The following is a 72,089-nucleotide window of genomic DNA, read 5'->3' on the forward strand; positions in this document are numbered from 1 at the left end:
CCGAACACGGTTTAACAGCACTTTAAAAAAGTCCGAACCCACTGCTAGTGCCTTGGCCACCACTATTATCTGTAATAATATTATATGTATATACGTTTTATCCTTTTTTATTCGTCGGTTTATGGGTATTAGTGTTTTCCCTTTCCATAGTTCATAAAGAATTAAAAACTACAATGCGTGTTACATGGAATAAGAATGGCATTACCAAAGAATGCGCAAAACGTAGAAATCTATTACAATCAACAAGTTGACATAACGAACAATTAAGTGCGATAAATTAAATTAATACATAGAGAAACTTAGCAGAGTCTCCATCTGAAGATGGAGACTGAAGAGGAACACAAAATTTACCTAGTTATTACAAACAATAAAAAAACTTTATTTTTATTATTGTAAAAATTATTTATATAATATTTGATATTCCTTAAAGAAGCATTCTATGCCATCAATTTAATTTATATCTTTTTAATAGCATATTACAACTTATATTAGTTAAAATATTTTTGACGCAGATGGCAATAATTGTAATAGAATTATAAATTAATAATAAAATGTATAACATTTACATTTACATTTTATTATATTATTATGTTAATGGTTTTTTTTTCATATTTCAGAGGGCTATTTTGCAGCAGAGGCCTTCCAGAAGGCTTCAAATTAAGTCTGACAATTCAAGCTAGTAAGTTGTAGATTGTCCTTTGCCCAACTTTTTGTGAGTATTCCTTTAGACCTCTTACTATTTATTTCCAACATCGTTATTAATGATCCAATCCACATTTGTCAAATAAATATATCTAGTTTGTTCTAATATTCCAATAATTAGAGTTATGATTTTATTCATATTATAGAGTTAACCTTTTTATTCGTTACCTTTTCTTAATTATAATTATTTTTATTTTTTTTACTATTTACTATATAGTATCTTAAAAAGACTAATTATCTGGATTGGTTTTAGTTATCAATCATCTAACAAAACTGATTCCAAAACACTTGATTTAAGTCCCGCAGCAAAATAGAATTATCACTAAAGCAGTCATATTATTGTTAACACAACTCTTGCAGTTACATGACACTGAATAGAATCATCCTCAACTCCTCATTTTTTTTTAAAATAAACTCTTTATGGTCAGTAGCATATTGTATTAGACGACTTCTAAGGTGTAACTTGATTGAGCTTATGTCTAACAACTCTGGTTCAAAAATAATATTTTAAAATATATTAAAGCTTTAAATTATTGTGATTCCTGAAAAATATTAAATTTAGGGTGGGAAACCAATTCAGGGTCCCCATAGCCCCAACTAAACTCTCGTGTATACACTTGATTAAGATAATTGTTAATGATATAAATTATATTCCCTCCAAAAGTATCGTATGCTTTTTATATTCGTTTAAAAAATCATCTAACAACAATAATACAATATCAAGCGATTTAATATTAATATCTAACTTTCAAATATTATATATAAAAAATTCCTATAAATATTTTTAAAAAACTAATAAACAATTTAACATTGAATATAATATAAATGATATTAATCTTATAATTTCTAGAAATTAAACCTTTATAAATTTATTAATAATCATCATTTTCTGCTATTGAACCCTCTTCAAGGTTATGTTTTTTATTTTGGTAATTAAGTATTGCTGTAACATTGATAGTTATCCGTGTAACTCAATGTTATATAAGTTTATTTCCTATAAATTAGCTTTGTAGGACGTTACATCATCAGAAAACTATTTTATTAATTGGAAGAATTAAATATAAAAAATAATAAAATCTTTTAAAAACTTGACTGTTTCGAATCGTCGAATTTATCATTCGAATTATTTTCTTAGTTAACCAGTAAAATGAGAAAGTAGCTTTGTAAACACACTTCTTACAATATGCGATCGCAAATAGAATAGGGTTATGAAATTAATTGAGAAAATTAAGTAAAATAATCTCATAATAATAAAATTTTACTATTTTGAAAAAAATTTTAATTAAGTTTGGATAGTTGTATATTTTATACATTAAAGGATAAAAACAAAAAAAATATTAACCGATTTTTAACTATAATAACTATAAAAAGAATAGGAACTATTTACTCTTTTTTCGAAGAATTTTATATTAGATCTCCAACCTGGAAATACACGAGACACGTATAAATGGAATTCCTTTGCTTGTGGAATTTTGCTCCAAATAACTGTATACAACGATCCTTTATCATGCTCAGCCCTGAGAAATAATTCATCTGAATCTTTATTTAGTCAAATTATATATAATATCGTATATAAAAATTAACATATCTTGAATCGGTAAAGATATTATGATAGTTTACAAAATCATAATTTTGATTTCATAATTATATATTATAATAATAAAATGAAGAGGTATAGTATTTTTATTAATATTTTAATTTTTTATAAAAGAAAAATTTAGTTTGGCGCTCCAAATCTCACAATGATAAAAATATAAATTAAACGAGAACTTAAAAAGCAAAGCTTATAGCTATATATTATAGTGTTGTTAAACGTCTCAGGCGATTTTTAAAAATGGCCAACTCCATATTTTAGCCAGAAAAATATTGGCTAAGCCTCAAGATTTCTATAATGTATGTCTAGACCTATGTTCCTTCTATGAGCAAAATCTTCAGGCTTTGGGAATATTTTTCTGCATGAATTAGGTTAGCCGTTTTTATAAATCGCCTCAAAACGAGCCGTTTAATAACACTAATATATTATAGCAATGAAATAGAATTCTGTTGAATACACAAAAATTAAACTGTATCGTGATATATCCCAGAATCAGAATTTTAAAGAAAAATTGTCAATCAAATATTTTCGTTAAATCAAGAAAACTCTTTAATATTGAGCGGCTTCGATAAGAAACAAAATCACACTCTTTAGGTTTAATATAAATAGAAGCGCGTAAATATAAGCGTTTTATTTGGCTAAGCCTTTGCAAAATTATATAAGTTAGCGAGGCGACACTCTATATAAAAAACGGCTCACTGCTTTACTAAAAAAAAATATTAAAAAGAATAACTCACAGCATTCATCCTCTCCCAACAAAGTCTCAGGGAAAAGGAATAATATACTAATCAAAATTTTCATGTTAATTTTATTTGTAATTTCAAATAATATTTTTTTTTTTAAAAGGAAACAGCTATTTTTTGGTTAAACCTTTTATCATAAAATGGCATAAGTAAATAATTAGCCCATCGACGTATTTCGCATATTTTCTATGCTTAAAAATAGATTTAAATAAATAATAAAAAACAGCAGATTCTTGGTTTTTGTTAAAATAATTTAATTATATAATCCAATTTAAATAAAACCTCTTTTTTATCTAAAATACATTTCCTTTTTTATTAAGGCTTGTTTTCTACAGCATACGCAGTAAATTCCTCTCAAGGGCGTTATAGCGAATAATTAAATATTTATCGTTCATACCATTTATAAACATAACATTCGAACGAATTCCACAGCCATATACAGATAAAACATAATTTAAACAAAAATAATTCTGAATCTTTCTAAAATTAACAAAAATTATATTATAAAATTTGACTTTATTACAAATCATATGAAAATTTTTATTGAAATATCTCGCTGGTATTTCTGAAGCATATTATTATTATTAAAGAAAGAAAGAAAGAAAGAAAGTAAGTAAGTAAGAAAGAAAGAAAGAAAGAAACGATTGGCCGGCCATCTAAAATGATCTCGGATCCTTTCAAATTACATACCGATGATATAATAGCGAATTAATTCCCTTAATATAGAATTAAAAAAAATTATTCGTTCATTTTCATATTGCTATTTATTGGTTGAGGAGATTCTAAAACCTTGATCGCATGCTAAAAAAATGAAAATATAAGAAGAATAAAATCATAAAAAATCAAAAAAAATCATATTTGGAAAAAGAATTGCTTCAACATCAAAATAGAGAAATGAATAAAAATGACAGGGAACCTTAAATTTTTCAAAAGGAAAAAAATACGTCATTAGAATTTGGCATTCTATAATATTCAAGATCTTCGATCCCAGTGGTCTGATAAATAAGGTCGCACACGAAAATACTGAAATGTGATAGATATAATTTAAGAACTAAAAAAAATTTGATATTTGAATTTCTTATCAAATTATACATGATGCATCGGGTGAGGAACCGAAAAAAAAGACTAATATAACATAAAAAATTTTAAAAAATAAAAAAACATTCACTATATAAAAGTAAAAAGAAAATATTTCTTATTTATTTTTATTCATCAAGAGTATGATATACTCTACTAATTGTAGTTGTTGTAATATTATATTTTTTAATGTTTATTTTTGGGTTTATTGATTTTTTATGTATAATGGTTGTTGAAATGTTCATTATCTTGTAATGTTTTTAAAAAAGAAATATTTTTTTATATATATTTTATAAGTTTATAAAAAAATTTCGGTTATTTATATTTTTTTTAAGGGGGGGGGGGGGGGGGGGGGGGGGGGATTTTAAAAATTATATAATTATTATTGTTTTTATGAGAAATTTTTAGAATGAAAGAATTTAAAAAAAAATTGTTGTGTGTAATTTTACTGTTTATCAAGTTCTTGTATTGTATTAAGGTAGTTACAATAATTTCGTCTTTTTTAAAAAAAATAAAGATACCTATAAGGTTATTCGGCATAATCAATTACTAATCACTATACGAAAGATATTTAAAAAAAAGTAAAATTTTGGAAATAAAGGTATAATATATTTTTAATTTTATTTTGAAATTTACTTTTATATAACAAATAGTAATTATGACCATAATCACTTTTGTTATCGTTAACTAAAGTAAAAATAATTTTAATAAAGGTTTTAATTAATTTTTTATAATTTTATCTGTTCAAAAATCATAAATATAAAAGTTATTGTATAAAAAATTGAAATATAAAAATTACATAAAACAAATTACAAGGTAATAAAATATATAAAAATTTAAGTATAAAAGAAATTTAAAATTTTTTTTTCTTAACCATGTTTAATCGCAAAGTATAAAGACATTTTAATATGTGGAATGCAGTAATAATTGGGTTTGACTAAACTGCAAATGCTAATGATCATTTTTTTATGATATGTATTTATATTATTAGATAATCAATAAATAATGAACAGACATTAATAGTTGTACTTTCTTTTATCACATAATAAATAGTTTAAATCTATTAATACAATTATCTTAAAAAAGCATTATAATAACATTTAAATTACAATAATATAAAATCCGCCAGTTGGCGTATTATTATTTAATTTTTTTCATGAAATAATAATACGCCAAATTGCGGATTTAATATTAATGAAATTTAAAATGTAATTACAATTATTTTTAATTTAAATATGTTAAAAGATTTAAACTCTTTATTAAGAAATAAAAGGAAATAAAACTATTAATGTCTATTCATTTATTATTGAGTATATCTAATAATATAATTTTTTTAAAGTTATTTATAGAGTAGGAAAATGAAACTAGCTTCAATTAAGAGAGAATATATCAAAAAATTTTACCTTGGCATTTGCAGTCTACCCTAGTATTTGTAATTTAATCAAACCGGTAATAATTATTTCTTTTTAATTTTAATTGTGCTTATTGGATGAATCTATGTATGGAGAAGAAATACAGAGAGTATATTAAAGAAAAAGATTATATTGTACTTAATGGATTAATCTATGTATGGAGAAGAAATACAAAGAGTATATTTAAGAAAAAGATTATAATGAGTGAAAAAAATTATTGATAATATATCTAAATTTAAAGGTGAAAGATTGGAAATGTGGAAAGGAACTATCATTAGCGATATTAAAAAATAAATTACTATCTTTAGAGATATTGTTGAATAAAATAAATTTAAAAAATTAATATTTGAAATGGATAAAATTAAAAGATAAATAGAAGAAGAAGAAAAATAAAGGGGTCGAAAAAATTAAAATAAAAAGTAATGAAATAGAAAAATTTTAAATGGAAGAAAGGGGAATTAAAAAAGTAATAATAAATGAATTGGAAAAATTAAAATTGGAAATAGTAAGAAATGAAAAAGAAAAGGAAGAAATTAAAATAAAGGAAATTGAGGAAATAAGGAAGATGGGAAGATATTGAATGTTAAAAAAGGGAAGTAGAGGAAATAGAAAATAAAAAGAAAGAAGAAATGGAGAAAGTTGAAGCAAAAAAATGGAGAAAAAAATTTTTAAATTGGAGGTAGAAAAAATGAGAATGAAAATAAAAGAAATGGAGAAGCAAATAAAAAAAAAGAAAAATGAATTTGAGTATAATTTTGAAATAATAAAGGGAAAATGTTTATCAAATAGAAGATGGCAATCGACAGGTAATAATGAGGTCAAATGGACCATGTTTTATTTGCGGAAAATATGGTCATATAAGCCGTGTAATGAAATTATGCAGAGATCTCTGCCAATTGTTTGTGGAAGATGTTGAAATACGGGCCACAATAGGAAAATTGTTATGTTTCAGCTTTTAAAATAGAAGAAAATGTACAAAAAGTAAGGTCATGTTAAAATTGTGGAAGAACAGGACATACTTCGGATAAATGTTTCAGAAGAGAACAAATAGGTATCAATGCGTTTCCATCGGTTGTGTTTCCACTTGTTAAAAACGGTTTACCGGGAACTAATATTAAAAATGAATATAATAATGTAATATCAAAGATATGAAAAATGAAGGAAATAATGCTCAAATAATAAGTTGTTTTTGATGTAGATATATTGGACTTTATGCGCGAGATTGTCCTATAGTATGACTGTATGATAGTGAAAAAAACATTTGTGGTTATTAAATCGGAAAACCCATTAAATCAAAAGAAAGAATTAATACAGAAATGCATTAAGTTTTAAAAATAAATTGGGATTCAGAATAAAGTAAGAGGTAAGTAATAATGATTTGGTTATCAAAAATAAGAAAAATGAGCTGCCAAGTCAAACGTTTAAATTTGTAATACCAATTTTAGCAAAAAAGATAATATTAATTATGATGAATCTCCGCGTGTGAAAATTAATGTGGTCAATAAAGAAACAATGTTATTGGATATAGGAGCTACTATATCGGTCATGGGATGTGAAGAATTTTATGAATTATGGCCTATTAAGCAAATAATAAATGATAAAATGATAGTAAAACAATTAAATGGAACTAAAATTGTAGCTTTGGGTAGGGTAAATTTACCGGTATTAATAAAAGAGACAGTGTATGTTTTGGGTCTTTGGATACTAAAGCAAGAAATTGGTGCGATTATGGGGTGGGCTTGGATATCAAAATTTGGGCTAGATAATAATTTTTTGAATATGTTTCAAGTAAAAAATAAAGTTAATGAAAATATGGAAATACCAAAAATGTGAGTAGAGAAGGTGGATATTAAAAACATAGAAAATAAATTGGTAAAAAATATGGTTTCAGAAAATATTGAAATTGAAAATTTGATAAATAGTAATCAAGAAATAAAAAAAATTCATAATTCGGAATTAGATATTGTTTTAAAAACTGATGGTGATTAAAAATTTTGAAATTAAAAATGAAATAATGAAAGAAGAAATCAAATTAGAATGTAATGAACGAAATGTAAGGAATGAAGAAATCGTTTGTGAATAAAGTTCAGATTATTGATAAAATTGAAATTTTACTAGATAATATAAGTTACGGAAAATGTATAAGCAATAAGTGAGGAAACTGATCAGGGTTTTTCTGAAATAGTAAATATTAAATGTGACGAAAATATGTTACATATTAATGAAATGGATAAAATTTGGGATTTGAAAATTGATAATATTTTGAAAACTAATGTTGAGGATTTTAAGTTTGAAATAGACTGTAAGATATTTGAAGAAGAATCTGAGTTAGAAAAGTTATATAAAATGTGGTAAAAAAATGTATAAAGAATCAAATTTGGAGCAAAAAAAATTGCCTGTATCGCTAAAATTCCCGGCGAAATTTGTAAGGAAATAAGAAAAGGAGAAAGAAATATTTAAAGAAAAAATATCATGGAATATGCAAAAATATATGGATGGAAATATAAACTTTGACGGAGACGTTATTAACAACGAAAAATTAAATTCTTAAGGCCAAAATAAAATTCGAAAGAATTTCGGTGTCATGTTTTTGATCGTTTTGATATCTAATGATTGTGGTAATTTTTATTTGGAAATTTAAAAAGAGATATATAGGAAGTTATGAATGTAATGAATTTTAAAGTAAAATGTCAAAGGATAAATTAATTAGAAATACGGGGGGGGGGTCAATGTTTAACTGTTAAAATGGGGGAAAGGTTATTAATGATGGAATGCTACTTATAATTTATTTCTTTGTGAACATGTAAAGAAGGCAAAGAAGAAATTTGGATAGCTAATTTATATTATAATAATGGGGTAGGATGGTAAATCTCCTTCGGAAAAAATGTTGGGAAGGAAAACTAATACCTTTTTAGATATGTTAAAACCTGTTTCGAGAATGTTGGAAATTAAAAATAATGTGGAAAATGAATATATAGTTGATCAAATGGTCTGGGTTAGGATGTATGGAACTGGTAAAAAAAATGGAAAAAGGGGATAATTATAGAAAATTTAGGTAATAAATTGTGTAAAATAAGATTGGAAGATATGACGGAAGGGCGTCGACATAGAGATCAGTTAAAATGTCGAGTTGAATAAACTTAGTTGATATGTAAATACGTTGGGTTTAATTTTTTTTGTGTGTTAGGATAGGTCAATAATGTAAAAAAAATATATATGGGTTTATTGAAATTGTATTAATATGTATATTTTCGGCGTTATTTTGCAAATGTAAATGTTCTCATATTAAACTACTTTGAATTTATCCGATTGAAAGTAATTAAGCGGATAATTAAAAATAAGAAATAGGAACTTTTTAAAAAGAAGGAATAATTAATAGTTTATGAAATTGGGGTTGAATTGAATTTCAAGAAAAAATTATAATGAGTTATTATAGGAATTTGGGGTAATTTGTAGAAAATGCGTTTTGGAAGATAAAAATTCGAATATAAATTGGGAAATAAGAAAAGAGGTTTAGGAATATATTTTAAGTAAAAGCGTATAATTATGGAATGAATATAATAAGGAATAGTAAATTTTGGGAAAATGTGTTATAAAAGTTATTTTTTTTTAAAAAATGGGAGATTTTAAAGAGAGAATATGGTGCATCAAGGAAAAGTAATTAATTATGAATGAGGGTAAATTGTAGAAGAATTCGTTTTTTTTAAAGTAAAAATTAGGATATGGGAAGATAAAAGTGGTTAAGAAATGTGTTGAGAGTAATTAATTTTGGAAATTGAGAAATATATATATAGTAAGTGAAATTAATCAAAATAGTCGGAAAATTAAAACAAATATAAAATTGTTTTTTTTTTGAGAAAGCAACAGGACCGTGTTAAATAAATGTAATATGAGTGAAATAACAGTAGAAAAATAAATTTGAAAAAAATAATGATTTTTGTGAAGTTGAATAAAGTTGTTAAAGTGATAGTTCTTGTTAAAAAAAAAATTAAAATGTATCTGGAATAATGTTAAAAGGAATGGATGGTGAATACATTTTGGATGTAATTAAAAAAAATTGGATTGACTCTTTGTAATATTTTTTCCAAACAACTACAATTATTCTGAACAATTAATTATAATGATGCTAGATTGATGATACCTTTATTAGATATATTCAATAAAATACATCGATAGTTGTATTGTATATTTCCTTTTATCTCATAATTAAATATTTTAAATATAATTATGTTTACATTATATTTCAATAATATTAGATTCCCAAGATGGCGTTTATTAAAATATTATTTATATAAAAATAAAATAATTTAGAAAAGTCAGATTTTTGAACATTTTGAAAAAAAATTAATTTTAAGTTACACTTTAAAAAAGAACAGAGTTACAAATATATTTTTAAATTAAGTTAATTTTGTAAAACTTTTGCAATAGCCCAAAAATGTAATATTTATTTTAATATTTATATTATAAATAAATAAAAAAAAAAAAATTTTTTCTTCTCACTTTAATCGGATATTTTTATTTTTAATCGAAATATTTAGTTTATAGAAAAGGAAAATCCATCAAATTATTCTCTTTTATCTTCATAATCATTTGTGATAATCAATAAAAGCTAAAAAAAATTATATTTGTACCTGTAGCAGCTCTTCCTTGGTGGGATAAGTAAACACCATAGGACATTTGAACAAACCTATGCTACCCCGAAAATTATATTCATAAACAACATATATGGCACATAAGGGGTTGTTAAAATCATATTTAGACTTGCAAATTTCTGAAAAGAGAAATTCCCTTTGCCCCCACCTTCAATGAATATGTCTATGGTATTGAGTATTTAATTGTAATAATATATAAGTGAAGGAGTTGTTAAAAGCATAAAAATAACATGCCCACTTATCCGTGTCAAAGGAAGAAAGCCAATTAAACTCCCATTTCGCCATCGACAAATACTTGCAGATAACTCCTATTTCCCAACCTGGTATAATTTTTTATACTAAGCATATCATTTTTTTCATGGCTGAAATAAACTTACGGTTCCTAGTAGTGTTGTTAAACGGCTCGTTTTGAGCCGATTTTTAAAAACGGCTATCTCAATATTTTAGCCAGATAATTATTGCCTAAGCCTCAAGATTTCGACAATATATGTCTGGATCTTTGTTCCTTCTATGAGCAAAATCTTCAGGCTTGGGTAATATTTGTATGGATGAAGTATTAAGTTAGCCGTTTTTAAAAATCGGCTCAAAACGAGCCGTTTAACAACACTAGTTCGTAGAGCACAATATTTTAATGGGAAGTTTCCAGCCTAAAACTTGGAAGAATGCAGTTAATACCTTCAGAATAAATTTAAGCGGGCTGTATAAACCTATATAAAAATTAGAGACCTAGAAGTGGTATCATCCATAAGCGAGGTCGAGTCCAGACTTTTTTTATAAAAAATAATTTTTTGGCCCTGACATAATTTTTTTTAATAATATCACATTTGTTTGTAATTTTTGTAGCTAAATAATGGCGATTTAAAATATTCGGTTCTGAGTATAATTAAAAAAATATTAAAATACGACCGGGCAAGTGTATTTAAACCGGGTTGGGTTAGGCCTGCACTTATAAAAATCTTATCAAGACTGAATTCGTATTTTTACAAACTTGTATTTTGTAAGAAAAATATTTAATAAATGATAATTTTGAATTTTCTTTTTTCAAATCTCATTATTTTCTCGATTAACCTTCAAAAATAACAAATTTTTGCCAAATCGATGATTATTAATTGCCAAATATGATCCCAAAAATCCATGCGAAGGATTATTATGAAGGCAAACAATTAGTATTAATTACCTTATCTTGAAAAAAAATTAACAACTCATGCCATATTAAATTTTTTTGTTTTTTTTAAATTCGTTTTTATATAAGTAATTGTTTAAATATGTATGTAATTTTTTTGGTAGTATTGGTTTGTTTAAATTTCCTATGGTGTTTTCTTATCCCATCAAGGAACAGCTGCTACAGGCATAAATATTTATTGTATTTTAGCTTTATATTATCTACAATGATTATGAAAATAAAAGCTTATAATTTCATTGGATTTTCCTTTTCTATAAACTAAATATTTCAATTAAAGATAGTGTTTTTTAAAGTGCGTTCTAAACTTAAAATTACTAAAAAAATATTCAATAATCTGAAGGTAATTGTTTTCTATTTTGATGCACCATGTGGTGTCCAAGCGGTTCAAGTTAAATGCAGAGGAATGCCATATTTATGTCTAACAAGTTGGGAATTTTATTTATAAATTTTGATTTAACAATCCGAAAGCGTGTTGGTAATTTCATTCATTTTATTTTTCTAGGGCATCCGCCCCCCCCCTTTCAGAAATTTATCACTTTTTGTGAATTAAGCTAATAAATATCCTCCTTATTTTTCTCCCCACCTCCTGTCCAAATGTATGCATATATGTTAAACAATAATTTGAAAGAAAGAATGTAAAAATTAATATTTTTTTAAACTAAAACTATTCATTAAATTCATATTTTTTTGCAAAAAAGCATTTATATATAAAAAAAGAAAACCAAAAATGTTTTTTAAGAAATGGAATATAAGCCAAAGATAAGTCTTAAGACAAAAGTGAAATATATTATAATTATTAAAAATGAATCTATAAAATTACTAAATAATATATCAAATATAATTTTTTATAAAGTGAGTAATTTTAAATTATTTATCTTAATAAAAGTAAAATATAATTATAAAACTATTGATAAATTTAATCATAAATTAAATAAAAAAATTAAAGCACAATACAAACAGTGGAATATTATATGTCGTAGATTTACAATATATACCTAATTTTATCAATTATCATATAACATTCAAATAATTTTTACCAATATATAGCGAATTATATATTTTACAGAAAACTAAAAAATACTGATATGGACATTAAAATTTTTTTATTAAAGTCATTGTGGAATGAATCATATGATGATTATTTTTTAATATCATTTTTAATTTAAAATAAATAGATGGCATTAAATTATTAAATACAAATTGTTGCTATATTTATTATCAAGAGCGTTGATTAGTAAAATTTGTTGAAATTCTATATAATAGAGGAATATCATCTATATGCCTACTTAATTTTTATAAATAAATTTCTTATACTTGTTTGGAATAAATTAATATCATGCTTTTAATGCATATACAAGTAATTTATTAATAAATTAATAAAAATATATTTCATATCTTTTGCAGGTTTTTTTTTATTAAAATTAACCTCATAAAAAATATGTTATGACTATATATAGACTAAGGTAACCCGGCCGAAGGGGGGAGGTGAAGCCCCAAGTTATTTTTTAATTCCCTCCCCCCTTTAGGAAAATCATGGCTACGCCTATGTTTGCGAGTATATCGTGCATGATAGATAACACCCGTGAAATAATAAACCATCGTTTTATCTATTGAAGATCCGAGATATGTGAGAGTTCTTTATGTATAACTAAACATAATCGTGGTTAAGGTCATTTAATTTAAAGGGAGAATATTCGCCCTTGTCTGGATTAATTCGCAGTCCCAAACTGCTCCGCTGGTCTCTAATATCTAGATTGCCTTCATCACTTCATCCGGTGAGCCGTCTACTATACCAATTATTAAAAATAAGCTAGCATTGGTCATTTCGGGCTAGTATCTGGCTATTAATGCCAAGACCGAACAAAAGGGAACCTATAGGGTCACCTTTTGACAGGCATCTGTATTTCATTTTAAAATATAGACAGCACATTTTTATATAATTTTTTTTGCGCATTTCCTAATTATTATTTCAAAAGTTTTGATTTATATATTACAATAAAATGGTGTATAACTATGACTCTTGAGTAGTTGGATAATAAGCAACGTAGAAATTTGCTAAAAAAATCTTCAAATTAACTTCCATGACATATTTGGAAATTTACAAGATCTTGATAGGTAATTTTTTAAAAATATGATGCAAAAATTGCTCATGAAAATATATGATATTTGCTAGATAGTAACTGATAATAAAATTAAAAATTATATGTTATATCCATATGTTTTAGATATTATATATACTTTGCAATATTCAAGAAATGTGTTAAAGGGGTCTATATCAAAAATGTTTTTTTAATCATTAGCTATACTAGTATAACCTTAATTAAGACATTTTATTAGATTTCCATGCATATAAAAATGAACAAATGGATTTACTTTCCCTATGATAAACTCATAATAACTGGTAATATAAAAGATTTTGAAAGGTATTTTAAACATAATATAAAAATGACACATGAAAATATTTGATTCATAGTAACTTATAATAAACCAAATATATGTAATAAATATATTTTTTTAGACATTGTAATGTGATAATTTGGAATATAGATAACTTTAAAGCCTTAAAGAAAATTGTTAATAAACAGGTCTTTATCAAAAATGTTTCTTAGGCATATTAGCTATATGGAAAAATGATGTATATATATTTATATTGTTACATTTAATTTTAGATTGCTTGGCTTCCAATGGAAACAATTATATTTACTTTCCCAGTAGGTAACAATTACAATAGAACCTTTCCAAAAACAAATTTTCAAAAATTAAAAGGGATAACTAGTTATCCCTTTTGAAAATAGCTAATCATGTTAAAAATTATTTTGTAAATTTATTATATAACTCATTATTTTGAATTTAATCTTCTAAATAACTCATTATTTTGAATTTAATCTTCTAATTATATAAAATTATTTTGTATGATATAAAATTTTAGAAGGAAAATTATAAATAAATAACTGAAAATAACAATAATGTTTATTTGCATCAAATAATATATTTAGTTTTTTAAATCTTAATTAAACTGGCATATTTCCAATAAATGTTTAAAAAGTTGGTAGTAGTGTGGTTATTTAGTTAGTTTTACATGACCATGACTGGTTTTTAAATAATGAATCAACCTTGTTGATTAAATCCATAGACCTGAGCACCAAACCAATTTATACTATTTTGATCAATTTTATGCATAGAAGATGAATATTACAATATAATCTATTATATTTTAAAAATTGCTCTCTTATAATTTGAAAATTAAAAATTAGAGGACAAGTAATGTGATTCCATAATAATTAAATAATAATATCGAATCATAAATATAGAGTTAAACAACAAATAAATACATTTTGGCTCAAAATTAAAGTCTAACCAATTATTAGGACAACTAGAGCCAACTCCTGAACTGCCTTAGCCATTTTTTACAACTTTGGGGTAGATATATTATTAATTAAATAAACATATTACCCTCATTTTTTGTTGATATGAATTATAAATATCTAAAAAACGATAAATTCCTAAAATAAATTTTTCCTGATATTATAAAATAATCCTTATGAATACGATATCACTTATTTAATTAATATGGAATTGAATTACTCATCCTCTATTTTTAATTTTCAGATTATAAGAAGAGAACAAATTTTAAAATAGGAATCTAATATTGAAATATTTGTCCTCTGAATAAAAATATGATTGAGTAATATATTAACAATAAAATACTATAATAAGGGTGGTTTGGAGTTGCTGCTTGGCTCTATGGATTTGGTCAACTCATTTGGTTGGGTTGGTTTATATTTTTGACCAAAACCCCAACCAAAAATGATCTTAATTTTACCCAACCAAGCAATTTAACCATACTAAAAAGAAGGTATGCAACTAAGAAATATATTAAAATAGCTTTAGTGTGCTTGCTACTCTATGCCTGAAATCAAACACTATTTCAAATGGAAAAATATAGGTTATCAATATATTAATCTTGTCACTGATATATATTTTAAAATAATAATATATTTGAATAATTTTTTAACAGTATTAATATAAATCAATCAATTGATAGTTGATATTTAGAAAAATAATATATATATTGATTTTTTATTATCATTATTAGTAATATTTATTGAATTGCAGATTGATTTGAAATATAATTTTGAAAAAGATATAAGCATTGTAGTTTTTATGATTATAAAAAATATATATTTTGTTCGAGATTTGATACATATTTGATAAAAATATTTATTTTGAATTAAAATAAAGATTAACCAAAAATCCAGAATAAATTGAAATTGATAAATATTGGTGTTTAATTGAGAATAAAAGTAGATACATTTTAATGGTGCCTACCAACCAGGATACGAACACTTATTAGGGAAAAATAAAAAAAATAGTGAATATTTTGTGAAGAGAATTTTAGATATTATAAAAGTAGAACAATTTCTAGGACCGGGTTCCTCAAAATAATAGTAATTCCGGATATATATATAAAGGTAAGAAATTTTGTTTTTATTGAATTATAAATTAAACAACGCAATTTAAAAAGTTTTTTTTTCTATTTAATTTTTTTAGGATTTTAAAAAATTTATTTTTGATATAAATTTATGAAATCATGGTTTATCCTTTTATTACTGTGCATAGGAAGCCTGATTTTAATAAAATTTCGATTTATAAGAATAATTTTAATAAAATTTTTAATACAAAATTCAATGAATTGGATGTGACTAATAGTGCGGTTACAGCTTTCATTTTTTTTATATTGTATATATTATTAATTGGTTTTAGACAATTAATTAATAGAATTAAGAGAAGATCAGTGACAAATAAAATAATTAAATTAGGTGATCTAAATAATAATAAATCTTTAGATATTTCTGAAGATATCAAAAATAATTTGCATTTAATTTTATTAGAATTAAAAAATTTAAATGGTAAAAAGATTGTTTTACCAGAAGAACAATCAGAGAAAATATTATATACGAGTGAAGTATTTAATTTTCCTCAAAATATTGACATATTGGAGGATATAAATAAAAAATTAAATTCAATTGTGATAGAATTTAAAAAGCAAATATCTGAGGTTTTAATCGAGAAATCAGTAATAATTTTGAAAAATAATAATACTTTGAGACAAAGTACTGAGGAATCTCTAATGTTAAGTGAAATTAGAAAAATTTGTACAGAGAAGTTTCCAACTTAAAAATTAAAAATAATCATGATTGAAAGTTCTGAACTTTGTGGAAGAATAGGACATGTCGGTAAAAATTGCTATTTAAGAGATTGAAAAATCAATGTGAATGTCACTGCAAAACCAAGTGAAAAAAATGACATAATGTGTCATAGATGTGGTTTTGTGGGACATCTAAAACGAAATTGCATGGTGAAAGAAGCTAATTTCAAAAGTGGATTTTCTCAACAAACATCGGTAGTGATAAATCCAGTGGTTCGAAATATACAAAATCCTAGTGTTATAAGTGTGGATAAAAAAGGAATATATAATACAGATAATGATCGAATGTGTTTCAGATGGGAGGAATTGGGACACATTGCAATACATTGTATTCAAAGTGTGAGTGGGCAGTGACTATATGATTTGAAAGAGAATCATAAAAATAAATAAATTGTATTTATAGAGAATATTAAATTTTGTGATATATATATTTTTATTAAAAATTTTGTGGATATATATAGTAATATAGATAATCATTATGGGAATGATTTTTATACATTGAAATTTAACTCGAATAAAAAGAGTTGTAATGTAAGAAATTTTTATTGTCATTTTGATGAAATAAAAAATAACCAAGAATTTGAATAAAAAGGATTATTGTAACCAAACAAGTGAGAAATATCCATGGGAGATTTTTAATAAAAACATAAATGAGATTCAGAGATTTTTAATAAAAACATAAATGAGATTCAGAGATTTTTAAATTCTGTGAAGAATTTAGGTATGAATATTAATTATAGTGAAAATGAGATTAAAATAAATACTATTCAGCCGATTATAATGCATAAAAATTTAATAACTGGGGGAGTAAAGGAACAGAGTTCGTGTCCTCGTATTAATTTAAAAATTGGTGATGGTTGATATCAGAGTTGTTAAAGGATCTAGATATAAAAATGTGGTATCTATATCTAGATAGATTTTTGAATAAAATATCGGTATCTAGATATTATTTTAGACGATGTATCTGTATCTAGATCCATTTAAAAAGTATCTTTTAACAACTCTGGTTGATATGTTATTTGATACCGCGGCAAGTATTTCAATCATGTCTTGTGAAAATTTTTATAAATATTGGCATAAAGATAGTATTAAAAAAATAAATATATGTATAAAACAATTTGATGGATCTGAAATCAAAGTTTTGGGTAGAACTCAGTAAGATGTTCTTTTCCGTGATATTCCTATAATTTTGGATTTATGGATAGTGGAAAAAAATGTTGAAACAATTATGGGTTGGGATTGGATTATCAAACTTGGACTTAGAAATAATTAATGGGATTTATTTATCATTAGCGAATTGGCTAGAGATAATGCCGAAAGAAAAATAATGATGAAGTCAGGGAAAAGCTTATATAAAGGGAAATGAATAAATTAATGAGTGAAGTGAAAGAATCTATAGTTAATAAAAATATTTGTGAATATCCTGCAAAATTAATAATAGATTCAAATCAATCTAAGATCAATATTGAAGTTGATCATGATAAAAAAATTAATAATGAATTAAATAGAGTTGAAAATGCTATACCTATTTTAGTTGAAAAATATAATATAATTTTTGAAGACACTTTGGGATGTCTAAATGATTATCAAGTGGATTTTAAATTAAAAAAGGGATTTTCACATATTTTCTTAGCATGTCGTAGAGTTCCTTTTGAGTGGAAAAAGGAGATCAACGAAGAATTAGAAAACCTAAAATAAATTTAAAAAATAGAGGTTTAAATTTTTTTTTTCTTTTTTAAATTATAAACTTTATTCGGTAAAAAAAATTTGAGATTTAATTAATGAGTAGGTTTAGAATCGAAAAATAGTAGATGTAAGGAACATATTGCTGGCGTTATTGATCAAAATCTCTTCATTTTTGGTTTATACGTGTATATTTAGGTGTTAAACATTATCCTAAAAATTATTTTGAAAATAATTTGATTTGACCGATTGCCGAGCTCAAAACCGACCACTTACTAAATATTTGATCTACCAATTTTGGTAGTAATATTATTTGGAAAATGTTCATTTTTAGTTAATTTATCTGTAAATACGTGCAAATCATTATCCCTAAAAATATTTTAAAAATATCGTGATTTGACCGATAACCGATTTGAAACCGAAATACTGTCTTGCTGGCGTTATACATAGAAAATTCTTCATTTTTGGTTTATACGTGAACAATAACGTGTTAAGCATTATCCTAATTAATTTTTTGAAAATATTAAGATTTGACTGAATGACGGCTCAAAACCCACTTTAAATATTCGATTTATCAAATTTGTAGTAAAATTTGGAAAATGTTCATTTTTGGTTAATTTATCGAAATACGTGCAAATCATTATCCCAAAAATATTTAAAATATCGTATTTGACCGATAACCGATTTGCAACCGAAATACTGCTTTGCTGGCGTTATCCATAGAAAATTCTTTATCTTAATTAATATTTTATTTTTTATCTATTATATAATATCATTAATCCAAAAAATAAAATATAATTTTATTAAATTAATGTCAATAAAAGACATTTGATACAATAATTATACCAAAAACAAAAGTGAAAAATAAATATAATTAAACGAGGAGCAGATATCCCTAGTATTTTCATCTATATATTCATCACTTCCTCATATATTTAAAAAAATATTTAACAAAATGGAAATTATGAATAATCAATTAAATATAATATTATATTTATATGCGATGTAAAAAAAAATATTTTAAAAAAATTTGGTATTTGTGACGATATGAATGAATAAAAGTTACAAAAAATTAATATTTAAAAAATTTGGTATTTGTGACGATATGAATAAAAATTAAAAAAAAAATTAATATTTGCATGCGATGTGAATAAATTTTTTTTTAAAACTATGATTAGGATGAAGCATTGTTCCGATACAAAAATCTATTGTAAAATTAAAAAATTGATTTGATATATATGTACGACGTTTAGGGCCTTAATATTTTTCAATTTTAATTTTTTTATTGATACTGTTCTATTTTTTTTTATTTTAATTTTTTGACATGGTTTTTTAGAATTTTTACGCTTTAAAAGTATTAATTCCCCGCATGATGACATGACATTTTCTCTTTCCCGTTTTTGACTTCCTTTTATTAAAATTTCTACCTCTTTTTTTTTATCTTCCTCACTAAATTTCTCTCAAATTGATAAATCTATCTAAAATGACTTATACCCCTCAGCCAAATAATATTCTCCTTTTCCTATCAAAGCTCTTTCGTGATCTTTTTCTTGTATTTATACTTTATTATATATTATATCAATTAAATTACTTGATTGCCAATTTTTATAACTTTTAAATACATGATTCATGGACTCGCAATTGTTGTTAGTCCATAAATCACTTATAATTATATTTTCAAAAAATTAATTAGGATAATGCTTAACACGTTATTGTTCACGTATAAACCAAAAATGAAGAATTTTCTATGTATAACGTAGCAAGACAGTATTTCGGTTTTAAATCGGTTATCGGTCAAATCACGATATTTTTAAAATATTTTTTGGGATAATGATTTGCACGTATTTATAGATAAATGAACCAAAAATGAACATTTTCCAAATAATATTACTACCAAATTTGGTAGATCAAATATTTAGTAAGTGGTCGGTTTTGAGCTCGCCATTCGGTCAAATCATAATATTTTCAAAAAATTAATTAGGATATTGCTTAACACGTTATTGTTCACGTATAAACCAAAAATGAAGAATTTTCCATGTATAACGCTAGCAAGGCAGTATTTAGTCATTGGGCCGGTTTCAAATCGGTTTTCTGTCAAATCACGATATTTTTAAAATATTTTTTGGGATAATGATTTGCACGTATTTATAGATAAATAAACCAAAAATGATTATTTTCCAAATAATATTAACACCAAATTTGGTCGATCGAATATTTAGTAAGTGATCGGTTTTGAGCTCGCCATTCGGTCAAATCATAATATATTCAAAATATTTTTTAGGATAATGTTTAACACCTAAATATACACGTATAAACCAAAAAGGAAGAGATTTTGATCAATAACGCCAGCAATATGTTCCTTACAAATTTTCTACTATTTTTCGATTTTAAGCCTACTCATTAATTAAATCTCAAAGAAACCTCTATTTTTTAAATTTATTTTAGGTTTTTCACATGTTTCCAAATATAAAAAAAAGCGCTATCCAATATTTATTCTGGTTTCCTAAGAATATATTTTCATATTTATGTATTTTACGCCCTCTTATGGATATAAATTTGTTAAATTTTGTAATTGAAAAATAAAATTTAAGTTGTAATAAGATAGTAAATATATTTTTTTTCCTATAATATCAAGTAAAAATAGAATTTTAAATTATTTGATATTTAATATCATTTTTTTTAATTAATTAAAAATTGATTTATGTAAAATAAAAAAGGAAGACTTTTTGACCATAGGGAGAAAGGTTGTGTTATATAAAATATTGGTAGTAAATTATGTAACATACGATTTGATAATGGTACTCTGGTAGTACGTCATAATAAATTTTTGAGGATATATAATTAAGAAGTGAATTACATGAGGCTGTGTCCTAAATCAAAAAAAAAATTTAAATTTTTGCGAATCTCAAAAATTATGGGAGATTTGGGAGATACGAAACATGTCCCGATTCATACATTTATTTTCAATTTTAAAATGTTTGATATGAATTTGTTGATACGACTGAGCCTAGAAGAAGACATAGATTTTTAGAAGGCCGGTATATATGATATTATTTATATTATATGTATTAAATCTAGAGATCAAGGATTTTTTAAAATATTTGATAGTATTCCATCTTATCCTGACAAATTTCGTCAGATGTTCCACATGCATGTGGAAACATTCAACTACATTCTTATAAATTTGGAGTCTATAGACACCGCTATAGTTAAACATAAAAACTATTAGTATGAAGCAACGTCTCTATATAACACTCATGTATGATGATTTTATTTTTTTATAATCTGTATATATTTATAGATATTTGACAACTGGTATGAGCTTTAGAAAATAGCATTATATGCAAAGACAAATATTACAAACACTATGCAAATAGTTAAGGCTGACTGCCTTTTGCATAATATTATTATTGATCTTGAGGGAAATGATTGTACACCAGTACATGAAGAATATCCAATTTCAAATTTTACCCAATCTCAGTTCCAGTGATGGAATGAGAGCTCTAATAATATCAGAGAAACATTTAACTTATATGTAAATAATTATATGTAAAATTTTTGTATACATTTATTTTTTAATTCTCATAACCTTATATCTCTTATGAATGTTTTCATTTGTCAAAGTTATATAATTTATTTATAAATATTCAATAAAAAGTGCAAATAAAAGTGTTGTTTTGATTACATTATATAAGTAAGTTATTTCTAATTAATTTAATGAGTAAGACAAATGACTAAATTTCAATAATTTTTATTATAAATAAATGTACAAAATATGTTTAACATATTATGGTATTAAAAATTAAGATATAAAAATGTATAAATTAATTAAAAAAATACAGTATAAACTAAACCAACATTGTTGTTATAAATTTTAATTTAAAATCAAAAATTTCTTTATCAGTCATAATATTAAATTGAGCTTGATATGATTTGAAAAAACCCATAATATTATGGGGATCATCTCCTTGGGATGTATGTTTGGCAGCAAAACCTATTTTAAAAATTAATAATTATTAAATATATAAATGTACCCCTAAATATCTCCATTTTTTCATCTTCATACTTCTTAGATTTTTTAGCTTTAGATTTAGGAGTATCTAAATTCTTCCTCTAGCTACATGGATTAATATTTTCTTTATTAAAAGAATTGTCTAACTATAATTAAATTAATAATATATACATAAAATTAATTTAACCTCTAAAATTTCTTTCTCATATATATCAGTAGGATTAACAATATCAGTTAAAAGATCATGTGTATTTAACTCGTAATCCTAATATATAGTTCATTATATACATTTCATGTTATAATACCTGTATGATGTTTGTACATTCACCACATCTTGGATATTTTGTTCATAATCCTAAAATATTGTTATTATATAATTATAATTTCATGTTATAATACCTGTGATGATGATTGTACATTCACCACATCTTGGATATTTTGTTCATAATCCTAAAATATTGTTAATATATAATTATAATTTCATGTTATAATACATGTGAAGATATTTGATCCAAACTAAAACTTGCCTCTGCATTATTACAAATATCTTCAACATTTTCTTTTAGCCAATAATAATCCTCAATAAATTTGAGTTGCTTGCTATTCAAAATATTAGCACCTGAACCTAAAATATAAAATAATATTTATATGTATTTATAATTATACCTGATTTTCATAAATATCTATATCTTCTAATATTTTCCATTAATAAATATTCAGTCGCCATTTAATCTCTCAAATTGTAAAAGTTTAAGGAAAAAATGATTAAAGTTTTACGAATCGTATAACTTTTAAGAATCATGTGATTTGTGCAAAATCGAAAAAATCATTTAGGCCATCATTTTAATTTTCCATTAAAAATGGCTTATATTATTTTTTTCGTTAAATTGCGCAAATTAATTTTTATGCAATTTTTGATATTTAGGACAGAGCCTGAAATAAACATAAAATATTTTATAAACAAAATGATAGTGTATTATTGTAATAGTTCAAAAAACCGGAATTTTTGGTTCCATTTTTTTTAAGACGTAACTCATTTTGTACTTTGATAATTTTTGTAATATCATGTTATAGTGATATAGAGAATGATTATCAATTATTTGATTTTATGAGGGAATATTTTTTTTAAAATGTTATTTTAAAAGGAAAGAAGATAAAATTAAATGTTTTGTGTGTTTTTGTTTTAGAGAAAGAAAAATAAAATCGAAATATTGTAAAAACACAAGTGATAAATATATATATTTAATACACTTTTAGGGAAAGAAAAGTGAAAATTAAAATATGTCAAAAACACAAGTGTATTTTAGTGGAAAGTTTTTTTTTCTTTAAATAAATTGCATATATTTAATGCGATTTTAGGGAAAGAAAAGTGAAGAACAAAATAATTTTTAAAATAAAAACATGAGTGGTGTTTTCATGGAAAGTTTCTTTCTTTATATAATTTGCATAAGGGAAATATGTAAATAATGTATGTTTTAGAAAATGGAGAAATTATTTTTGTATATAAATTACTTAAGGGTCATATGTAAATAATTATGTGGTAAAAAGAGAAAAATTAGTTAAGAGTGATAATTAATAATTGTAAAAAAATTTTTAAATTATTAATTATATTGTTATTTTCGATAATTTTAAAATTTAAATAAAAATTTTTTTAAAAAATTTGTGTATTAGTTTAAAAAAAAATATATAATAAGATGAGTTATAAAATCGAAACAAGTGAACAAATTATCTATGTGAAGATAGTTAAAAAAAATGAAGAATGGGAATTAAAAAACCTAAATTTGAGGAATTCCAGCGATGTTTCAGGTGTCAATCCTACGGACACCTCATAAAAAACTGCAATATTCCAATTCACGTTCTACAAAATCAAGAGAGAGATGAACATCTTAGTGAAATAAATGAGACTCCAGGAACAAGTTATTTTTGTGGGAAAAATAATATGATAAAGCCGGGGGTTGCTTATCATAACTATAACAATATCAATGAGATAGAATCACGACATAAACAGTATGGAAATAGGCAGTGGCCGCCTACTAAATATGATGGGACGTTAAAAAGAACCAATGGAATTCAAGATAGGACATTAGGAGTAATAATTACATCGATGGGAAACAAATTCAAATATTACGGAAAAATGCAAGCTACAAACGAGAATTCGACAAAGTTGGGGTCAACTATAGTTAAAGTGACAAACAGTACTGATTTTCAAAAGAAATATAATTCTATGGAAACTGAAGAGGAAGAGATGTTAGGATAAAGAAGAAGACTTATAAATGTAAAAAAAATTGTTTCCGCGTTTTTTTTTGAGTTTTTCATGTCTTTGTTTTTTTTAGGGCGGACATGATATATATTTTTAAATAATAATATAATTAAATAGTATTTTTAACATTATTAATATATGTCAATCAATTGATAGTTGATATTTAGAAAAATAATATATATATATTGATTGTTTATTATCATTATGAGTAATTTTTATTAAATCGCGGATTGATTAAAAAAATATATAATTTGGAAAAAGATAAAAAAAAGATTGAGCATTGTTTTTTTTTATTATATAAATAATATATATTTTGTTCGAGATTTGATACATATTTGATGAAAATATTTATTTTGAATTGAAATAAAGATTAATCAAAAATCGAGAATAAATTGAAATTGAGAAATATTTAAATACAGAAATACTGTTTAATTAAGAATAAAAGTAGATACATATTAGTCACATATCATAATTTTTAAACCAAGGATATTTGATATCGAGCCAATGAGAAACAAAATTTTTTAGTATATTACAAGAAATTTTGTTCATCAAAAGTCCATTTTAACAAACCGTCCTACCTTTATTAAATTAGAGATAACCAATAGTGCTGTACATTTTTGTAATAATATATTTAAAAAATTAGGGATCAAAAAACATATCAGGAAAAATCTTAAAATATTTAAACTGGTTACATGTCAATACCGTGAAAGGTATTATCGCGAATGCATTACAGTGAATGTTGATTACCGCAAAAAGATATTTTAGCGAATGCATCATAGTGATAATAATACGCGAATATATAATCGTACAGCTAAAATATTAGAGCGAATGCATTAGTGCTAATATAATACCGCAAAAGTGTTATCGCGAATGTATTACCGCGAAAGCATTATCTTAAATGAATTACATCAGTTGCAATATCGAGAATGGAGTTTGATGAAAATTACAATTTTATATTTATCAGCCTTTAGACAGACTTGGTTGAACCTAGAAATTAATTTTTTTGAAAATAGGGCTAAGGCTTTTAATTTTTTTAACTCAAAATTATTATTTTTTTCCTCTTTAGCTTTCACCTTTTTTGGTGGTAAGCTACCATCTCTCTCCACTTTATGTTATATCATACAATATTTTTTATCTAATTTATACTTCTTTATATTGGCTCTAACTTTATGGCCCCATTGAAGTTTTGGCCTTCCTCTTTTACATTTGTCCATCACTTCCAAACTCTCAACTTTATTTCCTATGTAGTTCATAGGCCTTCTCATTGTGTGCCCATAACACTTAAGTCTTTTTACCATTAACTTAGTCTTAATGGGCACTACCTTTAAACTACTTAGTATTCTTGTAATGCGCACTTAATCCTTTCTTGTTATCCCAGCAATGTAGACATCTCTCGTCTGATTCTTTGGTTAGCCATGTTTCCGAACTATATAGAATAGTTGACTATGGAACTGTAAATTTTTCCCTTTAATTTGTGTGGGATTCTTTTGTCAAATAGCACTCCAGATAAAGATCTCCATTTTAACCACCCTTGATTAATCTTACTCTTTATCTCTTTTTCTATTGTGCCGTTTGTTTGTATAGTGGAGCCCAAATATTTGCAGCTTTCAATTGCGGATATCTGCCATTCATTTATATCAATACTCTCTGTTTCATCTCCTCCTATCACCATATACTCCGTCTTTTCTCTATTTACTTTTAATCCGTGCGTTTCTAGGATATTTATCCAACTCACTAACCTTTCTTTCATTTCATCTTTGGATTCGGCAAGTATCACAATATCATCTGCAAATATCATATTCCACGGGACTGTTTGAGGTATAGACTGTCCTAATACATCTATTACTGTAATGAAGAGAAGTGGGCTGAGAGCCGACCCTTGATGAACTCCTTCGGCTATTGTGAAGCCTGCTGAAGTACCTGTTGTGCTACGGATCATTGTTGTATGTCCCATTACATATCCTGTATTATTCTTATATATTTTTCGGGAATTTTTTTGTGGCGTAGCGCCCACCAGATAAGTTTTCTTGGGATTCTATCGAAGGCCTTTTCTAGATCGAGAAAGACCATGTGTAGCTTTTTGTTCTTTTCCCTGTATTTTTCACTCATTTGCCTAATTGCATGGATAGCATCGGTTGTTGATCTTCCAGGCATAAAGCCAAACTGTGTCTCTCCTATTTCGATTATACCTCTTAATCTTTTTTCTATTATTTTTTCGTATAGTTTCAGACAGTGTGACATTAGTTTTATGCCTCTGTAATTTTGACAATTGTGTGGATCCCCTTTATTTTTGAAGATAGGAACTAGATAGCTCTGCCTCCATTCTTGGGGAACCTCTTCATTTCTAAGTATTTTATTGTACAGATTTGTGAGGAGATGTATTCCATCATCTCCTAGTGCTTTAAGGCTTTCTATTGAAATATCGTCTGGACCACTAGCTTTGTTGTTTTTCATATGCTTGAGACATGTGATTATTTCTTGTTCATAGGTTGTACAAGGTTTTGACATGGGGAGTGTTCGTCTAGATGTAGTATGTGGAGTTTAAAGTTGAGAAGCTCCTGAAAATATTCTTTCCATCTATTCATTTTTCTTTTTCCTTTATTATCAATTTCCCATCTTTATTTTTGATTACTTTCGGAGCTCCGTTTATATCCCTATAGTTCTTTTCTCGCTGTTTGGCTAACTCAATATATATAAAAAATTCTAAGCAATAAATAGATTTTTTAGGATTAGGGTAACGAAATTATTTATATATTAATTTATTATTTAAATATGCGTTTAGTTATATTTTTCAATTAAATTTGAGACAGGAAGACCTAAAATTTAAAATAAATAAAGATTTTTTATGGAGCTTCTGCTGAAATAAATTAAATTTGCAAGGTGCTAAGGAAAGTCTTATTTAAAACAATGAGCCAAATAGATAATTAGCCCTCGAAAATTATTTATATTTTAATTAGTGAAGGATTAGTATTGTGATAAGCATGTTTTGATAATAAATTTGTATAAAGTGTTTTCATATTGCTTAATCAAAAAGATAAGGCCAAAGTTTATCACAAGACATGAAACAATATTCAGCATCATAAGATTGTAGAATTGAATGGCTACACATCTTGTTACAATATTCATTTAATATCTGATGATGAAATTGCGATTATTGTGACTCAGGAATTGGGAAAACTATATAATAATGATTTCCTATTGATTCTTGTGTTCTAATGGGTCTTTTTTCTAGTTATGAGATTAAAAACAAAAATTTTATAAATGGATATAGAAACATATTAAAAAGTTTTAAAAGCAAGCATAGACGGATATTATATTAATTAAATAAGAAGAAGCGAACTTATTATCTATAATTCCACTTTCTACAGTCGAAAGCAAGGCCCTATAAATAAAATATATTAGCAAAGTAAGATATCTTTCTTAGGAAGCGTAGGTCATGAAAATCCTTATGTTATGCTGGGAATTAGAAATATTGCTTTAATCAGGAAATTTTTTTTATTAAGAAGCTACCCACCCCCCCCCTAAGGTATAATTATTTTCGAACCTATGATGATTTCGACAGAAACTGATTCAGCCAGTCCTGGTGCCTACCCTATGAATATTATACAGTTCAAGTGATCTTTTAATTAAACTTAATTTTGGTTTGATGGGTATTGTTTTATTTTTTGTTATTATATACATAATCATTTTTATTAAATTTAAAAATCTGACTTAGCTAGAAAAACACCAATAAGTGTAGAATTTTGAGTAATTTTTAAATTTTAGAAAATTCAAAAACGGCTTACCATAAAAATAATTAGACAAAAATTAGGCATCTGCTAAGGAGCTCGGCTAATTGTCCTTCATTAATATATCGTTACATAATAAATATATATAAAATAATTATATAATAATAATTTTAATAAATATGAATATATAATAATTATATAATAATAATTTTAATAAATATGAATATATAATAATTAAGGCTAGGCTTATTTTTGCATAACTTTGACGTGCTATTAGCCGAGCTCCCATGGCCTACTTTTTGTCTAATTAGTGCCAAGCGATCTTTCGGCTAAGCCTTATAAGGTTTAGTCAATTTTTAGGCTAATAACGCTACAAATTTCTGGCAATCTTATGACATGAATAAACTAATTTATATTAAGAAGTTCAATATAAAATCTTCTGAAATTTATAAGGTGGGTTTTCTACACATATTGGAATGCATTTCCGGCAAAATCAGATTTAAAATTTAACGCAATAATTATTTAAAATGCAAAAAATAATACAACAAAATACCTATCAAACTTTCTTACCTTAATTTTGATTATTTTATATATGGATTTTCATTATAAATTCTTAAATACAATTTTTTTTTAGCAAAATCATATTAGAGTAGATTCTCTTCGGAATAGATTTGGTAAAATCAGATTTATCAGGGAAATTAAAAACGTGCAGATCAGAGACCTACAGGCCCAGCCTTAAAAAAGAAAGAAAGAAAAAAAGAAAGAAAGACCGGGCCGTATTTTAATTTTTTCTAATATACCCGAGCCCAGCCTAAAAATTTTTTATAAAATACACTGGCCGGGTTATATATTTTAAACCCATATATTTTAAATTACCATTTATGTAAATTAATAAATATTTTAAAGAAATTCAGGCCGGGCAGTGCAGAATAAAATAACTCACAAAATATTAAATATTGATAAACTTCTAAAAAAATTGACGTCATACTGGCTTAGTTGCTGATAGTTTTTTTAAACTGGTTCTCTACTAGTTAAATCAAAGAACTAATAGAAACTGATAAAGAAAGAAACATTTTCATAATTTTAACATACTTCTAATTGCCCAGCATATTTTAAAAAAATAAAAACCGGAAACTCAAAAATATCATCATAATTATTCATAAACAGGCCTTGGCCGAGAAAACTAGAATCTAGTTTCATAAAAATCTTGTTTAAAAAATATATTTTTAAAAAAGGTACTCTCCAGGTCCCTGCTATAAATCACTTTAAATTCACGAAACTTTTAGAAATAATTTATCAATAAAAGTTGTCCAAGATTAGCTAAAATATTATCCATCCTAAAACAAATACAAATCAGGATTTATATTTTGGGACAAGAAAAAATCTTTTTTATTTTTAAAATTTTACCACATTATTTTATCGCCCAGCGTTGAATAATTTTTTTAAGATTATTTTATTACTTTTTTTATTCAAGGGTTCCGAGAATTTATATGAAGGCATCTGGCTCATTATTTGTTTTAAACTTAAAGCTATAAAATTAATGATTTTGACGATTACAATAGATTTAATAAGATGGAGGTCTAATCAATGCAATGTTCCCCTTCATCTTATCTTATTTAAAAATTTATATACCTCCAGATATGGCTGGGGGTGGGGAGGGGGTTGGAGGGGGGAGGTGGTTGTATCTATATGAACCATTTATTTTTTAAAAAATATTTTTGAAAAATTTAAATTATATTATATTAATAGATAAAAAAAAAACTTTTTACTATAATAAAAAGAAAAAATTATCAACATGTTTTTTTCGCGCTGGATAGGGTTAATCATATGAATAACTAGAGACTATAAGAATCAAGGCTAGCTGAATCAATTAAATTATGCTTAAAAATATGATATGATAAGTATTCATTGGCTACTATTATAGCTTTAAATTAATTTTATATGATAATTATTATAATTAGAAAAAAAATTTAAAAAATAATTAAAAAATGTCATATTTTGACATTTTTATATGAATTATTTAGATGCAAATGATGTATAATATCAATAAAACATAGTCCATAAAAAATAGAAGAATAATAATTATAATCATCTATGTAAGAGACTTAATAAACCAATGAAATCTACAAGCCCCGGGTTTGGGGCTTGTTGGGGAAACTTTTATTAGAATCAATAAAATATTAAAAATATTTATTAATGTATAACTTTATCTCATAGTATTTTATAAATTCATATACAACAATTATTTTCAGGCTTATGATGGTTTTGACAAAAACGCCGAATAGCCCTAGTCCCTACTATTAGAAGAAAGTTGATCATGAGATCAAAAATTTAGATGATTTACCGGTTGACTAAAAACGTTACGTTTTTAAATCTTTATAACTCTGAAACGCGTCATCGTTCTTATGAAATCTATTTTATTGTGTATCTTAATAATCTCAAAATATTTTAAATTTTAAATATGTAGTCCTTTTTAAAAATTTCTCCTAAATCATAATTTATAACATAAAAATTTTCGGTATTATCAAAGAAATCTCATTATTAAATGCCACTAACAATATAAGCTTATACGGTAATTTTGTAAATTAATTATTTTATCAAGAGAAGATCTGATAATGATAAAATTATGCCATGAGAAGAAAAATTGAAAAGAAGTTTAATCCTGAATTCTAGAAGAAAGTGAAATATTAGTCCAGTTCAACAGCTTTAAAGAGACCTCAAGATACGGGTTCTATATATCGAAACTATCAAGTAATAGGCTACACCCTTTTGAATCTTACAAACTTGAAAAAAAAAATTGGTAAAATATGGCCCTTAATATCAAATTGGCGTTTATTGTCAGGTTCATACAAGAAAAAAAATGATAGGTTAATTACATAAATTTTTATTATTTTAATAATTTTACGGATCTCAAAATATGCTTTGTGTTTGTTTTCCATTATAATTTATAATTACGAAAAAAATTTGAAAAAGAGACGAGTGTCCGGCTATGGATGAATATAATGGAAACACGTCTAGCCAATTTTCAAATAAATAAAAATTAGGGTCTTAACTTATTTTTTGTCCAATATTAGTATTTAAAATTTTTTCAAAAATGATTTAATCTAATTATTAAAAAAATCATAAATAACAAGTGACATGTTTTAGGGTACAAAAATTTAAAAACGCTACGTTAAATAAATATAGAAACGTGAATTAAGCTGGTTTTATCGTTTTTTGAAAAAGGTCTCAACTTGCTAAATGTGTTACAATATAATTAGTGAGTTTAAAGAATTTCTTTAGAAAATATTATCAGCTAACAAATTTATTGTTCCCAATATATTCAAAATATAAAAACATCATAAAGATGAACTATTTATTAAGAAGTAAGTGGATAAGTAGTGAAGAATTTTAATATTTTATTTTAATTATATCGATCATTTGTCAAATATAAATCAATATTGCATACGCGATAATTAATTCATGATATTACATTCGCGATAATGAATTCGCTGTAATGCATTCGAGATATTGCATTCGCGATAATATATTCGATGTAATGCATTAGCGATAATAATTTCGCGGTATTGCATTCGCCCTAATGCATTCGCGTTAATACATTCGCTATAATGCATTCTCGAAAATGCATTCGCGATAATGTCTTCGCTCTAATACATTCGCTATGATGCATTCGCGATATTGCATTAGCGCTTATACATTCGCTATAATGCATTCGCGAAAATGCATTTCGTGGAAAAAGTTTCGCGGTATTGACGTATCAACAAATTAGTGATAAACAAATAGAAAAAATAAATATATAAAAAATTATTTAAAAAAAATTGTTTGTGAATGAGGGGATTTTTAATTGAATTCATGGCGTAAAAAATAATTTATTTTCACAATATAGTTATTCTTTTTATTATGAAAAGAGTACCATTCTAATTAAAGGTGTAATTAATAACGAGAAAACATAATTGCCAAAGACAAAATTTTTTAGGGGTGAGCATAGGTTTTTAAAGGGTGTGCATTCAGTGAAAATCCTGTCATAGACGCTGCCCTCGGACCACCATTTTGGAAATAGATTGATTCCTTCTAGCTACAAGGTGACCCTCTAGGTTCCTTTTTGTTCTCTCTGGGCATTAATATAGCCAGATAAGAGAAATAAATGACCAATGCAGGATTAATCTTATATGTTATATATCAACAATGACATAGACGACCCACCAGATAAAGTGATGAAAGCAATTAAGCTAATAAAATTCAGCGATAACAATTTTGGACCTTTTTAGCTGCGGGCCTGGGCTGGGCTTGGTCAAAAAATTTAGGCCCGTGAAGGTTTTTGAGTTGTTTAACGTTTAATGATATATTTTTTTTGTGTTGCAATTACTTAAACATCGATTTATTTAATATTAATACAGCATATGATATTATTATATAAAACATGTGATTTATTATTATAAAGTTTTTTATTTTATTTAAACTAGTTTATTAAATTTCAATTGGATGGCTCATGTGGTGTAGTATAATGGCTCGATTTTTAACTAATATTTTAGCCAAAAAATATAATGTAAGCCTCGAGATTTCTTTAATAGATGTCGGGCGGGTTTTCATAATATATGGCTTAAATATTAGATTATTCCATTTTAAAAATCGATTCATTTAACAACACTTGGACATGGTCCTGGGAATTCGCCCATTTCTAAAGCACATTAACTCCTCAGTAATTAGCAAAGATTCTTCAATACTCACCATGCTCACCAGCGTCTGTAATAAATTTTAGGCGGTGATGCTCCAAGCTTTGCGTCTATACATTTTGGCACCCTACAATTGCTTGCAAAAACCCAATAATGATATCAGGCTAATTACTATAGGCTCTACCTTTAAATGCCTTGTCGCCAAAATAATTTCCTCAAAAATTAAATATTATGCTACTCTAATTTTGAGTCCATTTTAACTTGGCGTGGAAGTCGTGGGTGGTTGTGAGGCTTCGATACACTTAACTCGTACTCATATAGAAAACAATCCCCTCAAATGAGATCTTGATTAAGATTGACTTCGCCATTGCATTTTATACCCTGTCTCGGAATTCTTTCTTATCTTCGAGCACTCTTTTTCCAGGATATAGCAAATTTTTCCCTTCTTATTATCAATATCTTACCACTTTACATTTCGATTCTCATAAAATCTCCTAGAAGGGATTCAACAAAGTTATCCTCTTGGATCATTGCTATAATGAATCAATAATATATTCAGGCAATCAATGTCACCTGCTCCTCTTCTCTCTTTGTCTAATACATAGATCATCGCTTTTTTAGATGAAAAAAAATGTTTAAATGTAATTAATAATAGATATAGAATAGAATGCTTATGTAAGGTTCAAATATTCATAATTTTTAATGACTTCAAATGATGTAAAAAAAAGAGATGTTTTTTATATGCCAAGGCTTTCAGTTTCTGAAATTAAATCTGGTAAACAGATTTAGAAGAATAAGCGGAATTAGTTATTATTTAAGCGAAAATTACAGTTCATCTTTAAATTTAAAAGAAAACAAAATAGATTTGTAGATATTGGAGGGCCCGTTTGGCCTGGTTTATGATCATAGCGAGAATCAAAAAAACCTTAAATTCCAAATTATGAGTGAAACCAAAAATAATTTCGCACGTATATATTTTTACATAAAATTATTAAATTATTGAAAATATATATATGTTAGCGTACAAAACGTTTTTTCCTGGCAATATGTTATTTTTTCAATTTAAAATCATTTTTTGAGCGCATTTTTAAACATTTTAAGATCTAATTTTTATGTATTCCATTATGTTTGGAATACCTACCCTATGAATTACAGACAATTTTTTCATTAACTTTTAAAAATAATTTAACATAACCGACTCAAAGGTTAACAACAAAATTCTTTACAATTTATAATATAGGTATTCCAAGTATGATGGAATATATTTCCGATAAAATCTAATTTTTAAATTTAAAAAAATCTTCATAAAATCATTTATAAAGTAAAAATATTACACATTGCCGGAAAAGAGGTTAATAGTCACCACATATGGTAACACCTAAATTTGTATTTTGTCTATTTTTCATTTGGATAGGCATTACCATATTTATTTAAAATATATATTTAAAAAATCGTGATTTTTAGAAAGTCTCTATAGCCTAGTCGGCAAGAGCTTCGCTTACCAATCCGACGTTTTTGGGTTCGAATCCCAGCAATGATCATATTTTTTCTTAATTTAACTTGATGGTTCAGTCCTTGTGGCGATGATATACAAGAGACTGGACTCGACCACGTGATTCCATTATAATATATGTTAAATAATAAGGGTCTTATTACATTTTACTAAATTTTAATCGGTATTTAGAAAATTTGGATGATATTTAGAAAATTTCTATATCTTGACATGATAGTGGCAATCATTAACCGAAAAAACACATTGACGCTAAATATATGTCGTATTGGGATATGGAATCATGTAGGATTCGGAATCTTGACGTGGGGATTTACTAATTTACTTTATCAATTAATTTCATTTTCAAGTTTTCCTTGTGGCGTAATATTTATCTATTATTATTAAATTTCCCGGTATCATAATTTTCAAATTTCTACTCATGGATATTAGACTTTTTTTAAAAAACGCTGAAGGTGAAAATCATGCCAAAAAGCAAAAAAGTATAGTATGATAATTTAATAAACAAAAGCTGTGAACTGATGATTTCCTCAAAAGAATCAATTCAAAAGGGGGATATGATTACCATTTCATCAATAATTGATAAAAATAGGGTTAAAATTTCAAAAGAAAATAGAGGCAAGATAAAACTAACTATTGAGGCTATTTTATATTGTGGCTTGCAAGGCCTAGCACTTCGTGGCCACAAGGATTCAGGAAGCTTAAATTTTAATAATAATGATAACGAAGGTAATTTCCGTGGACTTTTAAAATTTAAAGCATTAGGAGATCATGTATTAATGGAGAGCCTCATTAGTACCAATAAAAATGCTACTTATCTCAGCCCTAGGATATAAAATGAGATAATTGATATTTACAACAATATCATTTTAGAAAAATTGATTGTTGAAATCAATTCTGCCCCATGCTTCTCAATTTTGGCAGATGAGACCACGGACATTGCTGGCATTGAGCAGATGTCGTTGTGTGCGCGATATGTATAATACTCTTAAAAACATTATCAAGGAAATGTTTCTCCAATTTAATCCCGTTTCAAGCATGACTGGGTCTGCTTTATCTGATGTAATATTTGTGAATCTTAAAAAATTAAAAGTAATAATTAATCTTATTATATAATTATTTTAAAAAATATAGCTAAATATAAATATGATACGTGGGCAAGGGTATGATGGAGCACGTGCAATGAGTGGACAATTCAATGGGCTTCAGGCATTTATTAAAAAAAATGTCCAACAGCTATATATGTCCACTGTGCTGCCCATTCACTCAACTTAGCAATATCGGATTCATGTTCTTTACCATTGATATCAAATTGCTTAGGTTTTTAATTATTAAATTAAATTTTTTATATTTATATCAGGTAAAATATCTAGCATCTATGAGATGTTTAGATACCCCAAGCGTCAAAATATTTTGAACAGAATTATATCAGAAACTCCTTGCTCAACAAGGAGAAAAAAATTGCAAAAAGCTTGTCCAACAAGATGGAGTCTTCGACATCAAGCAGTAACAGCTTTTATCGAGTTAGAAGAGCCGATTATTAATGCTCTTATAGAAATATCACAATGTCTGAAAAAGATATTTCTTCAGAAGCAAGCAAGTTACTGGATTCAATAATTATATACCAAATTTTTTTTTCGCATTAGAATGTATTAATAAATTATTTAATTATACAACTATTTTATGTATTACTTTTCAAAAACCTGATATTGATTTGATTGAGATGATGAGAATAGCAGAGACAATTTTATTAGAACTCAAAGAAATTAGAGCTAATGCTGATGAGGAATTTTATATTTTATATGTTAATGTTGAATCAAAAGCAGAGCTATACGAGTTCAATATTTGTCTCCCTCGACTTACAGTAAGGCAAACTTATCGTCCAAATATTAATATAGGGTCAATAGAAGAATATTATAAAATAAATGTCTTTACCCAAGTAAATGAAAGGTTTTTAATTTATCAAGAAACACTTATCAATCTGCAGATATTATTTCCGCAAAAGCTCTCTGAACCTTTTTCAGATGGTGATAGAAAAAAAATAAAATATTTGGAAGATTTTTATCATGAAGACATTAATGTATCTCATGATGCTTTATTAGCTGAATGCCAACTATGGTATAAAAGATTAACTATGGTTGATATAGTCCCAAAAAATGCTATGATGCTTTGCATCATTTCAAACATCTTTTAGATTATTTTCCCAATATATTGAAATTATTATATATATTAGCAAGTAGCAACTCTTCCCATTAGTACTGCAACTAATGAGAGAACATTCTCTTCTTTAAGAAGATTAAAAACGTACCTAAGAAGTACAACTTCTGAAAGTAGGTTGAATGGTCTGGCCCTTTTGAATATTCATAGGCATTTGACGCCAAACACGGATGAGATAATTGAAAAATTAGCTCCCTCCCAACGAAGATTGGATTTTACATTATAAAAATATAATGTTTCTATAATAATTTTTGTGCTATCATTTTTTAATGTCTTATATATTTTTCTTTTACATCAAAAATATAATGTTTCTATAATAATTTTTGTGCTATCATTTTTTAATGTCTTATATATTTTTCTTTTACATAAAAAATATAATTATTCATATTTCCAACATTTAGATTTTTTATACTTTATATATAAATTTTAAAGGCTCAAAAAAATTTAAATTTCTATTATGGATTATTTATTTTAGAGTCATCATATCCTGGTTATATCCACTTAATATTTTACAATTCAGATTTATTTAAAGTATTTATATGCCGCCGGTTATATCCGCTTAATATTTTTTAAATCAAATTTATTTTTATATACCGGTTTATATATTTAATTTTTTATAATTCATATTAATTTAAATTTGTATATTAGAAATAGTTATTATAAAATAAAAATATTGTTATTTAAAAATATCAAGCATAAATTTATTTATCTTAAAAAATTTTAATTATCCACCCCCCCCCCCTCCACACCAAATTTCTGCGTACGCTACTGGTATACGATAAGTTATTATCGCAGTTGTGTACGTATTGAATAAGATTTTATTCATTTTATAATTTTTATAATCCCAATATATTCCAAAGCTAGAAAGATAATCATTCCATGAAAACGAATACTATGTAAGAAGGGTTTGACTAAAGTGCAAATGCTTAGGTATAAATTTCATATATTATTTATTATTTGTAGTGAGATTCATTTTCCTATGATATAATAAACTTAATAATTAAATTTTCTTTTCAATAATATTAAATCCGCAAGATGGCGTATTCTTATTTTATAAAAAAATTTAAAATTATATTTTGTATTATTATATTCTAAAATCATATTGTATTATTACTTAAAAAAGAAAGCTAATTTCCATATATTATCTACCAAAAATTGATTCGAAAAATTGCAAGAACAAATATAGGTTTTTATAAATTACATATGATTACATTTTAATGGTTAAAGTAAGATAAATTAATTCTTTAAAATAATTTTTGCATACTTGCTATTGATATTTTTCATAAATAGCCACTTTGTTTTTATTTCCATTATTACAATATTACCATACAATAATATCATTCTAATAAATAAGATATCACAGAAAAATTTTATCGAAAATATTAAGTTTATAAAAGATTATTTTACACCTAATAAAAATGTACAAAATGTATAAAGATTTACCATTTTTAGGGGAATAATATAATTTAGATAAGGGATTCCGGTAATATTATAGGTGTATTTGTTACCTTATTTTTCAAGCCCGGTGTAACGTTTTAAAAATACTCCATTTTTTTATATACTCCTTTAAGCTTATTTGGAGTATTTTCAGATCATATTGTTCGATTATAATGTATTTACATATCAGAGTATATTTAGATCAATGTAATTTTTATAATGAAATTTTTTTGAAAAAGTGCTCATGTCAATCAAGAAACATTATTCTGGAGCTGATGATGCTGAGGCGATTTTTTTGAAATTCCCGTCAAATTTTTTAGGTTAATGATGCTTGGTACCAGATGAAAAAATCGTCTGCGGGAAAATGGCTGTTAAATCGTTTTATATATTTTCTTCAGTAGATACATTTAAAATATTTGCCTTTAAAATGCCATCTCCGAGAAATAATGGAATGCCATATCTTTATTTGAATGGAAAAATCATGAATATCTCCCAGGCCTATTTAATTTTTTATTTAATCTTTTATATTTTATAGATATCAATAAAAATCACTTTATCATCATTGGAGGAGACCTTAACATGAAATTATGTAATGAAATCACTAATTCTCTTATTGGTTTTGCTACTTTAAATCAAACAACAATAATGCCTCTAAAATAATTGATATCTGTAAACTTTTTAATTTAAAAATCATCAACTCTTTTTATAAACAAAGAAACAATAAATTTCACACATACTTCAAATCAAACCCAATTCTCCATATAAAAGCCAGTTAGATTATTTCATCACAAGTATAAAAATGAGCTCTTATGTTAAAAATTTTAACATTTTAAATGAAATTGATTTTTTATCAGATGATAGACCAATCTGTATCTCTTTATTAATTAAACCTTTATTTTTACATAATCTCAATAAATCAAACAAATATACTCTTATAATCCTTAAAAAATATAATATCTCTAATTAAAATGTTTTTAAAGTAAAAATCAAATCTATCCAAAGTTAAAATTATTTAAATATATAAATTAGAATATAGAATATAGAAGATATTGTAGTCCATAAATTTATAAAATGTATAATAGAACAGATCTATTATATAGAAAATATAACACCCATAATTAATTTTATATATCATAAATAAAATCCGCTAGATGGCGTAAATTATTAAAATTTTAGTTTTTAATTAAAAATAATATGAATTATAGGAGCATAGTTCTTCGCTCTGGAGTAATTTATTTGGTAGAAAATAATATAAACATAAAATGAAAAAAAATAAGATCCAATCATTATTTTTGGAGTTATGATGTGAATTCTTAGTTTAGTAAATTTTTTAGATTTTTGGGAATTAAAAAATATTTATTTTTTTGACTCATTTGGTGTAAACTAACTTATATAAACATAAAATAAAAAAATTTTTAAGTTTACATCATTATTTTTGAAGTTATGATGTGAATTCTCAGTTTAGTCAATTTTTTAATTTTTTTTTAGATTTTTGGAATTTTAAAAATTTTTATAATTTTTGACTCATTTGGTGTAAACTAACTTATATAAACATAGAATGAAACAAATTTAAAGTTTCCATCATTATTTTTGGAGTTATGATGTGAATTCTCAGTTTAATCAATTTTTTAATTTTTTTTAGATTTATGGGATTTTAAAAATATTTCATTTCTTTTGGCTCATTTGGTGTGAACTAACTTATTTAAACATATAATGAAAAAAATTTAAAGTTTCCATCATTATTTTTGGAGTTATGATGTGAATTCTCAGTTTAATCAATTTTTTAATTTTTTTTAGATTTATAGGATTTTAAAACTATTTTATTTTTTTGACTCATTTGGTGTAAACAAACATAAATAAATGCATTATTTTATAGTTGGAATCGGAAAACTAGTTTACTTCAATTAAAATTTAGGGGCCCTTAAAAGGGCCGTTGGGTATTCTTTGGTCTTAAAAATGACCGTTGGGTATTTTTATATCATAAAAAAAAAAAAATTTTTTAGACCAATTAGAAATAGCAATACCACAAATATTATTAATTATAATTTTATAAAAAAAATTAAGATAAATATAAACTCGTTATAAAGTTTCATAAGAAGATAAGAAGGTTTCTTTACATACATATATCAATTTTTTTGTAAAAGCCAGGAGGATCGATAATTGTTAAAAATATATAAATTATTTTTTATAAATATAGGGAGAATTATTTAATTAATTATTGGATATATTAATTGTTGGAAATTAGAGGTTTATAATAAAAAACATATAATGGTCTTATTGTTTTCGTTCTTTCCGCTTTGGCTCTTTTGGCTTGATTAGGTTTTTTTGATCCTAAAGGTTTCACTAGAGCTAATTGACCTCATGTAGAGGTAATTAGTTTTCCATTACTATTTTCTTTTAGTATTTTCAACAGAATTGCCTTATGTTCAGCATCTGTCATCTCAGCCCAGCTCTTATGCATGGATGATATATCTAATGCCTTTGTTAGATAATAAGGTCCCAACCCACATATGGCTCTTTCGAAGTCTTTTTCCTGTATTAAAATAATATCATTTATTTTATTTATCATTATATGTAAAGGAGTTTTTTCCCAATCAAATTTTGTTTTTAATACATGATTTATGCTCTCACAATTATTGTTGGTGTATGGTAATAAAATTATTTTATTTTTTAAAGGTAAATATACCATATTATATAATTTATCTATTAAATATATATCTATATATTTTACAAATTTTGTATAATTTTTATTTAAGCAAAATTGTTTGAAATTATCAATTTTTTTTTTAAAGATTTGATCAGTTAATGAAAATATTATTCCATCTTTATTAAAAATAAAATTTATAATTATGTTTCTAATTTTTATTTCAACTCCTTCGTTATTAGTTAAAAAATATATTAAATTTTCTTTAATATGTTTAGTACATAAAAGATGTGTTGAATTTTTAAAATTTCTACGCAAGGCCGATACCATCCCCAATTCTCCATCACTCCCAAAAATTAAATTATTAATGGGTATACGATTTTTTTTAAAAATTCCTTCAAGGTGGGAGAAAAATTTATTAAATGTTGGGTAATCCGTGTAAAAATATAGGTCCTAAGAAAATTGGGTGATCGTGTAAATGGTGAGTTTTTATGCATTTATGTTTAAAGACCATGCATGTGACAAATAATTCCCCTAAATTATAAGTTTTATCTAAACTTATAATGCTAGGATTATTATTTGAGCATATATATTTAATGTTATCTATCATGAGGGGAGTATATAAAATAAGGGATATCACTTTATAGAGCTGATATCAACTTTTGTACCAATGGGTATTTATATATGTTTTTTAAAATATCAAAAGCTTGATCAGCAAAATTAGACAAGTATCCTGATTCATTTCTCCATCTAAAGTAATTTCTCTTTCTGGAACACCTTCTCCATCTAGAGTAATTTCTTTTTCTAGAAAATCTTCTCCATCTAGAGTAATTTCTTTTTCTAGAAAATCTTCGCCATCTAGAGTAATTTCTCTTTCTGGAACACCTTCTCCATCTAGAGTATTTCCTCTTTCTAGAACATCTTTGAAATATAAATTAGAAACATAATTATAAATTTTATTTTTAATAAAGATGGAATAATATTTTCATTAACTGATCAAATCTTTAAAAAAAAATTGATAATTTAAAACAATTTTGCTTAAATAAAAATTATACAAAATTTGTAAAATATATAGATAATCATTTAATAGATAAATTATATAATATGGTATATTTACCTTTAAAAAATAAAATAATTTTATTACCATACACCAACATAATTGTGAAAGCATAAATCATGTATTAAAAACAAAATTTGATTGGAAAAAAACTCCTTTACATATAATGATAAATAAAATAAATGATATTATTTTAATACAGGAAAAAGACTTCGAAAGAGCCATATGTGGGTTGGGACCTTATTATCTAACAAAGGCATTAGATATATCATCCATGCATAAGAGCTGGGCTGAGATGACAGATGCTGAACATAAGGCAATTCTGTTGAAAATACTAAAAGAAAATAGTAATGGAAAGCTAATTACCTCTACATGAGGTCAATTAGCTCTAGTGAAACCTTTAGGATCAAAAAAACCTAATCAAGCCAAAAGAGCCAAAGCGGAAAGAACGAAAACAATAAGACCATAGATTTATATGTTTATTATTATAAACCTCTAATTTCCAACAATTAATATATCCAATAATTAATTAAATAATTCTCCCTATATTTATAAAAAATAATTTATATATTTTTAACAATTATCGATCCTCCTGGCTTTTACAAAAAATTGATATATGTATGTAAAGAAACCTTCTTATCTTCTTATGAAACTTTATAATGAGTATATTTATCTTAATTTTTTTTATAAAATTATAATTAATAATATTTGTGGTATTGCTATTTCTAATTGGTCTAAAAAATTTTTTTTTTTATGATATAAAAATACCCAACGGTCATTTTTAAGACCAAAGAATACCCAACGGCCCTTTTAAGGGCCCCTAAATTTTAATTGAAGTAAACTAGTTTTCCGATTCCAACTATAAAATAATGCATTTATTTATGTTTGTTTACACCAAATGAGTCAAAAAAATAAAATAGTTTTAAAATCCTATAAATCTAAAAAAAATTAAAAAATTGATTAAACTGAGAATTCACATCATAACTCCAAAAATAATGATGGAAACTTTAAATTTTTTTCATTTTATGTTTATATAAGTTAGTTTACACCAAATGAGTAAAAAATTAAAAAAAATTTTAAAATTCCAAAAATCTAAAAAAAAATTAATAATTGACTAAACTGAGAATTCACATCATAACTCCAAAAATAATGACGGAAACTTTAATTTTTTTTCATTTTATGTTTATATAAGTTAGTTTACACCAAATGAGTCAAAAAAAATAAAATATTTTTTAAATCCCAAAAATCTTAAATTAAATTAAAAAATTGACTAAACTGAGAATCCACATCATAACTCCAAAAATAATGATGGAAACTTAAATATTTTTTCATTTTATGTTTATATAAGTTAGTTTACACCAAATGAGTCAAAAAAAATAAAATATTTTTTAATTCCCAAAACTCTAAAAAATTGACTAACTGAGAATTCACATCATAACTCCAAAAATAATGATTGGATCTTAAATTTTTTTTCATTTTATGTTTATATTATTTTCTACCAAATAAATTAATCCAGAGCGAAGAATTATGCTCCTATAATTCATATTATTTTTAATTAAAAACTAAAATTTATTAATTTACGCCATCTAGCGGAATTTTATTTATGATATTTAAAATTTATTATAAGAGTTTTATTTTCTATATAATAGATCTGTTATTATTATAAATTTATGGACTACAAGATCTTTTCTATTCTAATTTATATATTTAGATAATTACAATTTTGGATAAATTTGATTTTTATAATAAAAACCTTTTTTTTAAGTAATAATTTCATTTATAAAAATGCTACAAAATATAAACCAAATATATATTATTAGAAATAAAAGCATGAGAAAGTAGATTATGCACTATTTTATTTCATATTATTATTTTCGAACCATATCTTCGATAAATTATAATTTTTTTAAATATGCATAAATAATATATTATTATAATTTATTAGATTATTATCAATGACTTTAAAATAATATACAGAATAATTTTTATATATTTAAAAGTAATAATATCCTTCCACAAACATCAAAACCAGAAAAATATAAATATTCATGGTATTTATTTGATATAAAGTCACTTTTGAGTCTTTTGAACGAATAATCTAAAAAAATTGCTCTGAGGGGGGGGGGGGGGGGGTAGATTATGCACTTTTTTATTTCATATTATTATTTTCGAACCATATCTTGGATAATTTATAATAAATATTTTTTTAAAAATGCATCAATAATATATTATTAAAATTAATAGATTATTATCAATGACTTTAAAATAATATATAGAATAATTTTTATATATATTTAAAATTAAAAGTAATAATATCCTTCCACAAACATCAAAACCAGAAAAATATAAATATTCATGGTATTTATTTGATATAAAGTCACTTTTGAGTCTTTTAAACGAATATTCTAAAAAAAAATTAATTGCTCTGGGGGGGGGGGGTCCAAACCCGAAACCCCCCCCCCCCCGTAGCTACGCCACTGATTCTCAGTTTACTCGTTAATTCTCACTTACACATCTGAATTTTGATTAATTAGGTTTTAAAAGGTAAAAAGAAATTTTTTATATAAATTTAAAATATAAGAACTTTTACCTTGGTATTTCTGATCTTATCAAAAATAAAATAATTGAAATTTAACTTTAAAGCCAACTCTCCTTGATTCAGTCCAGATGTCATAGAGTCTAATGAAAGTTAACACATCAAAAATAAAATAATTGAAGAATATAGTGTTTACTTTGGTGTTGAGAAAATATTTCAAAAATATTATCTAGATAAAATTTGTTGAAAAAAGAATATTTTACCTGCTATGGCAAATTTGATATGGATATTGTGTTTCGCCATATTATATATCACATGAGAATTACTAATGGCTTAAAATTTCTATGATGATTATCATTGGACAAATATTTTTTAAAAGAACACTATTGGTTAAACTTGATTGACGTTTTTTGAGGATTATTATAATAGATTAGGATGATGTAGAGTAAATAATATTTAGTGTAATATAATTTAATTTCAAAGTTCATTCAATGTTCTCTTAAAAATAAAATCTCATTATTATGGCCATTGATTACTTTAAATGACTAATTGTAACTTCCTATGTAATTTTCAGTTTTTTGTTTAAAATATTTTGTAAATTTTTGCGACATATAACACTTTTTGCTATGATTCGCTATAATGTTTTGCTGTTTTTGTATTTGTTTTTGAAAATTTAAGGTAAAGATTTCGTTTTAAAAAAATCAAATCATGGTAGAGTTTCGCAGGTAAGTGCATCGCGGTAAATTTTAGCGACTTCATAAGAAACCATGAATTACTTAGTTGCACTAAGTTTATACGAAATATCGTTAACTCATATTAATTCATTGTTAATAATGATATGTTGTCCATTTTTTTTAACATAAAGGGTAACAGAGGGAAAAATGATGATAATTTTTATCAGCTGAAAATTTATTAAGAAATGATTTCCCTGCATTCCATCTTGGTTAGAAAAATACATATAGTTTTGTTTCACTGCACTGCCCTAGGATAAATTGTCAAGTTTTATAATAGATAAAAATTAAAATAATTATTTAAATTAATTAATAAATAACTTAGTTCTGAATTATATATATTCATGAGTCATGACAAAAATCTCATTAATCATTGATATTCTCAAGTTTAGAAATATTGCCCGAAGATATATTTGAATATTCATAAAATTATATATAGATATTTCACAAGAGATTCTTATTAATGTTTAGAAATGGCTTAAAATCAAAATATTTTTGATTATTAAGAAGTTTGAAGGTTATTCTGCTGGATTTTCTAGGTATTCAACATATTCAATTCTGTAGCAGACGATAAATTATTATCTATCCCAACATATGGATTGGAATAAGCTTTGCGGAGATGAGCTAAATATTGAAATAGATGATTTTAAATGGCAACCACACAACAAAAAAATAAAGTCGAGTATTATAGGTTTTGAAACTATTTTATTCATTAAATTTTAAATATTGCCTTGACTATATACAGCTGATAAAAATAATAAGCAATGTAATGATTTTGAACAACCAAGCCATAGTAGGGATTTTAATAGTTGTCAATCAACAATTTTAAATCAAAATTCAACAAAAAAAATTATCCCAGGGCCTGTGGGCCTTTTACCTGATGTAATCATTTTCATTATTGCAATTAATATGTATTTGTAGGAGGAGCCAGATTTTGAAGATAAATCAACTCAAAAATTATTAAATTCAGTTTTCTCTCAAAATTTTCCTAAAAAGGTCATACTCATTATAAACTTATAAAAATTATATACATAGAAATTGATAAATGTAGATTTATACAATAAACTTGATAATCATAAATCATGGCAAACTTTGGAGAATAATTTAAATTCTGTTGTGAACACCCCATTGCAAAATTTAATATTAAAATATGGCCCAATCTATAAAATTGAATGCATTCTTAAGCAAGTGCAAAATTTTTTATATAAAAATTAACCATAATATATAACTAGGTAGCACCTACAAAAATACCACTAATAAGTTGTTACTGTAGCAATATTATAGTTAAAGACTATCATTCATATTTGGTAGAGCTATGTGATTGCACAGGTTCAAAATTTTGATTTAAGATTTTGCCTATCTCTAAAAAAATTCAAATTTTATATGTTAAATAAGGTAAAATCAAAGCAATTATCAACAGAGATGCAATAATTCAATTTGGCAAGTATATTGATAAAGGGAGCTCCTTTTTATTGTATCAGGTTTGAAGTAATATTATTTTGTATATCAATGGATTACAAATTATTATATTTTACTTTTAATTAAAAATAAATAAGATAAAGTTTAAAATGTAGATTCAAAGTCTGCTTCAGAACTTATTTTACAAACTCAGACTTAAATTTTTTAAATTATTTTACCAAAAGTGACCCATTTAAAAAAAAAATTTATTACATCCCTCAACAAATGATAAAAATAATTTATAACCTAAATTTATTTTGGAGCTATGAGTAATTTATTATACATTAAATTCTTAGTAAATTAAATTTATTTTTACATTGCCTGCTCATGTAAATTATATATTTTTCTTCTGCTCAAGATAAAATCATGCACCAAATAAGTTTAAAGAAAATCTTCCTTAAAATTTTGTGCATAAAATTTTTTGAAGATCGATGTTTATTAATATCAAACTCATTTATTTTAAACATAGTTGTTAAAGGATCTAGATACAAGTATCTAGATATAAAAATGTGGTATCTGTATCTAGATAGATTTTTGAATAAAATATTGGTATCTAGATATTATTTTAGACAATGTATCTGTATCTAGATCCATTTAAAAAATATCTTTTAACAACTCTGATTTTAAATTTGTGATTTCATCAAATGTAAGATTTTTTATGCATAAAAATCTCATTAAAAGGTATTTCCATGACAAATCTACTGAAATAACGTGTTTTTAAAATAGATTAAATTTGACATGAGGGTTAATTAAATTGTATATTTTATACAAATTACATTTTAAGCTCTAGCTTAAATAAATCCTGAATATGGATCTTCAAAATTCGATGAGAGCCTTTTCCTCTTTTAACAAATCTCAAATTACTCAAATATTTTTGGTCAAATAAAAAATTATGTATCATTTTGTAGTCATCAAAATTCTCCTTTAGAAAATACCAAAATAATTTTAAAAATATCTTCAGTGTCGTATTTTCGGTGCAAAAAAAAATGTTTCTAAAGGGACCTGATTTGAAACGATAAAACTCATTAAATTTGTTTATTATCAAAATATTTAAGTAAAAATATTAACGTAAAGTGTGCAGTACAAGAATACTAAGTAGTTTAAATGTAGTGCCCATTAAGACTAAGTTAATGGTAAATAGACTTAGGTGGTATGGGCACACAATGAGAAGGCCTATGAACTACATAGGAAATAAAGTTAAGAGTTTGGAAGTGATGGGCAAACGTAAAAGAGGAAGGCCAAAACTTCAATGGGGCCATAAAGTTAGAGCCAATATAAAGAAGTATAAATTAGATAAAAGAGATTGTATTAATAACATAAAGTGGAGAGAGATGTTGAAGGAGCTTACCACCAGAAAAGGTGAAAGCTAAAGAGAAAAAAAAAATTAACGGAGAAGAAAATACGAATTTAAATTGTATTTAGTTTTTCTATAATTTTAAGAATATTTTTTACACCCCAATAAAAGTGTAATTATCTTGTGTTGTTAAAGTTTACCGCTTTATCTTCTTTGGTGGCTATAGCTAGCCCGCTACTTTTTAAAATTTATTATTTAATTTTGAAATTTATATTTAATTTATAAGCCCGAATCAAATAGTATAAAATTTTAAAATTGTCGAAGAAATGGATAACGAGGTAATTTATTCATGCTAAGCACATTTAGATGAGAATATAAATGAAGTGTAAGTTTCGCCAGAAGAAAATTGAATTTTTGAAAATTTTAATTGTTTGAAAATGGGGAAATAATTAATATTTTTATAAAATTTTTTTATAATTAATGGGTCAAAGTAGCGGTAGTGCGGTACCTTTTGGCAAATAGCGGTAGCCGACTTTTTTTCACTGTAATTATCGTTATTAGCGCCCTCTTTAATTGATTTAATTATTCCTAAAAATTAATAAACATATTTGATAAGTTCCATCCTTCAATTACCCTTTGTAATAGATTTTTGTATTGCTAAAATTATAAAAAACTAAATAAAATTAAATTTCTTATTTTTTCCGTTAATACTTAAAAATTTTAATATATTAGTAATAAAGACATTTCGTGAATTCCATCGTTTTAAATGGGACACACTTCAAAATATTTTTTAAATACAATAACATTGAAAATATTTTTGAATTCTTAGGTAAAATTTTGAGGGACAAAATGATATATAATTTATTTTGAGATTCCTTAAAGGGGAAACTCGATATGTATTTGACCTATGGCGTTAAAATTAGGATTTTATAAAATATACATATTTAACACTCTAACCAATTTCATCCATTTTTAAAATGATGGTCCGAATCAGGGTGATTGACATAAAATTACCCAAAAGATCTACCAACAAAGATTATTTACAATAAAGATTTGGAATTTTAGGCAAAGTTTTATTAAAACACTTCATTTATCAAAATCCTAAAAGATTTTTATTTTGAAGTTAAAATATTAGATTTATTTTATTTTAAGAAAGGAAAAAATAATAAGACCTAATTGGAATGACTGACATGTATAATTTCGTTTTTGTCACAATGAGGAGATTTTTCATTGTGAATCAAACCTAAATATAAAAGAAATATATATATAAAAAAGAAATTAATAATAATTAGGAATCACGAAATCATGAAATCAATTTATCTCTTTATCCAAATTATAACATTATCAAATTAACAAAATTATAAAAGTAAAAATAATAAAAAAGATTAATAAAAAATAAAATTAAAAAATAAAATACAAAAAAGTTAATAATTATAAAAGATGTTTCTGTATGGTAAAAATTGGCCTTTTTATACTTTTTTCAATCTTCTTTATCACTAATATTCATAACTACTCAAATATAATATTTTTATCACGCGTTATAATAGTAAATCCAAAAGAATTCTTTATGCAAATTAAAAAAGTACAAATTTAACTAATTTACATATTACAACACCTCCCCACTTAAATTAGACCCAACATTCTGCGAATAATCAATCTTCTTTCGATTTCGACTTTACTGACCTCGTATATACACCATATCTATTCTTCTTAATCTTTGCTGTCTTCTAAGTTCTAACGAAGGCTGCCTCTTGTCTAGTATTCTTGGTTTCGAACGACCTTTTGTATCCAATCATCGCTTGAAATTTTTGAGTTCTATCTTCTGTCGCTTGTCACCCTGGGAAACGATCAGCTTTTTATCTCTGTAGGCGACTGACGAACTTGATAAACGCCTGTTTTCCACGATCCACGCTTGATGAACGATTATCGATGACATCCAGTTTCTTTTTCAAAATTTATCGTAGCTTGTTTTCTATCATTCTCTTGTAATCCACGATTAGCTCTTTATCTCGATAAACAATTGATTGGTCTGCGATAAACGATGGTTTTCACGAATTCTTGTTCCTATGATTGTCGATTTCCGTATCTTAGACTAAAGTCTCGGTAATAATTGGCTATTATTGGTCCGCGATTAACGATTGCAGCATAACGTCTTGACCATCTTTTTATCAATTCGCTTGTTTTCTACTTTCTCTTGTAATCGATTGGTTGTTGCCTCTAATTCTTGTAATCGTATCTATCTTTTAGACTTCCGGGTCTTCTACGACAGTCTGCCTTTGCTGAGATATCGACTTTATCTTAAGGTTTCAGGTAATCACATCTAATCTACTTCTACCTAAAATAATCTATTTAAATAACTTCTGAAATATTTTATCACCTTTTATAATTTATTCTCCAAAATAAACTATCTAATTCAAATATACTAATAAAATATATAAATATACCAACTTTATCCTAATGTCTACATTTATCTCCTCTAAACTAATTCTGCCTTTAATAAATGGCGTAAATTATACTAAATCTTAAATTTATAATACGTAGCAAAAATATCTATAATAAATTATATAAATATATCAAATTCTATCACCCCTCTCCCCTTAATGAAGCCTAGACCCAATGTCGTGTTTGGAAGTTTTAGTATAAATAATAGTTAGATAAATATATTCAATATAAATCTAATAATACCTTTTAAAGATATCACTTCTAAGGATCTGACTTTATTATTTCCAAATACAAATCCAAAATGAAAATCGAATGAATAGATTTATAAAAATTACGAGTTTATATATAAAAAAGTGGATATGCAAAAAAAAACATTTTATATGCAAAATTACAATAATCTATAGTATTATTCGTACATTTAAGTTCGTTAAGAATAATGGGTTTTTATATTCAAAAAAAAAATTGTTTATGCAAAATTTAAAATAAACAATAATATTCTGCGTACATTCAAGTTCATTAAGGATAACTTTAATATTCATCTCTCATTTAAATATTCAAATCATATCATAAAAAAATACATTTTTTTAATAACTTTAACACCTTCGCACTTCTACTTGATTCTACCACTCCTTCATCTAATCTCTACTGCTCCCTTGTCCTACCATAGGTTCTTCCTCCTGTACCGCTAACATGTTGTTGTTTGTGCTAATCGTGGGACATCTCCGTAAAATATGATCCCCTCCACAAAACCAGCAAGACATTCTTCTTCGAGATCCCCACTCCCGTTCTCTTCTACGATTGTACGACCTGTCTGTGGGTCTATCTACCGTCATCTCTCCATACCTGATCTGGGCCTCATCTCTGGCGGAATCTATCCATCTTATCGATTCGGCTGATCCACCAACCATCCTAATCTCGATCTTCAAAATAAAGTTTCCCACTCGCACGTACGACGACATCTATCACGGACTTAAGCTAAAAATATACTATATTTATCATTTATTCATCTCCATTAATTCAACTGCTTCCTAATTCTCAATACTCATAATCATTCTCGTATTACCTAAGCCTCTCTCATTCTTTTTTATCAAATTGTTCATACTTTCAGCCGCTCTATTCTACTAGTGTACTTCGTCAACATTCTGATTATCATCATTCTCGCAGACTTGTTAAAAGGAACAATTCAATTATGCCTATCAGCATTCTCCACATTCTGATTCTCATAATTCTCGCAGACTTGTTAAAAAAACAAATCAATTATGTCTATCAGCATTCTCAACATTCTGATTCTCATAACTCTCGCAGACTTGTTAAAGAACAAATCAATTATGTCTATCAGCATTCTCAACATCTCAGCAATTTAATCGATTCACAACGCCATTTATTACTAACCTAGACACCTAGGTCTTAATTGCTTAATATGCCTCGAAACTACTCCTATTCTTCCTTCAATTTATACTTCTACCTTCTTTCTTCCTATATTCTTTCACTATACCTTTCCCCCATTTAACTGGGCCATCAAAAAGTATTCTCCAAACTAGGCTTCCGATCTTAAATCTGTCATTAATTATAACTTCTTTCTGTTCTATTCTTTCTTTCAGAAAATCTAATTCTGTTCTAGTTTTTCTACCTAAAAATATCTCTGCTGGTGAGTAACCTTTGCTTCTCTTGGTATTGTTGTACGTTAATAGTAATAACCACCATTTTCCTTCTCCATATTTTTCCTTTTTTAACCATCTCTTAACTAGAGCTACCATTCTCTCCGCTTGTCCATAACTTCTCGGGTAATGTGGTGGTGCTAATAAATGCTCAATCTTCCATCTATCACAAAATTTGTCAAAATCTCTGCCTATAAATGCTGGACCACCATCTGATACTAAGGTCTTCATTAACCCATATTTACTTACGAAGTCTTTTACCCTATTCAATGCAACTTTCGTCGTCAGACTCGATACATAGTGAAGAAGAATATAGGAAGAAAGAAGGCAGAAGTAGAAATTGAAGAAAGAATAGGAGTAGTTTCGAGGCATATTAAGCAATTAAGACCTAGGTGTCTAGGTTAGTAATAAATGGCGTTGTGAATCGATTAAATTGCTGAGATGTTGAGAATGCTGATAGACATAATTGATTTGTTCTTTAACAAGTCTGCGAGAGTTATGAGAATCAGAATGTTGAGAATGCTGATAGACATAATTGATTTGTTTTTTTAACAAGTCTGCGAGAATTATGAGAATCAGAATGTGGAGAATGCTGATAGGCATAATTGAATTGTTCCTTTTAACAAGTCTGCGAGAATGATGATAATCAGAATGTGACGAAGTACACTAGTAGAATAGAGCAGCTGAAAGTATGAACAATTTGATAAAAAAGAATGAGAGAGGCTTAGGTAATACGAGAATGATTATGAGTATTGAGAATTAGGAAGCAGTTGAATTATAGGAGATGAATAAATGATAAATATAGTATATTTTTAGCTTAAGTCCGTGATAGATGTCGTCGTACGTGCGAGTGGGAAACTTTATTTTGAAGATCGAGATTAGGATGGTTGATGGATCAGCCGAATCGAGAAGATGGATAGGAGCCGCCAGAGAGGAGGCCCAGATCAGGTATGGAGAGATGACGGTAGATAGACCCACAGGCAGGTCGTACAATCGTAGAAGAGAACGGGAGTGGGGATCTCGAAGAAGAATGTCTTGCTGGTTTTGTGGAGGGGATCATATTTTACGGAGATGTCCCACGAGCACAAACAACAACATGTTATTCATTCGATTTTCATTTTGGATTTGTATTTGGAAATAATAAAGTCAGATCCTTAGAAGTGATATCTTTAAAAGGTATTATTAGATTTATATTGAATATATTTATCTAACTATTATTTATACTAAAACTTCCAAACGCGACAGTTTTGATATTGAATTATAATTATTTTAAAATTCGGTCTTAGGCCCGATAAGACTTTGACTTTTTGTAAACCTCTAGTCTATATATTTTTATTGAATTTATTATATTAATAATATTCGACTTTTTTTAAAAAAACAATAAACAGTTAAGTCTATTCCGTCCGTTCAAATCCAGGGAACTCTATTTAATCGTCACGTTCCATAATATGTTGGCACTAGCGAATTCTAGGGGACACTTGCGCCTAAACAATGTCCAAAACGATGAAGCATTTTGTGACCGAACTCAAAATATAGTGGAAAACGATATCGATTTCGATGATTTTTCCCCACTAGATTCCGTTACCGCACTCCCTAATCCACCGGGTATTGTTTTCGGTAAAAATAGGGATTATGACTTACCGAGCCAAAATTGTGCAATTCTAGGTACTACAAATTTAATCACGTATGATGAGAATATTGGAAATGATTTCGATATAGTAGAATGTGGTAATCTCCTTAGCAGCGACGCCAAAGCGATAGATCTTTCGAATATATCTGATCCCTACCCAAAGAACGAGAGTACTGGCAATCGAGCCAATAATCTTCTGAAAGATATTGAAGATTCTAAATCGTCCATAAATAATAAAAACTTTCAAGAAAGGATAAAGAATAAATTTAACGCCTTCAAATTCAACGATACTTCTAGCAATGAAGTATCCAACAATATACATAATTGCGTCCATCCTGTTAACGATAAAAATATTCCCGACTCCTATGGATTTGAAGATAGCGAAGAATCCCTCAATTTTGAATTGCTCGTTTCCCAGCATCTAAACGATAAAAATTTTGGTTACGTTGACCCATTGAACTCCGCTAAATTTGTTGACAATTATACGAATGCTGACATCGGCTCATTTTCAATCGGAGACAATGTTAAAAATTTAAAAAAAACGGCCGAACTGTCCTGCCACGTTGACAATTTATCCCATTTTGAGATGGAAGATGAAATGTTCGATATATACGATATTACTACCCCTATTTTTCTTAAATAAATGGATAATAAAGAAGTTGTTTTGTTTTAGCTTGTAAAAATGGGTTTGATATATTCTGGTCAAAATTTGTTATTTATGTCTCATATATCTGCATTAAAAGCTGTTACTCTGGGAACACCTGTTAATTTATATATGTATATAATTTAAACTGATATCAGTAAATTCTCATCTCATCAGGTTCTGAGTGTCTATAGTAAGTTACGGGCAAGACCATAACTCGACGAGTGCAGAACATCTTAAACAACCCCCGTTCTTTCAAACTTCTACTCTTTATTATATACAAATTTAAATAGACATAAGATGATCATAATCAAAAAACAAACGTAAAATTACCAATCATTCTGTTTTGGAGGATATTAGTAAATCCTCATCAGGTTCTGAGCGTCTATAGTAAGTTACGGGCAAGACCATTAACTCGAAGAGTGCAGAACATCTTAAACAACCCCCGTTCTTTCAAACTTCTACTCTTTATTATATACAAATTTAAAAGGACATAAGATGATCATAATAAAAAAACAGTAAAATTACCAATCATTATGTTTTGGAGGAATTGTTGGCCCTAATTTAATTGACAAAATATAAATTAGGCTCATTTTTTACAATAAAATAAAAATTGTCAAATTACGTTCTAACCCCAGAAAAACTGTAATTATCACATTATTTTAATAAAAAAAAAGAATTTATTATTTAAACTTACCCCTATCCTATTTATTTATTAAGCCACCCCTTTGGGGTAAGAGGGGGGGGGGAATTGTAAGCTTCTGTCATGATTAATATAAAAATAAAAAATTAATCATAATCCAAACCGGAATGAACCTTTATAATAGACGCCGGAGTTCAATTGGACCGTAGCTGTTATGCTTAATGGCTCGGGTTCCTGGTTTTCCCTTATTAATCTTTTGATATATTTGTAGATAATTTGTTTAAATTAATATGATTATTAAGATAATTATTTATATTCCAAGAGGGTTAAGCTCTTAATGACTTCCTAATTCTCGCTTTTCTCCTTTGTAAAAATTTTACGAATATAGATGAAATCTGAATCATCCTTTTTAGCAATTATGTATGCTAAGATAAGCAAATTCCTCAAAAAAATACAACATTGTAACTTATTTCAAGCCAACTCATAAATAAAGGTTGGATCTTGAGAAATTTTCTTCTTTGGAGGTTTGAATTTGATCCATATAATGATATATGTAAGTCGTATGGGTTTCGGAATCCGTAAATCCTTTAGAGAGGGCGATTAAAAATTTTAAAACCCTATTTAACCGGAAATGTATTCATATGTATAGAGTGTTTATTTATCCTAAAAATTTCAGCCAATTTTGCCCTGAACTTCAGAACTACTTCTAATTTATATCATGGATAACTTTTGGAATCGTAATTTTTCAATAGTAATTTATATGCATTAAAAATGGCCACTGATAACTTTTGAAATCATATTTTTAATATTTGCTCTTTCGTATTTTATCACCAACTCTTTTTTTTCATATGTTATAGCCAATTATAGTTTTAAAAAATCAATTTTTTCTTACCATGTTCGCGCCAAAATTTTAATTCATATTTTCGGTTATCAAAACTTTTAAAAATATAAGTAATAATTTTATTATTAATATATATATATTAATATTTTTATATAAAAATTATCATCTTAGGTGCTGGAATTTAAGCATAATGCCATTTGGCATCAATGGTCATATCTTATGCATTAAAATAATTTTTTATCAATAAATGGGAGATTTAGGGTTAAAACGGAAGTGGGGAGGGGGGGGGGTAATCACATTATATTTTGATAATAGTTAACTGTAATGATTATTTAATGTCTAATAGTTTTCTTGGATATAGGGAGAGGTCCTAATAAATATTTTACATATATAACATGTAATAATATGAGATACTTTTTAATCACTGCATTTAGATATGACTACACTTATCCCCAAGGGTGATATTTATGAAGCTAATATAGAGATCACAGATGAAGAAGACAATTTTTATAGTTTGCTGGGAGATGATTTGCCAACCTCATCTTATATTAAAAATGAACTAGGTCTTGAATTGGAGGATATAATCGAAGATACTACTATAACTAAAATAAAAGATAACCCTCTTTGGTCTAAGAAGACATTGGAAACATGAATACAGAATTTGCTCCTGTGGTGGAAATTCATGAACCAACTCCTCTAACCTATTTTCGTAAATTTTTGGACAACCAAATGATCAGCAATTTTGTATCAGAGACAAATATTTATTCCTTCCAATGTTGTGGAAAATCTATAAATACTTATAGCAATGAAATTGAAAAATTTATTGGAATACATTTGTACTAGCTTAATTAAGATGCCTTCGATACGACAGTATTGGTGGGTTGAGACATCTATTAAGTATCAGAAACTATGTCCCGCAATTGTTTTCTATTGATCCGAAAATTTTTCCATATTAATAATAACAAAAATATGGTAAATAAAGAAGATAAAGGTTACGACAAATTATTCAAAATTCAGCCTTTCATATGCCAGCTAAAAAATTTCAAAAAAATTCAACTTGTAGAGATTAGTTAGCTGTAGACGAATTCATAATTCCTTTCAAGGGGCGCTCTAAATTAAGGCAATACATTAAATCGAAGCCCCATAAATGGGGGATAAAATTGTTCATAGTTTTGCTTAACAATTTTATTTGGAAATTTTTTTAGGCGTTTGCCTGTCTGGATCTTATGGAGTATGATTTTGAAATATACCAGGGAAAGTCTACTAATACTATAATATCATATTTAGGTATCAGTGGAGATACCGTACTTCGCCTGTCTGAAATAATACCATCAAATAAAAACCATGAATTATATATGGATAATTTTTTCTCCTCATACCAATTATTTATAATTCTTAAAAAAAAGGGATATTTAGTGTCTGGTACGGTAAGGTCTAATCGATTATCATGATGCGCACTTGAAAACGATAAGGCTTTAAAAGGAAGGAAGAGGCGCTGTAGATTATAAAAGTGAAAACGGTTTTATTATCTGCAAATGGCAGGACAACAAAGCTGTTATTACAATATCTAATTTTATAGGTGTTTTACCTATGACCAAAATTAAACGATGATCTGTATCGGACAAAACCTTTATAAATGTAGAAATACCTGTTATAATTAAAAACTATAATGAGGGAATGGGTGGAGTAGATCTTCACGATATGCTGGTGGAGTTATATAGGATAGATATTAAATGGAAAAGATATATATGCGAATGGTTATCCATTTATTGGATTCTTGTGTAATAAATGCATGGCTCCTTTATAGACGCCATACGAAAGCAAATAATATCAAATTTATGACATTATTGGTATTTAAATCTCAAATAGCAAAAGGGCTGATGCTAGCAGGAAATGTTAATAACAAGAAGACTGGAAGACCTTCCAGTATAGTTGTAAAGAGAAGAAAAGCCATAAATATTGTCCCCATATCGGATATAAGATATGACCAAGTAGGTCATTTCCCAAAGCCCGTAACAATTAAACAAAGGTGCAAGTATTGCGTAGATGCATATTCAAGAATTATGTGTCAAAAGTGTAATATTTATTTATGTTTAAATAATAAACGAAATTGTTATTTGTCATTTCATATGAAATAAAATATTTTTTTAAATGAACTTGCATTTTGCCCATTGATGACATTTGGAATCATTGAATATTTTTTGATAGAAATACTCGAAATAAATTTTTTTGATAAAAATGTGTTATTTGTGTCTATATTAAGTATCTCTTAAAAAAAAAATTTTTCATTGAGGGAAAAAAAGTCGGGCGCGAAAGGATTAAAAATGCTAAAATGTCTATGGCTGATATTGGCTGAAATTTATAGGGTAAATTCTCTATACATTTTAGTATTCATTTCAGGTTAAATCGGATTTTAAATTTTTTTTAATCGCCCTCGGTAAAGGATTTAAATCAAGAGATTCCGAATCCCCATATGACATATACACGGTTAGCATCGCATTTAATGATGCTAGAAAATGTAAATAGAATTAATAAAGGTCAAATTATTATCATTATTATATCTTCTCATACAAAATATGGGAAATAAATTGAATCGATTTCAATAATTCATATTTCAGGTATTATTATTTATTTTTCTATTTGATATTTTAACACTGTTAGATTCCAATTCTAAAATTTAAATATTGTGAATTCTTATATTAAAAAAAAGTTTCACTCTAAGATAATTATCCTCTCATAAAAATTGGAACAATAATTAGAATGCTGGATTTTCTAGACTTTTGGAAAATTAGAACTTTATAGACCTTCAGCTCTTGCCAGAATATTATGATTTCTGTTTCAAGTACTCCCAATGAACGTATTTTTTGGCCTCTGAGCCTATTTTAATTCAAAGGAGATTATATACTTCAAAAAGCAAAATTATAATAATTTAAAAAAATTGTTAAATTTTTAATATATTAATTTTTATTTGGATTAGGCTGTTTCGAATTTATTGTGTACATGAAAAAAATTGAAAATGATTTTTCAAGGTAAAAAAAATTCTAACGCCATTACAGATATAAACGACGGCATGAAAATTGACATGCTGCCAACTTACAGATGTCCTCCTAACTAACATCATTTTCTACTAATTGGACATTTTTATTTTTACGTTCATTATTAATCTTAGAGTTTTTCTTTCTTTTTTTAAAAAATTAAAATACCAAACCTTCATTATAATTTTTTGATTTTATATCCTTGAAATTGGCATTTAATATAATACCGAAATATTATTAATTAATTTTTATAAACGTGCAAAAAAAAAAATTTTTTTTAAATTTATAACAAGCATATTCCAAAAATAATCAATTTTACTAATAAAAAAAATATATCATTTGAAATTAATATTAGTCCAAAAATCTAAATATCACATTTGCAAAAATGTTTGAGAATCATGAGAAAAGGCAGAGAAAAAAAATCTTTTTTTCGTACAGAGCCAGTTTTGATCTCCCCAATTTCCGACATTTGTGTCGAAATCCAAAGGTTCTATTATACATGAAAAGGAGTAGTCGGAGATAAGGAAAGAGATCATTTTGTATAAAAGGTTACCTTTATTTCTCATAAAGTCACCATTGTAATGTCGCGCTTTTCTTTACATTTTTTTACCCCTAAACCATTTTTAATACGATATTAATATAAATTTAATCATAGATTTCCATGACGATTCGCAAATTGGCGTGATTTTAAGAATTAGGGCTTGAAAGATAAATTACAATCTCTCATCTTTTTTTACAAAACCCTGATCATTGATGACTCTTAAAGAGCAAAATTGAGTTGACAACACTCGAGTCTGTTTTAAGTCGCTAAATTGGCTCCAATTTGAACTCCTGAGTCGACTAGTTAATTTGAATGGTGAGTTGACTCCTTATCTTCATTCGTTAAGTTATTAATGCTCAAATTATACTATTTTCTATGCAGAGTTATTTGCTAAAGTTCAGCAGGGCATCATGCTTGAACGACCCTTCCCTACCTAATGGTTGGGTAATTAATTATAAGAATATTTTACAAAAAACAGAAGTAGTTTGAGCATTTAGCCCGGCTCTTAACCCAAAAATATAATATAATTTTACGCTTCCAATATCCGATGTTTCATATCTTTAATAAAGAGATAAACGAGCATCTTAAAATATTTATTTTAGAACTGTTAAGTCTAAAAAAATTATCTAGATTTACCAATTGACCCATTGAGTCGCTGGAGTTAGGGTTTTTTAAGAATCTAAGCGATAGTATAAGTCTTAAAAACTAAACTTATTAACAATATAAGTTATAGATCAAGATAAGAGTAAAGTTAGATAAATTGTTAATGATTAGTTTGTCTAATGCTCTATCATTTTATAACTATGGAATATTTAAATTTAATTTTAATTTTGAAAATTCAAAAGTGGGGGGGGGGGGGGGGAATAAATTTCTGAGGAAGGGGAGAAAAGTATTCCCCTTAGGTAAAGCTCAGGGTATAAAATCTAAATATATTGCAATTATAATTTTATAGATTATTGAATACTATCACAACGGACTCCTAATATAATTGATGGAACTTTGTTTTGGTGGGATGGAATACTAACCTCCAATTGGCATTAGCTTTTAGCTAAATACGAGTTACTTAAAATAAATTTATTAATTTTTAAAATATCCAATAATAAAAGAGCTAAAATCCCTTTTTTTTGAGGATATAAAAATGAATCGTATTTTGTATACAAAAAAATGTTTATACGAAATTTAAAATTAGTATTCTTATTCACATAAACCTTTGTAGAAATGATATATAAGGGCGGGTTTATATTATTTAGAAATCAAAGATTAGGATCATACCAACCCCTATTTCATACTATCCCTGTTGCATATATTTGACATAGAGAAAACCTCCTAAAGTGAACAAAATTTTCTTATCAATTATGTTAACTACCATGAACGAGATTATAATTTTATATTCTTAGCTCGAAAATCATCCTATTTATTTTTATTCAATATTCGTAACACGCATTAGAATTCCCTTAAAAAAAATTAATTTCTTTATAATCTTTTTACGAAGGTTTTAGACCATAGGCTAAATTTTTTTTTGATATGCCATACCATAAAATAATATAATATGTTAATATTAATATTAATATTAATAAATAATAATTTAACTAGCCTTAAGAAAATATTTATAAAACAAAACAAAAAATTGCGAAATATTTTTAATCTTATTTAAAAAATAATAATTAAAGTAGATATACAAGTCATTCGATCTTAGAAGAAGCTATTTAGGAATATAATTCCAATAATAATAGTGTCATCATCATGTTCAGATTATTCTCCAAAGAAGTAAATCTATTTAAAAATAATATTTTTCTATTTATTTTTTATGCATATAATAAGTTTGTTTTTGTTTAATTTAAGTTTAATGCCTGGACTAAAATGAGAGTTCATGTGTTAAAATTAGGCTCTGGGTTCGAGTTTCATAAAAATTAGAGAAAAAAAAATGTTATCTTTCTTAGATTCAGTCCTTCAATGTTATGCAAAGCAGTGGTTTACATTTTCCGGCCGAGCCCACTATCCGATTCATCGGAGAAAAATAAATGGCCCGGGCCGGTTTGACAAATTTTTATTCAGTATATATATTTGAGAAATTCTGACATTTCACAGAAGTGACAATCCATAAAGAATAGTGTTTGTAACCACTCCCCTAAATTATAAATAGTTGTTTATTTTAGTGTTCATCGAAAGATATCTTGGTTTAATTAAGTCTTGTATTTTTTTTAAAAAAATATTAAAAATCAGTCTGGCAACCTTAGTAAAAAACTGAATTCGGGTCTGAGTGTCATCTGTAGATCACTGATGCAGCCTGACCTGCTTCAGCCCTATAAGAATTTCTTTGGAAATTTTACGAAAGATTAAACCCAATCCTTACTCGTTAAAGTTTAGTTGAAATTTTTAAACGAATTTTCCGGCCATCACGATTTTAATATTTATTCATATTTAAATTTATTCCCATTGTAAGGTGCTTATATTTATTACATCAATCATTTGATAAATCAATATTGTGTTTGATATCTGCGCATTTATAATTAATCAATCAAAATTGTTTAATTTTTACTATATATATTTTTTTTTTATAGATTTAAATATTTAAGTTAGACAAACTTAAAATAACAAAGATAATAAGTATATTGTAATTTATTTCCCAAAGAGTATAAATCAAAATGCTATCAAAATTTTATTAAAAAAATAAAAAAATTTGCTAGACCCTGTCTGGTATTTTGTGTATAAAATGTTCGACCCGAAAATTATTTAAGTCCGAATTACCCCGGTCCATTAAATAATATGTTCGGTCTTGATAATCCATATGATCATATCTCTAATTTGAATATACACCGGTTTGGGTTTCTGGTAAAATTTAGAAAGAGTTACGATTCCATTTTTTAGATTTTAGCAAATTTTGAGGGATTTCGGGGTCTGGTTCTCTTTTCCAACAATTCTGATGTATAAATATATGACTAACCCTCAAAGAATTAAGAAAGTAAACGTGAGAAGAAGTGAAAATATTATTTGTGACATGAGCTATAACGAAATGTTTTCAGTAAAAATATCATAGTTTACCCCTTAAATACTTTAGGTGTGTTTAAGGGAGGCGAGCTAAAATTAAAATGTATCTTGGAATATATATTCCAAATTTTTATATATTTTGGTTGTGTAGTTTTTAAGCTATAAGCCCAAATGATCGGGGTCTGTGAAACCCCACTAGAGTAAATTCGTAAGTTTTTTTAAGAGAGAATTTTTTAAATGTTCAATTTATTTTATGTATATTAGTTTTAATATCTAATCAATTTTTGTAGCTAATTAATAAGTTAATTTATTTTTCAACCCTTTTTTAGAAATTTTTGTCACAAATGATAATTAATTAAAATGATAACCGGTCATAAGTACTTCGCACAAAAATACATCTGGTCATAACCCATCTCCTAGGACAAAAAGATACCGGGCAAAAAATTTTTTTAATGTTAAGAAAAATAGGAAAATTTTACAAAAATAATTAATTTTTTACCTCGCATATGAAGCGGTTAATGGTGAGGCATGACGTGGGCTAGAGTTAATCAGACATTAAACACTACATTCTTTTAATTCCTCTCTATAAAGCATTTTTAAAAAATTAATTGAAATTGGGTTATTATTGTCCGGTGTCTTTTTGTTGGAGGCTATTTTTGTACTTGTGTGTCTTTTTTGTCAGGGTCTTTTCCAGAATATTTATCTGCTAGCTTATATTAAAATAACTAAATATTTTATAACGTTTAAGGTTAGTTCTATTCTATCATGTATCAAAATTTAAAAACAAAATAATGAATATAAATGCAATATATTCATTCGAAATTGGGGTTTATCCCCACTATAGAATTTACGTGATTTTCACTTGAGTATTAAAGGGTTAAATTGCTAAACTTAGCATGCCTTTTAAACAAATCTTTGTATGTATTAACGAAAGAACCTTGAAAACATTTATTAGTTGTTGCAAAATTTTCTAGAGTCTGCACAGAATATTTAATATCGTTATATCGGAAGAATATGCTCACGAAATTGTCTTAACATCGAAACTAAAGAACAAATAACTAACTAATTTTAACCATCTGATATAGAAAAATTTAAAAAACGATAATTCATATTATAGATTTTAATGGTTATTTATTCTATCTATTCGAAACACAAAGCAAAACTTTCATCGCCGCATCATTATTTTTAATAGCTCAATGATTTATTCAATATTAATTAAAGGCGGTTATTTAAAAGAATATTATTAAAAGTTCTTTATGAACGCAAAATGATTTAAGCACAACTCCAATCCCATTAAATTTTCTTTTGTTGGGGTTAAAAAGTAAATTAATACCCAATTTTTATATTTATTTATCCTTTTTACTTTATATAATATTACAAGAAGAAAAAAAGTTAAAATTTTTGGAGAAAAATATAAAGAAGCCAATGAAATTAGCGGGAATGGTATAATCTTATGGTAAGTAAACGTTTTATAAATTACAATTACACAACAACGATTCAAAATGCAACACCATTTATATTAATTAAAAATATTATAATAAGGAGATAGTTAGTTAGATCATTGGCCTGCCTGGCTCTAAAATTTCGAGAAATATAATTATATTTTATTTTCATTTATATAAAAAAAAAAATTAAAAAAATTGATATTAAATGGTTTTAAAAATAAATTCAAAAAATTTCTTAAATTCAGGAAAGTGTATTTTTTTTAAGTTCTTTCTTTTAAAATATTCCTTTTCATTTTGACTTCATTTTAAGAATATTTTAAATTGTGTGGAGAAGGAAAGAAAAAAAGAAAGAAAGAAAGAAAGAAAATTTTTCTTTTTATTCCTGGTAGAATGGCAAAATGTATCTTTCAAGAAAGATTTTTGGGTCTAAAACATTATTTAAGCCTTTGGGAAGCTAAACAATAGCGATAATTTATAATTTTTTTTATCCTTCAATTACCGTTTTATTTTTATATTTTTTAAAATATAATTTCCACTTTAAAATTAATTTTTTTTACATTATAATGTATATCCCATAAAATAATTTAAAAATACCTAACATTTTTCCACACTAGGGAAATTATGTAATGTTTTTTCGTTATCTAAATTTAAACTAAAAAATATATATGTAATCGTAATTAAAAATCTAAATAAATTATTTCAGCTGCCGTTAAAATTAATTTAATTTTTAAATTTTAATACTTTTAATTAAATTTAAAAGATAAAAAAAATACAATATTTATAATAATTAGGAAGGTAGGGTGAGATGTTTTAGCTACTTTTCTCATTAGATATTAGACCTGCTATTCCTATTCTTAGATATAATAAAAATGACGGTACGATTGGTCTAATTATGAATAGTAAATTAGTCGATTTGTTTAAGAAAAATCAAAGTTTTTAAATAGGTAGATTGTTTTCTAAGGAATATCATTTAACTGCATATTAGAACACAGCTTTAAATGATAGAAAAGCTGGAAAATCATTTTAAAAAACAGTAAAAATAATTTAAAAAAACTATACAAATAGTTTAAAAACTGTAAAATTATATTTAAAAATTTGTGAATTTTGATTTAAAAATTATGCATACAATTTGTTCCTTTTGCCAAGCTCCTGAAATGTTTTTATTTGGCCAAAAATCAGGGCATTCTTCAAAAGGTTTATAAAAAAAAAATTGCAATATAGAATATAAATTCAAAGGTGAAATAATGTAATTATGCAATGACGTGAAATCAAATATATTATATAATAAGGATAACAAATAATATAATGGTCAGTCATACTTTATAAAATACTATTTTTTCAAACTATTTATTTTACAGATTTATTGTAAATTTTTTAAAGTGCATTAAATTATTTTTTTTTATTTCTCGATATTGTATTATGTATGCATGCTAAATGACACTAGAAATTGCACCTTTGTTATTGTATGTTATGAAAAATAAATAAATATACTAAGCAAACATTATTAAGTGCCATACATTTTCATTCATTATGTTTTGTATGTATAATGACTTTGGTTTGGCAAATATATCTCTAAATAAAAATCGTAATAGTTTGCTTAACAAAAGAAATGGAAAGAAAGAAAGAAATAAAGAAAGAAAGAAAGAAAGAAAGAAAGAAAGAAAGAAAGAAAGAAAGAAAGAAAGAAAGAAAGAAAAGAAAAAAAAAAAAATTAAAATAATGTAATATTTTGAAATAATTTTAAATCTTTACTTTTAAAAAATGAAAATAACATTTCCATTGTAATATCGGTTATGAAACAAATAACGCTAAATTCAAGAAAAGCCACTTTGGTCACGAATTCCGTATTAATTTTATTTTTTATAAAAATAATATTTCATAAATTTAACATATTGTGCGTTTTTGTGCCTATTTGTTTTATTTTTTTAATATTGTTTTATAATATAGTAATTTTTTAGAAAAAAATATTATATTTTCTGATTATTCCTTTCTTAGATCAGGGAGAAAAAAAAATTAAATATATTGTTTTATAATTAGTTATCAAATATTTTTTGCTTATTTTTATTTTAAAATATTTTTACATTATCAAAAAAGAAATCAACGATTACAATTTCCCTTTACAAATTATTTAATCTTGGCATTTTTGATTAATAACTTGCGAAAGTAAAATATTCATTTTATAAAAATCAATATAATTTTTTTTTTTCATCATAATATTTTGGGGATTAGAAAAGATAATTTTGAACGATAAAATATTGAGCATTTATATTTTGGTCTGGTTAAGACATTTAAATTTTTAATCGATTTTCAGTTAAAATTATTTATTTTTTTATAAGAAATGTAAATTAAATTTTATTAGTATTACCCTATCTCTACTAGTTGATGTTGTTAAAATTTGGCCCATTTTAAATTAAGAATATTATACGAAGACTCGAGAATTAGTTAATAAATGTCGAATCCTTTCTGTTATCTAACGAGCGAGCAAAACAGGCTTTGCTAAATATTTCTTGGCCCAAATATTGGATTAATTCCTTTTAAAAATCTTCGAGACCGAGTTTCCGAATATGAAACTACTACCATTTATTATATCTCACTAAAATGCTCCGAATTTGTTTATTCTTGGGAACCTAATTTTTCGATGAAAAAAATTAAACACATCTGTAGATACATATTTTGCAGAGTTGTTAAAGGATCTCGATACAAGTATCTAGATCCTGTATCTAGATATAAAAATGTGGTATCTGTATCTAGATAGATTTTTGATTAAAATATCGGTATCTAGATATTATTTTCGATGATGTATCTGTATCTAGATCCATTTAAAAAGTATCTTTTAACAACTCTGATATTTTGTAAATAGTTTATTGTTTAAAATAAAATAAAAAATATATTAAAATTTGAGTAACGGACTAAAATTCCTGGACAAAAATACCCAGGGACGAAATGGCGCTTGACAAAACCCCCAATTTTGAAAAAAAAAAAATTACACTCAATAAGGTGCATTTCTAAAATTAACTCTTTTGTATTTCAGCAATTTTCAAAAATTGGGCTAGCTTCTAAAAATTTATTAAGCTCAATTTTTATGAAAAGATATTAAAATGAGCTGATACAATTTTTACGATGCAAATATATTATTAAATTATTTCCATTACATATAATTATTTAGTGAAATTTTATATTAAAAATGATGGATTGTAAAGGTAATTTACAGTTACAATGTAATGACTAGTTACTTTTGAAGTTAAACTGTGGGTAGCTACTTTCAAAATAATGTAACTAGTAATTGCAACTACAGTGTGTGTACGATTTTTTGTAAAATATATTTATTTGTAACTTTCTTATAAAATTGTTTGACTTTCTATAATAATTGTAAAAATAACATATTGATAACATATATAAAAAAAAGTTGTTACAAATATATTGGAAATATTTTACAATAAATCATATTGATACTGTATTTACCTTTCAATAATAACACTAAACCCCAATATACCGATATTAATATACATTATCAAACTTTTTAATTCCGATGCGAAATAAAAAAAATAAGAAATGATAAGATAATACATTAACCAGATAGACAATAATATAGTCATTACTTTAATAATCAAATATTTTATTTTAGTTTCTTAAGAAAACGGAAATTCGGCTCATTATTAGAATGTAAATATATATAAGTTGAGTATACAATCATTAAAAAAAAGTTATAATAACCCTTATCTACATTAAAAATTTGTTATAGTAATTCCCATTAAATATCACATATGGTGACTTTTGTTACAAATAATATATAAATAGATTATAGATAAATAATAAATATTACTATAAAATCATAATTGACCTCTTGTTGTTGTACATTATAATATATATTTTATTTATAAATAAATATAATATTATTATAAGTATTTTTTAGACCTATATCCGTTAAAATAAAGAAGTTTCCTTACATAAAATATATATTAAAAAATTAAATTGACATTACTTTTGCTTTTTTAAACACAAAACTTTTTAATTTTTATATTATTTCTCACACATTCGATTTCTCAGGTTAAATTAAAAATATAAATATTATAATATTTATTTTCTCAGGTAAGAAATAAAACTTTTATTAAATAATATATTTTCGTAAGAAATGTTTTGATATATTTTTGAAAAAAAAAAAATTTCTCACCTTAGCTGGCACCTATCTCAAATGTTTTATTAAAACAAATTTAGTTTTGTACAAATAAATTGATTTAGTTTATTAGTTAATTTATTTATTTTAACTATTCTATACACATTACATAATAAATAAAAATAAAATATTTAAAAAAATAAATAAATAAAAATATAAAATACTAATAAAATTTACGATTTATAAATTAATTTAAATTTTTTTACCAAAATATTTATTAGTTTAAAATAAACTTATTTTGTTGTACTGGCCAAATTATATTTATTTTTATTACCTTAAAATAATTTATGATGATATTAAAATATATATAATTAAATCCTATCGATTTATCAAATCAGATTCATTCATATTATTTTATTATAGGTAATTAATTCATTATATTTTATTTTCATTGTCAAGTTCATCTTAATTTTTCCCGAATTTTTAAAATTTAGAATTATTATAATTTCAGTTATATTTTGTCAAAAAGTTTTAAGAAAAGTGAATTGAATAAAAATATTTTCTTATAAAATACTTAAATTTATTTCCTTAATCAAGATTTTTATAATATTAAATCCTAGGTTTAGTTCTGTAAATTTATTTTTACCTCCAGCCTGGGTTTTAAATGTTTGAATCAAGGTTAGAAATGTAGCGAATAAAAAATACCTCAATTTTAGAAATTTCTTTAAAAGGTGAGATTTTTAAAAATGTTCGCCTTTATGCGTTATTTAATTTTTTTGGTGGGGTAATTCTGTCTGGTGTCTTTTTGTCAAGGGAAATTTCTATAAGTGATTTTTAATTTCTTTAGGCCCAGTCTTGATTCTTAAAATGTTGCCCATTTTTACCTGCCCGTTGCAGACCATTCTAGGGTTATTAATCTAATCTTATTTTTAACGTAAAGAAAGAGAAAATAAAGTATTATTAATTTAGGCAGATTAGGTATTTGGAAATTTTTCTATAATTCTAAAGGATATTCAAATTCAATAAAAGATTATTTGTCATTTTTATATGGCATAAAAAATTATTACCAATATTTACACGTTGCCATTTGAAAATACATCATTTTAAAATAAAACTCAAAACAAAAAAAAACAAAATTTCAATTAAAAACTATTTTTCAGAGATGCTAATAAAAAAAATTGTACAAATTAATTAATCAAAAATTAATTTAACAATTCACAAAAAAAATCAATGAAAAAGGCAATTAAAATTTTTTTGTTTACCTTAATTTAAGATTTTTATTTCTTTATTTTAAAACTTTTTATTTTTCATATCATAACATAATTGGACAAAGTTGAGAAAGAATAGGAAACTCCTTAAATATAAATAATTTATTGCCTCATTGTTAATTATTTTTTTAAAATATAAAAAATGGCATTTTAAAACTTTTATACCAACTCTTTTGTCTCGATATTATTTAATTATAATATTTTTAAAAACCTAAAATTTCAGTTAATTGTTTTTAAGAAAGTAGTAAAAAATTTTTTCTTCAATACTACATCTCCCCCTAGACAAAGCCACGGTTAGATACTCAAAAAGGGGGAATTATTTATAATATGGGGTATTTTTGACCCTGTGTCTTATTGTTTTCAAAGTTAATCAATTTGTATTAAAAAAAAAAGATGTAAATAGAAAGAAAAGAATATAAAAAAATCACGATTGTAAAAATTTTTGGGATTTATTGTAAGTTATTGTAATAAAACGCAATTATTCGAAGCGTTTTATTGGACAGTTATATCTTAAAACGTATTGCTAAAGCAAATCAATTTTGGACGTCATCGGCTGCTTTATGTTAAATTCTCTCGTCTCAGAGTAAAAAGAAGTAGGTCTTTTTTTATTATTTAATTGAAAATAATTTGCAACTAGGTGCGAAAAAAATAAAATTATCTTCGGGTATATGAATATAATTCCGGGGTATCGATGACCCGGGGCAAATGACCCTGTTTTTGTTAATCCTTAAAACAAAGAAAATGTTTTACATTTAAAAGTGTATAAAATCTTGGCATAATTTTAATTTCTGATCATTATAAATAATTTTTTTTTTAAAAAACTCAAATTTATTTTACCGAATGAGTACTAAACTAACCCCTTATCATATCTATGATATACACTATGTGTACTATATCGTTGATATAAGTTTAATAATATAAACACACCTACATGTCATTGTCATATACATATTAAAAAAATATATATAATTAAAATAGGATTAACGGCTATTTACTTTTGGCAGAGACATAATAACGACATTAATTTAACAAATAATATGTAGTATAATATTGATCAAACATTACACTCTGTTTTAAAAAAGAAAATATATTAAAAGTACTTTTATTTTTTGGTTCCCCTCTACTTCAATGAACGTTATATGAAAATAAATTTAATGCAATATATCGGCAACTTTTAAAAAGGAGTTTGGAGTTCATTTTTTATAAAAATAATATAGGGTTTTTTTTTTAAAAAAAAGTTTTAAAAAATATATTAAAATATTTAGTTAGTAAAAAAAATTTATAACAATTTTAGAGAGAGAGAGAGATTATCTTGGATTCATTTTGGAGTATTTATTTTATCTTGAATTAGATTGAACCTCACCCTATCCCTTCTACCTTATGAAAAGGAAAATTTTATACAAAACAAAAGCCACATGTATCGTTAACATTTATTTTGGTAAAGGGGGAATGGAGATAGATAAGAAATCCCAAAAAATTAAACTAAATTATATAATCGTATTTTTAAAAAATATATATTTTAACAGATATATCTAACATCATTATCGAATGCTCGACCTAAAAATGGATGATACGACAGGTGAAGGGTCCCCTTATTCTCGTTATTCCAATGGATATTATTCTTCGTCCTCCGACAAAAATTATCCCTTAGACAACTATAAAATTCATAAATTAACGCCACCCTTATCACCGATGGGTATGTTTAGCGATAGCGGATTCTACGATTATAATCATCTTCCCAAATGCCAAAACGAGCCTTTGAGAGATAAAAATCTTGCGACAACAATTAACCCTGTCAAAGTCGACAATATAAACTGCATTGATGAAGAGTTCGTGAGGTTGAATATAAGCCGAAACCCCTTCGATTCTATTAGCTCGGGATTACTAAATCCGTTGCGTGATAATCAGCAGGAACTCTATGCACAATTGCGGAGACCAGCTGATAGACTTAAGGTTGTTAAACCGAGCCCACTGTTTAAATCTAATTATGGTAATTATGCGTTGACGTCTAGATACGCCGAGAGCCAATCAAATAAATCGATGAAGGATTTTTCGAATGTCCAAATTACTGACATGGACAAAATGGAGGAAGGGGCAGAAAAAACGTTGCTTTCCGCTATAATAAAATCCGAGAACGCCGAATATTCAAACTGCGACAAGAACGCTCGATGCAAACTTTTCGGCTTCGAAAGAGCCTCCATGGGTGAAAATATTCAAAAGAGGGGTTTAGAGAGAGATAACTGTGTCACCACGATGGCTGGCTTTATCGCCCCTCCTACCCTTACCACATTTTCGACCAAAGCACCCCAAATTAAGGCTCACCCAGCCTCTACAAATAGCTATCAGCCATTTCCAGCGATGAACAAATCGATGAATTCGAAAGAATGTTTTGTGAAGAAATCGGATAAATTCCCTGCCATAAATTTTCCGGATATGGATCGATTCAGCGATAAGGATTTCGAGGTAGCTTCCTTCCTGTCAGAAAGACCACCCCCACCTAATCCTTGCGGAAATCTGATAAACAGGGGTAATACTTTTAACAATATAACCAAACGCGAAGAAGACCGACTAAGGGTATTTTATTCGGGAAGAGGCACAAAACTTTTGCACGTGGGTTGCAGCCGATGCGATTTCTTGACCTTCAAAAGCGATACATGTAACTCGTTGGTAAATAATGTTAATCATAACCGTGCCTCAACTTTCAAATCTAACAAAGCAGAAACGGCCCATGATTTCCCGGTGAATGAGAATAACGTTGAAACGAAGGGAAATTGGGTCTACAAATTCAGCGGAATACCTCTTCTCATACTAACCAGTTCCAACGATGGTTCTAGAAAGATAAAAACGTTTCCCAAAATGACTAAAAACCCTGTGAGGAACGTTACAAAATACTTTAAAGACGATACTTTATTTAAAAACGAAATTCTGGCCGACAAGAAAATCCGCTTTCTAGATTGTCACTCAACTACGCAAATTTTGCCGAATCCCCATTTCGATTCCCTGACCAAAGACGGACCCCTCAAACTGCT

General features: G+C 25.9%; 2 protein-coding genes and 3 long non-coding RNA genes across 7 annotated transcripts in view; 4 read left to right on the plus strand and 1 right to left on the minus strand.

Annotated features, from left to right (window-relative positions):
- Window positions 1–13,297: 13,297 nt before the first annotated feature.
- Window positions 13,298–14,212, plus strand: LOC135926583 (uncharacterized). Of its 2 annotated transcripts, none has more exons than XR_010571920.1 (4): window positions 13,298–13,539; window positions 13,589–13,646; window positions 13,689–13,835; window positions 13,882–14,212. It is a non-coding gene; the product is annotated as an uncharacterized LOC135926583 (long non-coding RNA). The 2 variants fall into 2 exon arrangements; XR_010571921.1 differs by having other exon boundaries at window positions 13,298–13,478.
- A 6,970-nt stretch (window positions 14,213–21,182) lies between these two features.
- Window positions 21,183–21,871, plus strand: LOC135927263 (uncharacterized). Its single transcript, XR_010572020.1, has 3 exons — window positions 21,183–21,293; window positions 21,334–21,514; window positions 21,557–21,871. It is a non-coding gene; the product is annotated as an uncharacterized LOC135927263 (long non-coding RNA).
- A 243-nt stretch (window positions 21,872–22,114) lies between these two features.
- LOC135927222 (uncharacterized) lies at window positions 22,115–22,991 on the minus strand. Its single transcript, XR_010572003.1, has 7 exons — window positions 22,934–22,991; window positions 22,762–22,892; window positions 22,667–22,717; window positions 22,573–22,622; window positions 22,455–22,532; window positions 22,290–22,413; window positions 22,115–22,249 (listed from the first exon to the last, which is right to left on the minus strand). It is a non-coding gene; the product is annotated as an uncharacterized LOC135927222 (long non-coding RNA).
- A 22,672-nt stretch (window positions 22,992–45,663) lies between these two features.
- On the plus strand, window positions 45,664–54,238 carry LOC135926356 (uncharacterized). The gene is made up of 7 exons (XM_065462202.1): window positions 45,664–45,751; window positions 45,806–45,942; window positions 45,982–46,056; window positions 46,096–46,248; window positions 46,293–46,389; window positions 46,456–46,541; window positions 53,301–54,238. Exon 7 carries the CDS (start codon window positions 53,361–53,363, stop codon window positions 54,183–54,185), a length of 825 nt encoding a protein of 274 aa, XP_065318274.1. The 5' UTR covers window positions 45,664–45,751; window positions 45,806–45,942; window positions 45,982–46,056; window positions 46,096–46,248; window positions 46,293–46,389; window positions 46,456–46,541; window positions 53,301–53,360; the 3' UTR covers window positions 54,186–54,238.
- A 6,627-nt stretch (window positions 54,239–60,865) lies between these two features.
- Window positions 60,866–72,089, plus strand: part of LOC135925815 (uncharacterized) — a 12,304-nt gene continuing 1,080 nt past the window's right edge. The window contains exons 1-2 of one of the 2 annotated variants that reach the window (XM_065461308.1): window positions 60,866–61,012; window positions 70,587–72,089. The exon at window positions 70,587–72,089 is cut by the window's right edge and continues 1,079 nt beyond it. In XM_065461308.1, coding sequence (XP_065317380.1) covers window positions 70,609–72,089 — 1,481 coding nt within the window. In that variant the 5' untranslated portion in view covers window positions 60,866–61,012; window positions 70,587–70,608. Of the gene's footprint in view, window positions 61,013–68,077; window positions 68,216–70,586 lie in introns of those variants that run through there. The other variant, XM_065461309.1, reaches the window with a different exon arrangement.

Source organism: Gordionus sp. m RMFG-2023, chromosome 3 (assembly GCF_954871325.1).
Source record: "Gordionus sp. m RMFG-2023 chromosome 3, tfGorSpeb1-WG-v2, whole genome shotgun sequence".
NCBI classification, from domain to species: Eukaryota; Metazoa; Nematomorpha; class Gordioida; order Chordodea; family Parachordodidae; genus Gordionus; species Gordionus sp. m RMFG-2023.

Coding starts and splice junctions, on each gene's coding strand:
- LOC135926356 (XM_065462202.1), top strand. CDS start 53,361: ATGTTGGCACTAGCGAATTCTAGGGGACACTTGCGCCTAAACAATGTC.